Here is a 70,067-nt window from a genome sequence, read left to right on the forward strand (position 1 = left end):
GCGAGTCTGGGGCAGTGGGCACGCGGCACAGCAGCGCAGGAGGCGGGGTTTCGGGGGCGGGGCTGGGGGCGTGGGGCAGCAGGCTGAGTCCGCAGACCTCCCTGAGGCCCCGGAGCCTTGCCTCGTTCTTCTCAGCTTTGGGGCCGCTGCGGCCTGACCTCGGAGGGGCTCGGCGCCTGGCAGAGCCAGGGCTGGGGGTCGTGTTTGCTTCCCCCCTCAGGTCCACAGTAAAGGGCTGCCTGCTGGAAGGCCCCGACTTCCCTCTTATCTTAGGAAGGAGACCTTCCCCACTAGGTATCCCCCATTAATCGTCTCATAGCTCAACAGACCATGGACTGAAAAAAGAACATATGTCATAGCTGGAAAGTCTGAAAGTCATGTGGGCATCGACATGTTTACATGAGATATTTATTCTGATTAAAATAGTGAAGCTTATTTCATACAGAGGAGTGAAGAATAGATCCTAACTTAAGCTCGAGCTAATAATGGAGTCACCACTGAGTTTTTTGCTTTACTCTGAAGGAGGTTTGGCTGCTTTCTCATGAGAATGTGAAATCCTGACCCAGGTTTATTTTTATCTTTTCAGACTTTTGTGTTTTATTTCAAAAGTTGAAATAAGACAAAATAAAGGTCTACAAGTTATCATAGGGAAGGAACGTGAGGATACCAAGGGTCAGGAAAAGGAGAATGGGTGGCATTGGTACAGACATGACAAGAGCATAGCACTCGAATCCTCTGGGTAAAGAAAAAAAATGTGCAAAATGTGTTTTGAATATAAGTTAAACTTATTTGCTGTTCGAGGTGATAAATGCTTGCAAGAGAGCACTCATTACCCCCCAAAATGTGTGTGTTTGGGACAGTGAACACTAGAAATGGGGCAGGAACAGACCCATTTATTTTATATACACACTACAGGGGACTTCCGTGGTGGCTCAGCTGGTAAAGAATCCACCTGAACATGGGAGATCTGGGTTCGATCGCTAGGTCGGGAAGAGAAAAGGAGAAAGGAATGGCTACCCACTCCAGTATTCTGGCCTGGAGAATTCCATGGACAGAGGAACCTGGTAGGCTACAGTCCATAGGGTTGCAACGAGTCGGATATGACTCAGTGACTTTCACTTCCACAGGGCAATAGAGCCTAAGCATCATTTAAAAATCGGTGGTTTGCTTTTTCCTTTCTTGTTTTGTACTAGAGGAAGAAATTTAAGGTCAGAAATTTTTGTTTCTTTTCTAATAGAAAAGTCATCCTAGCCATTGTAATCTGAGGTGACTGGGAACGCTTTCAGAATCTGACTCGAACGCAGGTCTGTTCCCATCATCCGGGGTTATTGTATACTATTACACCACCTTCCTGGAGTTGCCCCTGAGCTGCAGCAAGAGCAGTGGCTGTCACGCTATGGGGCAGGGGGCTCCCACAGCTGCTCAGCGTGAGAACACCAGCATCCCTGCCTGTCCTGCCTGCTGGACTCCAGCGGGGCTGTGGCTGGCCAAGGCTCACACAGCCTGCCCGACAGCACTGGAGAGGTTCAAGAATACAGATTTCCGAGTCATATTGATGTGGGGCAAAACCCATCACAGTATTGTAAAGTGATTATCCTCCATGTAAAATAAATAAACTTAAAAGAATACAGATATCAGATGATTAAAAAAAGATACTTGGTGTTCCTTTGCCCTACACCTGAGGGAAATGCCACCATTATCTTTTAGATAACAGAGAGGCTGGGAAGAAGGCCTTTGTAGCTGTAGTGGACTTGTGAGGCATTTTGTCAAACATATGATTGTTGTGGTCACTGGTTAAACCAGCTAGCTCTCCTGGCTTGGCCCCCAGCACTGTACAGTAGGGTGTATTCTTTAAGGGGTGTGTGTTCTCAGTGTACCCTGAATTCCTTGCACAGGTAGGAAGGGCCAGCTCTGCTCATGGTGCTTGCCGGACACTCCAGACATCTGCTCTGTGAGGAGAGAGCTAAAGGCAGAAGCGGCCCATGAGAGTGCCAAGGTCAGTGGGACGGAAGGCCTGTGAACTCCAGGGTGGAAGGGTCCCCTCTGAGACAGGACATCTCAGAGCCACATAGCCCCAAGGGGCTTGACTGCTTAAGACTTCTTAGCTCTCTTTAGAATTACCTCGGATTTTACAAGGGATCTTGTTTGTGACAGCAAAGCCATTTGTATCCTTAGTTTCTCAAATTTGAAACAAGAATTACCAACAGCAGCAGTTGATTAAACTCCAAAATAACCTGGAGAATAAATATACAGACACACCCGCACACACACCCGCGCACACACACCCGCGCACACACCAGTGTTTATATGTAAAATGTTTGACTCAAGACAACACACAGCTGCATACAAACGTACACAGTGACTCTGTATACTCATAATCAACAAAGTGCCATCACAGCTGTATCTGGATGGTCACCCAGAAAACCTAACCGTCGGGTAGACAAAGGTGCGCGTAGCAGTGTGTGTGCGAGTTTCTCCTCCTCTCTCACTGCACATCCCAGCCCTGGCCCCCGTACTAGCCGCTTTCATCTGTACAGGACAGACTCGGTACATCTTACAGCACCTCACATACACTGCTGGTTGAACTGAGAAGGCAGGAGAAGGTGTTAAACATTGGCAGGTCGGGGGTGAAGCATGTTTTCGGAGGATCGACAGAGCCTCTAGAGATAGAGCATCAGTTTGCGTTAATCCTGAATCGCGGCATCTCCAGGTTGAATAAAGAAACCACTCAACAAAGGATGCTCCTTCCCCAGGCTGAAGAAGTGGCTGGTGCCACCTACAGCCTGCAGACTGGCTCTACAACCCGCATCTGCTCTGAAGAAGACAGATAGGAACTGACGCAGGGGATGTAAAATGGGCTGCCCGCTCTCGAGATGAATTTCCTCTAATTAATTGCTAACAACTAGAAGTATGTTTAAAAATGATTTTGGCTAAAGAGATTTTGAAGATTGTAGCAATTAGATCAAGATTTGTGAACTTCATTTCTTATATATTTCTTCTAGAGTGCACCTTATGAGATGTGGTCACATCTTTTTTTTTTTTTTTCTTTTTTTGGCATATAGCAATCCGAAATCATTCAGCCCAGTCCTAGATTAGGTTAGTGGGCACACACTTATCCACACTGTCCTACCTTCTTAGGGGAAACGGGATTACTATGAAACCATCAGAGAGCACACACTTCTGAAAAGAAATGAAATGTATTTTTATTGGCGAAGCCAAGATGAAGTATGTCTTGAAATCTGTTTTACAAATAAACTTGCCCATAAATTGTCCATTCACTGCTTCGAAATCTTTTTTCACATTTGAGGAGCTGTCAGAGGGTCCCTAATAAACATGAGTCTTATTTAGTTTACTGGATATGTAATTCTTCTTTTCTTTGAAAATAATTATTTTTCAAGCAAGTGCAGCAAAAATACAACCAATAAAAATCTCGCTATGGCAGCATAAACAACCTTTATAGCCAGCATATACATAGAGTTCTTCCAATAAAAGCAGTTCCTGGTAAGGAAGGGGACAGAAAATTGGCCAGACTTTGCCAAGATCGCGTGCAGAGCTCCCAAGGGTTGACAGAGGAAACCTCACACCCGTTTCCACCTCCCTACCCCAGACTAGTTCTTGGCTATTAGGATGACAGTTGGAGCATCTCAGTTGCCGGGGAGGCCCTCGGGCCGCAGAGAACAAGGGGTGGTCACTTGGTGGGACCCCCATGTGTCCAGTTTATCTCAACATCATTTGTGAGGCAACCTTCCCAAGGCCCATTCTCGGAGCCCCCAAAGCTGATGGACTGCGGGGTGAAATTCCCTGGGGGCTCCCGAGGGGCAGAACACAGACCATCCACCTCTTAGTTACCTCATCCTCATTCCAGGCCGGGGGGGGGGGGCCCTCAGCAGGGGTTGTGCCCTGGTGGGTGGCAGGGGTGGGGCGGTCCAATGGGGGTGACCCTTTGGGGCCCCTGGGGAGGAGAGTTTGTTTAGCCCTCCCGGGCCTGCGGCCAGCTGTGGTCTGTGGTCACAAGACCACACCACCACCACACCCCACTCGAGGCCACCCCAGGGGACTGAGTCCCAGTCCAGGAGGACGCCTCCCCGGGAGCAGAGGTGCGGGCGCTCGTTTATGCCTTTTACAGTAGCTTGAGAAGATGTTATCGCAGCTTGAGAACAGAAATTAAAGCATGTATCCTTCAGGTGCAAATCTACTGTACTTACAGTTTTACTGTTTCTCGGCAGGGGGGCTCCATTAATCTTGTAACAGTGAAATTCCTGAGGAAATTAGTTTCCTCCAGTTGGGTTATCCTCAACTGGTCTTTGGGAGAGGAGTAATTAGGATTTAAGACTCTCTCTTAAAGCAGAGGGAACATTGGCCATTTTACCTGAGTAACAACACTTTTCAATGCCATGCTTTGCCCATTAAAAACCTGTGCGTCTCTCAGCTCCTTGATACAGGGTTTACGAAGATTTAGCCAGGTGGGAACTCAATTCCAAGCCTTCATCTATAGCAACCAGGTAGGTGTTTTTCTCCGCCTGGTTATTTGTGCCCACCTAGCACTCTGCACTCTGCCCTGCTGGGCAGTAACCCTTGGGCCCAAGAGGGAATAATGTGCTCTCAAAAATGGGATGGCTAAAATACGTCCTCACCTATTCAGAAGCGCTGAAATGTTGGCTGTCACTAAACATAATTACACCTCAACCACACCCACACGTCTCTCTTTGACCTGGGGTCAATTCACAGCACCTTTGTTGCAATAAATGCTGCACTTTTCTCCCCTCCGCACCCTGCCCCCCCGCCAGCCCGGGGTCGGCAGATTAGCTTTACCGTGGGCAGGCAAGTGGACCCAAGTTTGGTTACGTGTCACAGGCGGCGACGTCTTTGCATCATGGACTGGAAAGAGCAGGGGCTTTGGAAAGCTGAAAGGCACTCTGTAGCTGTGTATAACCTTGTCTGCCTGTAACTCCGATGCGACAAGCCCTGGTACATGACTGGGGCTCAGGGCTTCGCAGAGTGGTCTTTACTGCCAGACTCAGAGATTTACCTGCCGAACATTAGACCTGTTGATGTCCACAGTGGTAACTGCAAAAAGGGCACAATATTCCAAGGAGAGGACTTCCCTGGTGGTCAGTAGCTAAGATTCTGTGCTCCCAATGCAGAAGACCTGGGTTCGATCCCTGGTCAGGGAACTATATCCCACATGCTGCAACTAAAAATTTGTATGCCACAATGAAGAGTGAAGATCTGCTGTGCCGCCACCAAGACCTGGCACAGTCAAATAAATAAATATTAAGACTCCCCTGTTCTCACTCTGGGATCAAGCTCTCCAGACTCGCTGGGGCACATCCTTCTGAAGACTTTTTCTTTGCTACATTCACATATATAGTAATATGCTGTATTTATATAAGTCCGTTTAAAGTTGGTCATCAGAGCAAACACGTTGTAACACGCTGTTTTCTCCCCTCTTGTTGCCTTTTCATAGTAATGTCTAGATTTTATTTACTTTTTAAGAAAAATAATCTTTTTATTTAAAAATAATTACAGGGTCACATGCAGTTACAACCTACTCTGGTATTCTTGCCTGGAGAATCCCATGGACAGAGGAGCCTGACAGGCTACAGTCCATAGGGTTGCAAAGAGTTGGACACAACTGAAATGACCCAGCATACACGCAGTTATAAGAAATAACACGAAGAGGTTCTGTGTATGTTTTCCCCCCAAGGACAGCATCTTGGAACACTGCGGGACAATGTCCTAACTTGGACGTGGATATTCACACGATCTGCCTCAGCTTCACTTTGCGTGTGCTTTGCCCTGTGCTACTTTGGTCACATTCAGGTGAGTTTCCATCTGCAGCTGCATCTTCTCAGGCTGAGGCCCATGCGTAACTAAAGGCCCCTTTCAGTCACGGGCACGATACTGCTGAGAGAAAACATGAGGTGAGCCCAGAGTGAGTCAGCTGCACGCTTTAAAAATCTCTAGCAACCACATTTAAAGGCTGAAAGTGAAAAGTGAAAGTTGGTTGCATAATTGTGTCCGACTCTTTGCGACCCTATGGACTGTAGCCCACCAGGTCCTCCGTCCATGGAATTCCCCAGAGTATTGGAGTGGGTTGCCATTTCCTTCTCCAGGGGATGTTCCCAACCCAGGGATCGAACCTGGGTCTCCTGCATTGCAGGCAGATTCTTTACCAACTGAGCTACTAGGGAAGCTCCATTTAAAGGCTGCTGCTGCTGCTGGGTTGGACACGACTGAGCGACTTCACTTTCACACATTGGAGAAGGAAATGGCAACCCACTCCAGTGTTCTTGCCTGGAGAATCCCAGGGATGGGGGAGCCTGGTGGGCTTTCGTCTATGGGGTCACACAGAGTCGGACACGACTGAAGTGACTTAGCAGCTAACCCCATAGACTTCGTCCTACCAGGCTCCCCCGTCCCTGGGATTCTCCAGGCAAGAACACTAGAAAGAAGTAAATCAAACTTTAATAATATATTTCACACAACCCAGTATATTTCGACATGCAATCCCTGTAAAGACTATTCACGGGATACACTACATGAACTTCTTTTGGTAATGAGTCTCTGAAACTCCATAAGTCCACTTCGCCCCACCTCCCCTCCAGCAGCAAGTAGAGAGCATGGTTCAGAGCACCCACCACGTGCCAGGCTCTCACTCAGGCTCTGGGATGGACACACAGCTCCCGCCCTTGATGCGAGACCACAGACGCTTCTAACACGGTGAGGTGTGACTGCAGTACAAGGCACGCAGGAGCCCTGAACACCCGAGGGTGGCTCCACCGGGCCTGTCCTCCTACCTGGTACGGAGCCAGAAGAGCCCAGGAGGAGCCCCACGTGTCGGGGTGGAAGCAATGGCGGTAGTGAGCCTGGGATCCAGGAGGAGGGGCGCTTTGGAGACAAGGCCGGGGCTGGTCTGGGGGGAACCTTAAAGAGACCAACCCGCTCCCCCCCGGCCCTCCACCAGCCATGGGCACCGGCGGCAGGGAAAGGCGCTCTGCGGGAGGTTTCCCTGGCGATGGAGGTTACCGGCACCACGGACAAGGTCACCCAGGCTGGAGAGGAGTGCGAAGCAGCGGTGAAAAGGTGGGAGGGAACACTGCCTGGAGCGTCAGCATCAGGAGGTGCCGAGGGAACCCGGGGGAGGCCTGAGGTCAGAGGGGCGCGCGGCGTGGGCGAGCGGGTGCTGGAGCCGGGCCTGACCTCACAGTGGGCGATGGTGGGCCACGTGCTGACGTGGCTTCGGCTTCTTCAGGGCCGAATCCGAAACTCTTTGTCAGCGTTGAGGTTCGGAGAGGGCGCCACCTCCTTTCCCCGACCTCCCATTCTTCCATCCCTACCTTTTGGATTAAAGTTTCAGCTTGTTAAATACACGCTTCCCGGTGGCTCAGATGGTAGAGAGTCTGCCTGCAGTGTGGGAGACCCACGTTCGACCCCTGGGTAGGGAATATACCCTGGCGAAGGAAACGGCAACCGACTCCAGTATTCTTTCCACGGAGAATCCCATGGGCAGAGGGACCTGGCGGGCTGCAGTCCGTGGGGTCGCAAAGAGTCGGACACGACTGAGCGCCTTCACTCACTGAGATGCACACTCACATCACACAGACACACACGCGTACACCCTCCTCCCAGCCGCCTTAGGAGCTGCTGGGATCGCAGGAAGCCCTGATTTCCAGGAGCTCCGGAGGTCAGGATTCCTGAGAGTCCAGAGGCCCGGGGGTCAGCGTCCTACTTGGCCGGCGGGACGCCGCAGCCCCAGAGTGTTTCCAAGCTCGGGGCCTGCAAGCGGCCCAGGGGGCGGGGCCTCCGGGGCGGCCGGGGGCGGGGCTTCCGCGCCACCGCCCGCGCTCCGCCCCCATCGGCCGCCCGCGCTCGATTGCTCCTGTCTGGCGGCGGCAGCATGGCGGCGGGGGCGGCTGAGGCGGCGGCGGCCGTGCTGGAGGTCGGCTCCGCCGGGCAGTTTGAGGAGCTGCTGCGCCTCAGAGCCAAGTAAGCGAGGCGGCGGGCGGCAGGGCTGGGGGGACGCGGCGGGGGCCGGGCTCCCGAACGCGCGGCCCCGCCTGGGCGGCCCGGACCCCGAGCCCGGGTCCCCGCCCGGGTGAGGGAGCGCGTCCCCCGCGGACCCAGGTCCCGAGGCTCCGGGCGCCCCGCGGTGCCAGGCCCGGCGGCCCGGCGGCGGCCTCGCGGGGACCCAGCTCCCGGCCGAGGGTGGCCGCGCCGGCCCGGGCGGGCGCTGCGGGGTCCGCGCGCGCCGGCAGTTGGCGTCCGCGGGCGCGCGGGGCCGGCCGGGCGCTGGGCGCGGCTCTCCCTGCTGAGCGCCTCCGCCGCCCGCGGCTCTGGCTGGGCCCGCCGGCCTCTCGGCCCGGGGGGCGGCGCCGGAGGAGGCCGCGGGCTGCGCTGGCCGCCTGGGGGACGCCCGGAAACACCGCGGCCGGCGCGCGGGGCCTGCGGGCGCTCTCCGCCCCGGCTGAGTCGGGCCCTCGCCTGGGCGCCCGCCCGCCGCGCGCCCGGGGCCTGCGCCGCGCTCGCGCCTGGGCCGGGCCTCGGCGGCCTCCGCGGTGCGAGGGGTCCGGGCCGCGGGCGGCAGCGCTCTCGGAGGCTCCAGGCGCGGAGGGCCTGCGCGGAGCCGAGGGCGGCGGGGCGTGTGGACCTGAGTGCGGCCCCGAGTTTGCGCTGCAGGCGGCGGGGGCGCTCCCGGGGAGCGCGGCAGGGCGCGGGGCGGTGGCGGTGCGGCGGAGAGCCCCTGTCTTGCTCGCCGCGGTGCCGGGAGTGCTCGTCAGAACAGCTCCTCCGGCGTCCCGGGTTCACTCGGTAACTGGTTGACGGAGGTGGACCCGGGGAGGCGGCTGCGTGGGGAACGGCGTTGACTCACTGATGAAAGGGCTGCGGTCCGGAGGCGGCCTCGGGAAGGAGCGGCGCTGGTGCGGATCCGCCCTTCATAAGCGCTCAGTTTACCCGTCTTAAGTAGACAGCGCCTGACGCCATGAGGACAGAAAGCCGAGGCAAACACAAACGCGGTCACCGTCTCCCGGTGAGGATGAAGCCTGTTTGTGTGTTAGGCATTTTTGATTCTGTGTCTCATTTTTTATTAAACATAAAAGTCCTTAAGACGTCACAGTCGGTTAAAATTTCACTGTTAATACCGTTTGGATGCATTCTTGCCACTGGCCTGTACGTGAAATGACCCAAGTACAGAGCAGTAGCAAGAACGCATCCAAATGGTATTAACATTGAAATGATTCCTTCAGATGGGCACGTGGGAGGTGGTGCTTGGCAGCTAGGGAAGGAACAGATCTCTGCTCCTTTTGGTGGAAATGGCAGCATTTCAGAATATGAAATAGTACTTGTTAATGCCCTTTAACGTCTATTTGACGGATCATTGCTTCTCAATTTTAAAATTTCATGTGAATTGGAAATGTTTTTTGCCTAAGTCATCACATGTTTATATGTTACTGAAACCTCAGTTAGTGTATGCAGTGGGAATATTAATACCCATTTGCAGAGTAATTAAAGTTTTGCCTATTTGTAAAATATTTAACTAATATGGTCTAATACTACATGATTTTAATACATGGTAGTTGGTGTTACCTGCACAAGAATAACTTCAGGAGCAGAACATCTGAAATAACAGAGAGACAGCTGTTTATTGACCTCTAATTATTTTACTGACAAAGAACCGAGGTTCATTACTTTGTTTAAAAGCACAGTAGTTAGGATTTGAGGAGAAGGCAGTGGCACCCCACTCAGTACTCTTGCCTGGAAAACCCCATGGACGGAGGAGCCTGGTAGGCTGCAGTCCATGGGGTGGCGAAGAGTCCACACGACTTCACTTTCACGCATTGGAAAAGCAAATGGCAACCCAATCCAGTGTTCTTGCCTGGAGAATCCCAGGGACTGGGGAGCCTGGTGGGCTGCCATCTATGGGGTCGCACAGAGTTGGACACGACTGAAGCGACTTAGCAGTAGGAGTTAGGTTTGAATCTCGTCTTCTCTAAAAGGTTTTTCCTTAAACAGCGCACCCAGCACATTGAGCTATCCATGAAGACGGAGAGAACAGTGGGACATCAGGAGAGGGTGACAGCATTTATGTTTGTTTCAGGTTTATGTCCTCAAGATGTTAGGCGTTGTTCACCTAATTGGAAAGTGGAAGTTAAGCATCTAAATATGAGAATAACGTGGATAATTTAAAAGAACATTAATATCATTCTTTAATGTTTTTAAAGGGCTTACATATTTTTGTTTGATCTTCCCAACCTCTCAGGGTATTATTGCTGTTTCACAGATGTGGAAGTTAAGTTAAATTACTCTTCAAAGCCGCATTAGTAGTGATGGAATTTAAATTGTATATGTGTACTTTTTCTTTTTTACTTACGTTGGCACATACTGTTAAAAAGTTTTGTAACCTATTTAATTTTTAAAAAATGTACTTTTTGTGAGTATTTTCCCATGTTATTAAATGTTCTTTGAGATAGGATTTTTAATGACTTTATAATATTTTATGACCATGTGTTGAACAATAGATTTTTACAGTTGTTTGCTGTGTAAAATACTGGGAAGTAGTCATATACACACGTCTTCGTCTCTTTAATGACTTCTGTAGGATGGATCCTTGAAAGTGGTACAGAAATTTCTGAACGTTTCCAGGTGAACTTTTATGAAAGTGTTGTCTCACTTTATCCTTTTTATCATTGAATATTTTGATTTTAAAAATCATTTTTCAGTTTGGTAAGAAGTAATGTAGTCCCGCTGCATGCGTGAGAGGAAGAGGAAGCAGTAATTGGTGAAGTATCAATACTTCCTCCATAGTCTCTGCCCATGCGCCCGAACTCCTGAGTTCTAGATGCAGTGGGGGCCCATGGAGTGGGGGCCTGACCATGTGTTCCTTAGGCGGCTGTTCCTTTGCAGCCTCCTGCTTTCTGTGTCCCAGGCAGCTGTCCCTTCTCCCTCGGTCCTGTCTGTGACCCTTGTCCGCCATTTCCTTTGTTTCAGCCCAAGACCTTGCTTCCTACCTGGGAAAACAGGTAGGAAGTAGCCTCATCAGACTGCTGCTTCTACTTGCCCCTCCCCCAGCACAACAGATTTACTTGTAGCTTTTCACACTCTGGGGGCTTCTTGGTGGCTCAGACGGTAAAGAATCTGCCTGCAGTGCAGGAGACCCGGGTTCGATTCCTGGGTCAGGAATATCCCTTGGAGAAGGAAATGGCAACCCACTTCAGTATTCTTGCCTGGAGAGTCACGTGGACAGAGGAGTCTGATTGGCTGTAGTCCATGGGGTTGCAAAGAATTGGGCACGACTGAGCAACTAACACTTTCTTTCACTTCACCCATTCTTGATTCCTTTGCTCCTGACCCAGAGGAAACTGTCCTCTTCTCAAGGTGAATTCTTCTCTGCTCTAGATTTCCCTGTCCTGCCACCTCTGAGACCTTGAATCTCAAGTCTTCAGCCTCTCCCTGTCATTTGCACTGTCCCCTCACAAAATAAACTATGAAAATTTTCTCGCATTGAAAAAAAGCCCATCCCTTAATCTGTCTGGATCCTTGCTCTCTCTCTGTTAACAGCCCAGTCTCTTACTTGTAGGTTCCTAGCAGTTTACTTCCTCATCCTCAGCTCAGTGATCCACACACTGTTTGTTTCACCTGCTGGAATGACTGCCCACTGCTGGTCACTCTTCCTGCGCTGTTTGATGGTTGTCCCTCTCCCTTCCTGACTCCCGTGAGACCCCTGAACCTTCTCTGGTCTACTGCCAGGACTCCTTTCCCTCCATCTCTCTTAACTTGGTGTTGAGCCCCAGAGGCTCTGCCCTCGGCCTCTTCTTTATTCTCCATCGTGGATGAGTGTGGTGCCCACTGTCTCTTGATTTGGAGATCTGCGGATCAAGTGTGGACTTCTCTCTTGAGCTTGACTGTCATTGACAGCCCACTAGACTTCCTTTCGTCTCAGGTTGCCAGCTTCTGGACTGTGATTCATGGCGAGTGCCACCACTACCTAAGTCACTGAGCCAGAAACTTGGAGGCACTAAGCCCCTTTTTCTCTCAGCTGTATTGTTTTAATGGTTTAACAGTGGATTACTTCTTTCCTTGCCCAAGTTTAATGGTCCTTGTTTTTTTCTCCTTGTAACATATTTTTCAATGTGTTTTCCTGAGTTTTCGGATTTTTTTGTAGTTGAAAGTCGCTCAGTCCTGTCCTACTCTTTGCAACCCCATGAACTGTATAATCTGTGGAATTCTCCAGGTCAGAATACTGGAGTGGGTAGCCTATCCCTTCTCTAGGGGATCTTTCTGACCCAGGAATTAAAACAGGGTCCCTTGCACTGCAGGCGGATTCTTTACCAGCTGAGCTGTGAGGGAGCCTTTTTGTAGTTGAGAGAGATTGTTATTTGAATTTGGGCTTCTCAGGTGGCGGGGGTGTGAAGGAACCTGCCTGGCAATGCAGGGGCCACAAGAGACTCAGGTTCGCTCCCTGGGTCGGGAAGACCATGGCACCCGCTCCAGTCTTCTTGCCTGGAGAATCCCATGGATAGAGGAGCCTGTCGGGCTACAGTTCATGGGCTCACAGAGTTGCACACGACTGAAGCAACTGTTTGAATTTATAATTCTATAAAAGTGAAGGGTTTTTCAGTTGAGTATGAGGTTAGACTTAAAGGTATCTTTGCCAAGGTAATTTTATATGAAAATAGTTAATCGATGTGTACTGAGATTTCTAAGGATTTTATCAACAGTTTATTAGTCCACTATTCTGTCTGTTCATACTGTCAATTTTTAGAAAATACTTTGTAGCGTAATATAAGAAAGTTTGTCTGTAAAAAGCAGTTCTATCTTTTCCTTGTTTTCTGCTTATATACTTCATTTGCCTCATTTTATTCCTATTCCTGTGATCACGTCATCACAATACCATGTTTAAAAATACTGACATTAATAGTAGTTACGCATATGCAGTTATTTTCCACAACCATTGTGTTCTGACTGCAGAAATTTAGTTTCCGCAGGGTCTCAAAATAGAGTTAATTTACATGGCCAGTAGTTGAGGTGGGTGAATATTCAGAACCACTTCATGTGAGCTAAGTATTAATTCAGAAAATGTCATTAACTTGAAAATTCATCCAAAAGAAGATCTTGAAATCATATTTCAGTCTGTGTTTAATACAAGATTCTAGCAGTACCAAAACAATTCAGGCGGTCCCTGAAAGGTTTTTTTGGTAATAGAATGTAATCTATCATTATTTGCTTATTTCTAAAGCTACTGTATTTTTAAAAACTATGTTTTCCGGATTTACAGGTCCCTTCTTGTGGTCCATTTCTGGGCACCATGGGCTCCTCAGTGCGCTCAGATGAATGATGTGATGGCAGAGCTCGCCAAGGAGCACCCACAAGTTGCATTTTTGAAGGTACTGCATTTTCAGTGTCATGTCTTAGAAATTTAATTCTGATTTATGGGTTAGACTACATTTTATTGACATAGAAAGGAGTGGTGGTGTGGGATTCCTCATATTCATAAGTAGTGTTGGGATCTGTTATTTTCACAGTAGATTATTCTTAAAAATCTTAAAAAGGTTTTGTATTTTTCAAGCAGGGAGTGGTGTAAAACTCACCACACCCCTGTATACACCCTTGGGTGGGAGGACAGGATGGGCATTCAGGAGAGGGTTTACATGGGCACTTGCAGGCAAGATCATTCATTGTGAGTAATTGTGGTTTTGTACAGTAGAGATGTTAACAAGACTTGCTTCATTGAAAAGCTAAGTGGGACATGGAAAGTGATTCAAGAAAGACGTGTGAGGGCTGCAGGGAACAGTGGAGTAGGGAGAGCTTGCTGCCAGGGGTCGGGTAAATGCAGGCCTGCAGGGAAACCGGAGTCTCTGTGTCGCGCTGGGGAAGCAGGGGGAGAAGGAAGCGGCCGCGGTGGCTGCCTTTGTTTCTGCTCGCTGCGCATGTGGCCTTCTTTGTCCTTGCTCTGGTGCTCCAGGCTCCTCATTCCTGGTGTCTTTCTTGGGCAGGCAGGGCCAGGGTACTGAGAGTCGCAGAGGACGAGCTCGCTTGGCTCTAGCACACTTAATGTGTCAGGCAGGACACTGAGGAACATGGCCAACATGTGAGCTGAGTGTTTCAGAAATGAACTTTGGGGAGGGGAGGCATACCCTGTATTCAGAAGCTGAATCTTAGGGTTTTAAAAAAGCAGACAAAACCCCAAAGCCTGATTTTTTTAAAAAATGGCTAGAGGATGTGTTGGCAAGTATATGGAGTTAAAAGTGATGTCAGCTGTATTTGTCTGTGTGCCACTTTTTATGTAAACTGAAGACCCAGAATTCTGACACATTAATTTATTTGTATAGCGGCTGATATACTTTTCAGACAGTTTATGTTTAAATATGTGTCCTTTGAACATGTATTGATTGCATTTAGATGGTTCAGAATCAAAACACTGTAGCAAGAAGTCCATTGAGAAGGCCCAGCCTATTCCTTCCTGCCTGCCCTGCCGTCCCATCCCATAAGTCGCGCTTGTATTAATTTTGTATGAATCCTTGCAGTGTTTCCTTATGCAGATAGAGCACGTATGAATAGTTAGGTTTTTAAAATTTAAGGACTTATTTAAAATTCCAATGAAATGTGTAATGTAACCTTAGAATACAACCTTAAAATGTCCAATATAAATAATAGAAGTGGACATTAAAACTGCATGTTTGGTCAGTGATAAAAGATAACGATTACAAGTGAAATAAATGATTAAACATTTCAATCGTAAGATTAATCAAGACAATGGTAATTGTTGTAAGTCTGCTTTTATGTGTATCATGTTACTGGCTTAGGTAACACATTGTTCTTAGCTTCCATTTGAATGATTTATTTAAAGTGACTATAGGATTACTTCTCACATCAGTACCAGACTTGGCAGTGAGATTTTAAGTTGTTCAAGTGCTAAGTGTCTCGGCAAGCCAAGGGTTGGGAGCCCGTGTCTGCTGGGGATGCCCGACCCCGACTGCACCCGCTGTTCAGAGAGGGGACAGGTTGACATGGGTAGTCTGCTCAGGTGTTGTAGTTTCTGGGAAGTCACTCTGTGGCATAGTTTTTCTTTTCTTAGACATCTTCAGAGGCAAAGATCATTTGCATGGAGTTTAGAAGGTAGGTGATTTAAAGGCCACAGTGCTGAGCAGTAGTCAGCCCAGGAGAGGTGAAGTACTTTAGAGGGGTGCTGGCATTTCCCAGAGGAGGAGCATGTGGTTCAACTAAACACAGCTTTCTCAGTGAGAGCTCGGACTCTTCAGCCTATAGAACTGACATTCTGTTACTCTCTGTTTCTTATAATTTGATCTCTTGGTCTTTTTCTTTTTTTAACGACTACAGTTGTTTGGCATTTTTGACTTGAGGTATAGAGATTAGTTCATTCTGTGACTTAGATTTACAGAATCATTGCATAGGACGATCTTAAACACTGTTTTTAATACTTTGATTCTAAAGTTTTGTGATCCTCAATTCCTTATTTTGTAGAAGATGGTAAAATAACATCTGAGAAAACCTAGCATACATTTTTTTGTTTTTTAATCCCAGTGGTTTGTGCCCATTGGAATAGGTTGCTGACAGGCAAGGTTTTCACTTACTGCGTTTGGATCCCCTCACAACGTGTGCTCCTTCCTGGTGCCACGTTTAGGCCACCTGCCCTTGTGCTCGCCTGCATCAGCTGCCCTGTACCATCAGGTCCTGGGACTGGGCTCTTCCCTGACCTTCTCACACCTCCAAGGGCTTGGAGGAGATCTATGAGTTTTTTCTGTTGCTTGAAGTCTCACAGAAACCTTACATTTATTCAGAATAAGATTAAATAGCTAATTAAAATGTCAAGTGTCTTTGCATTTCAAATTATGTAAAGTCAGTTTGTTAGCACTTTAACTACAATGGGAATACACATTTATCATTAAATCAAGTTGTTTGGTCAGTAGACTATTTCAAGATACAGTGTCTGGTGGTAGCATGGGAAAGAGGAAGAATAGTTTTGCGTGGTGATATTGGGGCCACTGGTCAAATTCATGGTCCAAATCAAAGCCATTTAAAAAAAATAGGAATGGCAATTTATTTTAAAATTCTTATATTTAGTATTATTACTACTTTTGCTTTTTAAGTAAAGATTGTGTGTATTTAAAGTGTATAGCGTGATGATTTAAATCAAATCCATTTTGTGTTATGTCTTTTCTGTGTACTTCTGTGACTTTTTTTTTCCCTTTCCTCTTTGAACTTTTTCTGTTCCATTGGTTGGACTCTCAGGAAGTCTCTTGTATTCTCATCGGCTCTGTCGTTTCGCTCCTGTTCTGTCTACTTCTTGACTAGGTGGTGAGATGCTTGAGGCCGGGGCCTTTACCATGTTTGCTTTGTTTTAAATTGCGTTTCTTTGCACAGGTGGCTCCCACCTCATGTGCCAGCCCTTTCTCCTCTTGATTCTCTCCCCCTGATTCTAGCTTAGTCCTACTAGGCTCTGACACTCAATTTACCATATACTGCACTTTGGTACAAAAACTGATTCTTGAAGTCAGACTTAGCAACCACCTGGTTGGTGAGATTTTATATTATTGTGTTTCATTTACTATTGATCTTGTTTGTATGGTAGCTGTTCTTGCATTTTATGCGCATTGTATCTTCAGATATGAAATCAAGGGTACAGAAGGAATTATATACTTAGATTTTTTTTTATTCCTTAAAAAGGAATCTTTATAGTTTGGTATATTCTTAAATGTGCAACCATCTTAAAGAACAGCTTACACTGTAATTTCTAAAGGTCTGTACAGTTAGTATAGATAATTTCTGTAGCTTACACTGTTTAAATTCTAAATAATCTGTATGATTAGTGTGTGTAAGCAGAAAATGTAGGACAGTCTCCAGAAGGCTGCCGAGTAGCTATATAAGTAGGTATTGGCTAACTGGCTGTATAACTAGGTATTGGCATCGGCTGAGGCGGTGGCACCCCACTCCAGTACTCTTGCCTGGAAAATGCCATGGGCGGAGGAGCCTGGTAGGCTGCCGTCCATGGTGTCGCAAAGAGTTGGATACAACTGAGCGACTTCACTTTCACTTTTCAGTTTCATGCATTGAAGAAGGAAATGACAACCCACTCCAGTGTTCTTGCCTGGAGAATCCCAGGGACGGCGGAGCCTGGTGGGCTGCGGTCTGTGGGGTCGCACAGAGTCGGACACGACTGAAGCGACTTAGGAAGAAGTCCTGTGTGAGGGTAACAGAGCGTCCCAGAATGTCAGGTGCTTGTGTTTGTTTGCTTGTTGTTTTGAAGTCTAGTTGATCTACGTTGAAAGGTCGAGTTTTCTCATCCTCCCTTTACCTTGGAGCCTCAGTGCCACCACTGGCAAGTAGTCACTTGTGTTTTTGGCTTAGGAATAGTGACTGCTGTTTGTTCAGAATTCTGTTTCTTGAACACTTAGTTATATGCCACACAGGATGCTAGTTACTGGGACTACAGGACAGTAAGGGTATAGACAGTAAATGGGTAACACAATACCAGGGTCATTTCAGGTGGTATGAAGTTCAACAAAAGAAATAAACAGGCAGGCTGTGAAGAGGGGGTCTTGGGGTAGGCGGGGTGCTTTTATGTAGGTTGTGCTGAAAGGGTGTATCTCACAAGTAAGAGTTAAAAAACGCAAAGGTGGCAGTCACTGGGAGAGGTGGCAGAGAGCCTTTAGGTAGAGGCTTAGCAGGTGCAGACTTCAGAAGAGGAGTGGGCGGCCAGCGGGGCTGGAGAAGAGGGAAGGGGTTGAGCCTCTGACCGGAAGCTGCAGAGGCAGGGAGGGCCACGTGGCCTTGTGAACCGTGGTCGAGCTTTGGTTTTATTGCAAGTGCAGTCTGATGCAGTCTGATTCCTAAGTCGATTACTGTGGCTGCCACGTGGAGAATGGTTTGAAGTGGGTAAGGGGACAGACCAGAAGCAGGTCTACCAGTTAGGAGGCTGTCTCACTCAGCCAGGTGAGAGATTTCCTGGACACTAGTGGGGAGGTTGTTGAAATGCTGTCGTCTGTGTCGGCTTATATTTTAGAGGGGGCACCCAGGAGACCTGTTGATGGATTGGATGTCAGGGTAGAGGAAATAGATCAATCAAGGCTGTCTCCTTCTGATCTGAGCAGCTCGGTGGATTAAATGAGATCAGGGCTGCCCTGGGGAGGAACAGGTGCAGTGGGAAATATCTAGTGGGGATCTGCGGGCAGATGTCGAGTGTGTGGCTTGGAGGTAAGAGGAGAGATTTGTCCTGGGTAGAGGTTGGGTGGCAGTGCCATACTGGAGTTCCTTAGAGCCAGGGTGTGGCCTGAGACCACTCTAGGAAAATGAGCGTAGGTAAGAGAAGCAGGTGCAGAACCAATCCTGGGATGTGCAGCAGCGGCGTGGCTGGCAGAGGTGAAGGAGGAAGCCAGACACTCAGTCCAGGAGTTAGAGGGAGAGACGACATGGAGAGCCAAGGGACGGGAATCCGGGAAGGCAGCTGTGGTCACGCTTACTGAGTGAGCCTGAAAGGTCAGTAAAATGAGGAGACGGGAACCGCTGGGTCGGGGAGGTGGGGACAGGGCCGTGCAGAGTGGAGTGTGCCTTGAGCCAGACTGCCTCGTTCCCCCGCTCAGCAGTGTAGGGGCCTTGAAATGGGCTGTGATGACAGCACCCGCTGTGAGGGTCCCTGCTGGGGCTCAGATGGTCAAGATTCTGCCTACAGTGCAGAGGACCTGGGTTTGATCCTTGGGTCAGGAAGCTTTCCCCGGAGAAGAGGTTGACTACCCACTCTAGTATTCTGGCCTGGAGAATTCCATGGACAGAGGAGCCTGGCGGGCTATACTCCATTGGGGCCGCAAAGAGTCAGACACGACTGAGCGACTCACACTCGCTCGCTCACTCACTGTGAGGATTAAATGAACTCAGTATGTGAGCACACTCAGAATGTTGTCTGGCTTAGAGTACACCATGGCTCTTAACCGTTACCATCACGGTGGTCTTTGGGGACCCCTGATATATCGGAGGAGATGATGGAGATTCCTTTCCTCTGGATTCATCCTGCTGTAGCAGTGCTCCCCTGCCCTCCTCCCCTCTCCACGGACACACAGCACCCTGGGTGGGAAGGGTCCGGGTTTGAGATTCACGGGGTAGGAAGCACGTGGTTCTCCCAAGGCACTCTGGCTGGGAATCCATTCTGGAAGTGTCCATGTCTGTTTGGCCCTGAAGTCATATATAATCCTGTCTTTTAGATTTGCTGTTTCTTATTTGTTGTAGTAGAAAAGGTAACCGTAGCAACACGAGAAAAGCACAGGATTTGTCGTCAAACAGACATGGGTTTGTTTCTCAGCTCTGCTGCTAATTAACTGTGTCTGGAGTGACCTCTGTCCTGGCCCCTGTGGAGCTGAGATGATGACGCGGCCCCTACTGTCCAGGTTGTGACAAGTCTGCTGTATAGCACAGAGCAGGCCTCCAAGGAAGAAGGTAGCTCTTATTGGCCATCTTTGGTCTCTTCAGAATGCAGAAGAAAATTGAAATTAAAAGCTTTGAATATGTATGCATTTATCTTCTACTTCCATTGTTATAACTGTTATGTTGCTTTACATCCAGCAGAAGTATTTCCAAGGAGTTTTAGTGCTGTGAAGGTTTTCGGACTTCAGCTGCCCTTGCTATTCTGGGGAGCAGCTTTGCCTTTAATGGCCCTCCTGGTCTGGACTCAGGAGGATTTGCCTGTCACTGTTGCCTTTGTCTTATTAAGCTCCGTCTTCTGGGAGCTCATTTGAGGGGAGGCACGTGTAGTGATCCTCCTGGCTTCAGCAGGAATTTTGAGAGCATCATTTGCTTCCCAGAAGAGTTGTCAGTAAGGGGCCCTACTGGAAATGAGCAGAAATATGAGAAGAGATCAGCCTTTAAAAGCATATAGGAATTTGACTTTATGAGTCAGGGTGTGACTTGTTTTGTTCTGTTTAAGACTCTGTTATCTTGCTTCTACTTAGTAGCACCTGTTTTTTGATTCATATTACTTTTGTGTTAGAATCCCGGAGTGCGAGCGATGGGATCTTCACTGAGCCTGGCCCAGTGCCCAGGTGTGGGGGTCACTTACCAGATGTTAGTGCTGCCTTGGTCACCGCCTTTCTGCTCTTCTTTGGTCTAGTGTGGAATTGTCTGAAAGAATATGGTACAGAAGTTCCTTAGACGTTAGAAAGAGTGTCTTCTGAATAGCTGTCTCCGAATGTTTAACCTTCTCTTTGTTCTTTTTTTCAGTTTTATTGGACAGTTGACATTGATTTTAAAATATATGTGGTTTCTCACGTTAAAAATGAAAATAATTTAAAGTATTGTTTCAAAAGGGTGTTCTAAAGAAAATAGAATTAAGGCGTTAAAGAGCACCCAAGAATCTGCGAGATGGACGATACAAGCCACAGACACAGGACGGCCTCCCTTGTGTCCTGGTCCTTCTTACGGATGGGACAGTGGGTTGGTTAAAGCTCTGGATAAAGATAGTATTTAAGCCCAGTGGAAATCTTTTACTCTTGGAAAAACACAGTTTTTAAAAAACCCTTTAATAACATAATTTATCAATAAACTTATTTCCTATAGGTATAATGTGGATACAGATTTTTATTGGTTTTAAAAGTTTATATTACATTGACTGTCCTGTGAGGGAAAAACACAATATATCTTGGTTTTTCTCAAAGTATATAAAGTCCACATAAAAAGCTTATAGTAATTGTATTCTCATTATTTAGAGAGCGTGTTATTAATTATGTTTAAATTTATGTGTCAGATATCACATCAGATCTTGTTGAAGGACTTCAAGGAAATTTTCAAATAGAATGTGGTCATCTTATTTAAAATGCATTTAAATGTATGAACAGACCCAGAAGCAAGTAACCTAGCAAGATATCTATCTGCTTAGGGTTCAGCAGCCTTGCAGGAGTTAAAAGTAAAATTTATCAGACATCAATAGTTTATTGAAGAAATACTCCTTTTTTGCTTCATAATTTGCAGAAGGCTGCAACTGTCAGTCATGATGTACTGCCTCTTGAAATTAGTCAATAGAGCAAACAGCAAGAATTGCTGTGGGCAGAAAATAAGCACTGTAATCATGACATAACTGGGGTCAGTGATTTATGGATTTCAATATAGTAGTAGCTGCATATGATTGAAAATTTACTAGGTCACTAGTGCACCAAAAATTTTATTCACAGCCTCCAGGCATCTTTTGAAATGTGCAACAAAATAAAAACCTCTGAACCTGTTTTGACACCGCAGACTCAGTGGATGACATGCCAGCCCAGTGAGTCTCATTTAAATGTAAATGTGTCATAAACTTTTGTACTGTACTCCTTAAAAACGTCAACTACCTGAAGGGATAATGCATGTGAAACTGATTTACATGTTGAAGTAGTTAAAAAGAAAAGGCCTTTTTGTAATCATGCTTAAATTCTTTTATTTTAAAGTTGGAAGCGGAAGCTGTTCCTGAAGTATCTGAAAAATATGAAATTAGTTCTGTTCCCACCTTTCTGTTTTTCAAGGTAAGGATAAAAGATGGTGGAAGAGATTACCTGTCGAGCACTGCGGGCTGACTTTGCTGCTTCCTTTCCTCTCCCCTGACTGCTGAGCACTAGGTGTTTGCTTCTCGCCTGGACCTGTGTCGTACTCTCATTGCTTGCTTGCCCTCGGGTCCTGGAAAAGGGACGTGGAATGTGGAGGTCCAGCCACCAGAATGCATGGCTGTAAACCCCAAATGTTCCCTGAGTTGGGTCAGAAGTTGGTTGGTTGGGGCGTGTGCTTGGATATGATGACACATCTTGCTGCTTCTGGTTTGATTAATGACTCTTTTAGGAAGTGGGTGCAAATCTGTTTTTCTGGACCCCTGGGTGTCACCGTAGTTCTCCAGGTACCTCATTTGTACTTCATAATAGCTTGACCACAGTGGGGGTGGGGGAGATCTTTTCTGATCTGATTTGAGGAGTAGTGCTGCTTTCCCAGTGTTTCCAAAAGGAAAAAAGAAACCAACTATTTATTTCTAAAATTGACATGCATAGCAGGGAGTTTGTAATCCGAGTTTTAAAAAATCTCCAGTGATAGTGTTGACCTCTTTAAATACTGGCTAGAGCTATGGACTTGTGCTTGTTATAATTTTGGAGCCTAAAATAGATGCTGAAGGAATGTATACATACTCTAAATGACTTCTTTAACTTTAGAATTCTCAGAAAATTGACCGATTAGATGGTGCCCATGCCCCAGAGTTGACCAGAAAAGTCCAGCGACATGCGTCTAGCGGCCCCTTCTCAGCCAGTGGTGGCGAGCACCCGAAGGAAGACCTCAGCCTGCGCCTGAAGAAGCTAACTCACGCTGCCCCCTGCATGCTGTTCATGAAGGGGACTCCTCAGGAGCCGCGCTGCGGTAAGGGGCTGCTCTGAGCCACGGTGTCACGGGGCTTGGGCTTGAGACCACGTGCCCTGTGCAAACTGCACTGGACATCTTCTATCAATGCTTGTGATCAGACATCCTTAGAAGAGCAGAAAGATTGTAATTTCCAGTGGACTCTGTGGTTAGGTGATGAGAACTTGTTTGCAGTGTAGACGTGGAGAATGTTGGAACCAAAAGTCGTCTTGGAAATCATCTAATTCAAAACCTTTGTTGTCTGCCTAATTCCCAGTGAAGCCGATTTGCTCAGTCACTGAGTAGCAGAGTTGAGATTGAGTCCTGGCCACCATATTGCTATCTCCATTAATAGGCTTTTGGTCTGTTCAGTTAATCTTGCTCTTAACACTTCCCTTCTCTTTCTTGGCATCCTCCTTTTATTCGTATGGTTCAGATTCAGCCGGTCAGAAATGCACAGAATTACGGTAGTGCTCCAGTGTCCACCCTGTATGCTTTTGCCTTTCCTGTTGTCTCAGCGTCTGATGACACTGTTCACCCATTACTGTCATTTCCAATTCATTGCTTCTTGGGATTTAAAGATTCCTAATTCTGTGGCTTATAGTCACTCTTACTGTCCTACCTCAGATATGCATGGAGTTTTGTCCTTAAGTAACTTTCAGAGTTATTTGACCCCTCGGATATTGAATTTATGTTGTTCTCTTTTCACTGTGCCTTGCACAACATTATTATGCTGCATAATTGAGCATTTAATGCCTTTCGATGATGCTGTTGAGAATCTAAGAATGTTGGTTTCAACTGCACAGGAGGGATTTGTTAAAGATAGGTGGCAGGGAAATTAAATGTGTTACCGATGTCATTACTTCTTGTCCAGTGTGACTTTATAAATACAGCCAAACTCCCACTATAAAGTTAGTTGTACATTCTTCCCTATATAGTTAGCAAATTACCTATTAAACTATGAAACGTAAAATTTCATGGTGAATTCTGTGTTAGATAAAGAAATGGTTCCTTTCCTTCTCAGTTCTGCTTGAAACGTTTCCTTGCGAGCATTTGTATGTCCGATGCCTGCTGTTTGTGCACTGAAGGCTCACTTGGGCTGTGTGAGCGTTCACCAGAGCGCGCCAAAGGGAGGCTCTGTGTGTCGGGTTGTTTCTGATGGGTGCTGGTTCACCTCTCCCCGTCAGGCAGGAGCTCCGTTTCGGGCAGTCCCATGGGTCCCAGTCAGGACCTTCATCCAGCTCTCCGGCGCGGAGGAGCCTGTGTGACAGGTTAGACACAGTAGGCCCACAGTAAAACTAGTAGCATGTTGTCTTCTTTGGGAGCAGGACACTGATATTCTCTTAATCTCTTCGGATGAAGGGATTACCTGGCAGGCGGTGAGACTGCGGCTGGGGAAGGCGGTGTGAAGCGGCAGAGGGCACGGGTGTCCTGGAGGGCCTCGCAGGCCGGACGCGGGCCGGTGGGCCGCCTGATGACTGTGCCTGCCCGCTGCCTCCAGCTTCAGGGCCGCCTGCCGCGTGCTTCAGCTCCCCGGTGTCGGGGCCGGAGTCGGCCTTGGAGAGCCATGCAGATGCTCAGTGATTGTTCACAGAGAGTAGAATTACACTTAGAAATAACCGTTTTTCTGCTTACCATTTACTTTATTAGGCTAATTTATGACGTAGTTGTAGCCATTTTTATATTAACCACCTGAGTGGCATTTAGAAGGCTATACAAATAATGACTTGGAATGAAAAAGAAGCTTTGAAACATTTCACAGCAATATATTATTGCTCTGTATTATACACTTTAATATACACTGTATTATATACATTTAGATAATACTTGGGAGATATAAAAAAGAATTTTAGATACATATGATAAGCAGTTTCATTCCTTACTGTTTTTATATATATGTTATATAGAATTTTTATAGCTCCATTTCAGTAGGCTTTTCTGTTTCCCAGTATTTGGTTTCTGTGACAGCATGTATTTCTGTCACATTTAGTAAATAGGTTGTTTTGGAGTGTTGGTACTCCTTACAGAAGCATCTACTGAAGGCTTAATCGGGACTCTTCTGCCGTGACTGTGCCCTGCCTCTTCCACTGGTGCTGCTCTCTGACTGTCTGCCCTTGTCTGTGTGCATGGCTCCACACACTGTCTTTATCTGGAAACTGTTCTCTTACAGGAACGCACACAACTTTGACCCTCTTCCTTTCTGAGCTTGTTTAGTGGAAAATTGCTTTTGCTTTTCTGATGGTGCATTAGAGATGAGGCGTAGGCAAACTCTTCTTTATAAAAGAATGGCCATCAGCTCTCATGAACTCAGGTGGCTGGTGTTTCCGTACTTTGCACAGAATTCACTTTGTAAGCCCTACTCTCATTAACACACATTACTCCCTCTGGACTCCCTTTGGGAGTAGAGCTGCACTTGATCTTTGATTAGCTGTCTGCACCTTGCTTTCAGTAAAACAGAAAAGCGTGAATGAATAATGCTTAAACTTTCTATCGAGGAAACCTTGAAAGCTGTTGCAGGGTCTGCCCTGGGATCTCCTGGGACTCAGCCCAGCCCCTGCACATTGCACACCTCTGTCTTCTCAACCCTAACTTTTGGGCTCTACCTGTAGTATGGTTAGTGTCTCAGGAGCCTGGCATGCTGATAGGGTCTCAGTTGCCAGTCAGAGGATTAGACTGTCCTTTTTCTGTGCTGCCCAGGAGGACAGGAAAGAAGGCTGTCGTGCCTTAGGATTATTTTCGAGGAGCACTGAGTTGCACATTCTTTTAAAACAGAATGATAAATCCTTGATCTTGCAGGTTAATTAAGTTATCTGGGAGTTCTCATATCTGTTTCCTCGGACCAGCGCTTTTACTAAAGCGAAAGGTATTTGAACCACAGTGCAGAAATTTCTCCTGCAGTGAGTTATCTAATTGAGTTTTACTTTTTAAATCAGACATGGAAACATTACAGATTCTGAAGCATTCTTTAGGGTTTTATTGTTGTTAGATAGTGATGAAATGTGGCAGTTAGGCTCCTTATTCATGTCATCTGTCATGAGTGGAAATGATTGTGGAGAAAAATGGTGGTTCTCTAACAGTTAAACATGGTTTTTCTACTTCTCGATAGTTTACTGCATTCATGCATTTTTCTTAAAAAAATGTGTGTAAATATTTTGTTATTAAAATAAAACCTTCTATTTTATCCTTAAGCATAACATTTCCAGTCTGCCACTTTAACCCTTAAAAATGAAACACTACCAGTCAATCTCTCTAGTCTGCATGTAATTGCCTAAAGCAAAAATAAAGCTTTTTCTGAGTCAGTTACAGTAGAAATGAGTTAATATATTGGCAACAGAATAACCATCAGCAATCAGCCGTTAGCTGTTTACTAATGAACTCCCAGATGAATGAAAAAATTTCAGAATCAGTGTTTTACTTCAGGCTGTACATGAACTTAACACTTGAGTTGTAGGAAAAGCAACTTACATGCTATACAAATAAACACTGGTGCTTCATCTCAGGGAATGGCAGATCTAAAAATGTTTGGAGCTCAGTAATAAATCCACATTTTAATAGTAAAAGTGCTTTTGCATGACATCAGGTAAAGCCTATTCATGATTTTATTTAAAAATATTGCAGATGCTATTACCTTCTAGGAATTTTGAATCTGAAGAGTAGGTTATTTTCCGATGGATTACGACTGTATTTGGAAAGAAGAATGATGGAATGTGAAAGAGTGGAGTACAGTGTTGAAAAACAGGAAGAGTTAGCTTATAGGAAGAAAAGTGCCCTCTTCTCAGACAAGACTAAATAGGTTTATGAAAGAGTGATACGCACATTCTTACTCTTCAGTACTAATGTCATAATAAGAAAATGATGTCAAAAAAGTACAGAACAGAAATGTGTCACAGAAGTGTAATAAAATCATGGAACATAAGATTGTCAGTACAGTGTGGTTAAAAAAAAAGAAATCACATTACACGCTTTGGGGAATATAAATAGTTTTAGAAAAGAAACTGTCAAGTAACGACACCAGATGAGAAAGGATGCTGTCAGTCTGTCGACAGTTCGTGTACAGCAGTAGAGGAGGTGGCTTTGAAATTCAATGTGCTACGTCATTTCGGACTAAAAGAGGACATATTGCTTTCTTGATTTCTAATTTATTCTATTTGGGATGATGAAAATTGAGAACTATTGAAATGGATACACAGGAAGTAGTAAAAGGACAACAGAAATCAGACAGAATTGGGTTTCCTGTTATGGTCCAGCTGTAGTGGAGAATAGCGGTTATAGGGTTTTCTCTTCCACCCAGTGCGGATTCTCACAGATTCTCAGAACAGCAGAGCCTGGGGGTGGGGGGCACTGAATGGGTGTCCAGGTCAGTCTCCCGGTTGATAGCAGAGTGCAGGGAGGGGGAGGTGGCCTCCAGGCCTGCACTGGGCCTCCGCTTGTTGAGCAGAGCTGGGGTGCCTGGGCTGGAGGTCTGTGCTATTGGCCGGCACTGTTTTCCTGTACTATGAACATGTACCTAATATTGAATAGGAACTTGGATGAAAAAAAACAGACTTAAAAAAACCTCACAAGTGCATTAAAAAGTAAGGCCATACCTGAGCATGTAGTGGGGTTCAAGGTCAGAGAAGGGGTTCCTAGAATTGGTTTCCTCCTTACACACTGGTCAGCCATGCTAATTAAATTATTGGTAAAATAGACGCAGATTGTCTGTTCAGTAGGTAGTGTACACTCTGAATTAACAAAATTGTGTGTGTGTGAGAGAGAAATAAAGTTCTTTATTTTCTTTTTTCTGTGTGCAGGTTTCAGCAAGCAGATGGTGGAAATTCTTAACAAACATAATATTCAGTTTAGCAGTTTCGACATCTTCTCAGATGAAGAAGTTCGTCAGGGCCTCAAAACCTATTCCAATTGGCCCACCTATCCCCAGCTCTATGTTTCTGGAGAGCTCATAGGAGGACTTGATATAATTAAGGTTAGAATTGAGAGGACCATTGTAAAGAATTTTCTTGTTTATTGTTGTTTAGTCGCTAAGTTGTATCTGACTCTGTTGTGACCTCATGGGCTGCAGCTCATCAGGCTCCTCTGTCCATGGGATATCCTAGGCAAGAATACTGGAGTTTCTTCCTTCAGGGGATCTTACCGACTCAGGGATCCAACTTGTGTCTCTTGCAATGTCAGGCGGGTTCTTTACCACTGAGCCACCAGTTTGGAATTTTCGTATTTAAGCATACTTTTATAAGTGCTGTATTAAATCAAAGTATACATTTTTGTAGAATCTACATTTATGAATCTGGAATAAATATAATATTTCTGATTCACTCCGTAAATTCACTAATGAATTCACTAATAGGTGATACACTAGTATTTTACATTATGGTATGACCAAGGAGATTTGTCATAATAACTGTATAAATAAATGTGTGTTTATTTTAGGAGCTAGAAGCGTCTAAAGAACTAGATACGATTTGCCCCAAAGCCCCCAAGTTAGAGGAAAGGTAAGTGTGTTAAAGTTTCAGTCTGCTGTTATTTTAAAAATATGGTTTAGTTTTCAGTTTTCGTATCACTCTTTCTGTGTGGAAATCAGAGGTTTGCTGTTGTATGCCAGGGTCATAACTGTTACAAACTTAACCATGCAAATTTGGAAAGGTCTCATTTGGACTGGAGAAAAGTTTGCACCAATTTAACGATTATGTGGAGGATATTCTTGGTTTTTGTAGAAATGTCACTCTCACCATGAAATGACCAAATAGCAGTTCTCTGCATCTTGGAGGTGGGCTCCAGTCTTGGCGTTTGGTTTTAGCGACAGACAGTTCTGCTCACGGCTGGAAGCTTCTCTCTCATGTTTTCCTGGCGGCGGCCTCGGGCCAGCTGCTCTCTCCACCTTGGTAGAGCTCTGTGAGGCGTATTGAGTGTGGACGGCAGAGGCTGTGCATGGAGTTCGCATGGAGACTCTGCAATTTCTCATTGCTGTTCTTAGGACTGGGGTAACTTACAATTCAAGGACGTTTTGTTTGGAGCTGTAAAATTGCTTTGTGTTATGAAGGGTCTCAATCTGCTTTTAGAGATTCTATCTTATAGAACGTTTGGACTTGGGTCTATAGGATTTTAATATTAATTGTAATAAATAGTTATAATAAATATTAATGTAGAGGATTAAAAAGCAATTTATTTTGAAATATAGCAGCATATCAACCATTCATAGTTGGGGCTTGAGTTTATAAGGTAAAAGTTTCTCTCGTAATTTTCATGTCATTTAACATTTTGCGATTTCCTGCAAGTGTTCACTTACCTGTTTTGGTTAGTAAGTGCTCCTCATAGTTGGCATGTATGTCGAGCTGACCTGGAGGTGCTCTCAGATGGCATGCACCCTTTGTGCCTTCTTGACGGGAAGGTGCAGCTCCAGGCCCCTGTGGCACTCTCGTGTCCTGGGCTAGGGTTTGCTCTAAAGACTCAGTGCCTTAACCGGGGGCATGGCCTCAGAAGACTGTCTCCAGACACACTTGTGTTTCCTTAGTTTATTTTCCTCTGTGTTGAGTGCAGCTTTGCTGTTGTTTGTGTCCCTGTTTTCATTAGACTGCTCTTTCCTAATGTGCTATGTTCAGGCACCAGAAGATGACTGGCTAGAATTATATAGAAAGTAGTAGGTAGTACATTTTGAGTCATAATTTAAAGGGCTCTTGGAAAACGCGTTGTCAGGGCCCGAGTCCCTGGCCTCAGCCACATCTCTGTGGGACAGAGGGGCTTGTTTCGGTTCCCTGAATCCCAATAGTTGGGTTTCCAGGTGAGGGAGTAGGAGCTTCCTGAAAATTGGCTGCTTGCACCATGTGAAAGTGTGTGTCACACAGCTTTGTGCACGTTTTGCTTACTTCATTTGTGAGATCTTTTTCCTCTGAGGAGATTTGGAGCTGTGAGTGTTCCAGAGCATGTGGAAGGAGGAGAATGCGGTGCCGTGACCACCGTGGGGCCCCTGGTCCTGATGTGGGTGGCTCCTGAGATCCGCTGTGGACTCCAGGGTGTGTGCAGATGGTCAGCGTTCTGGACAGCAAGCTAGATCAGGAGGTTTGAAAGATGGTATAAGGTTGAGAGGAGAGCGCTAGACTTCAGCAGCTGATGTTGCACGTGTCTCCCTCCAGGTGGGACCTTGTGAGCATGAAGGGTGTGGGGCTGTGCCGGCCTCTGATGGGAAAGGACACACGTGTCTAGTTCTGGGAATTCCGGGTGTGCTCAGTCTGTATGTCCCTTATTGAGCAATTCCTTACTGAGTTGGTTATTACTATTTTTTTAGTTCTGTGAGTTGATGGGCTTAAATTTGCAATTTGAAGGCACATTTGTTGCCTTAAAAAGCCATATTGTGTTTTACAGTGGCTTAGGGAGACAGTGAAATAAAGGGAAATGTCAGTGCATTTGCTTGTTTAATGCACTCAGTGCTGTGAACTCTCATCCTGCCGTCCCTCAAATGTGCATGGTATCTGTGAAGCGGAGCGAAAGTGGTGTTTAATAATTGAGCTGAGCCCTTTCATATCAATTTTCTCTCTTCAGGCTCAAAGTACTGACAAATAAAGCTTCTGTGATGCTCTTTATGAAAGGAAACAAACAGGTAAAGAACTCAAAAATGGTTTTATTTGTAATTTCTTTTGATGTTAACATCTGCAACAAGGGGACACTTACATCTTTTTTCCTAGCATTAGCTAATGAAGCTGTAGTGGTAGCAGGAAGTTATCCAGGCCTTAATTGGTGCTTATGGAGATCAAACAAAGTAATCTACATTTTCCTTGACTTTATCATCAGCATCTCAGCGGGGTGCTTTGCTTTCTGCTGCCAAACTTTGTCAGCGGATGTGGTCACTGCTAGCACTGGGCGGTTCCGTTAGCTGCTGTCTACTCCCAGAGCGTGCACTTCGGGGCTGGGAACCTCATGGTTCTTGGTTTGCAGCCCTGGACCATGGTCTAAAGTGCTGCATCTAGGGGGCTCAGAACTTGTTTGATGAATGAGTGGAACGGTTTGATGGTTTTTATTTGTAATCGGGTGGCTCTTGTCGCTCTGATGGATGAAAGTTGTGTTGATTGTGCATCATTCTGAATATCAAGTTTGATAGCTCACCCCCACTGATAGGTTGATCAAAACCATCTATCCTGTGTATTTGAATTACATTGGTGATCTCTAGAAGCCAGCCTCTGTTACCTTCCTTTGTTCTAACCAGGTGCTGAGGTGAGCAGGGCTGGGCAGAGACAGTAGGACCCTGGAAGGCTGGGCAGAGGCGGTCACGACACTGCCGTTCCATCTGCTTCACCTGTCCAGTGGGGTGTGTCAGGCAAGCCACTTGCCCCCAGAGCTTCAGTGTCCCCTCTAGTGGATGGACAGAGTGATACAGGGTCATTCTGGGAAATTTATATAACTAGTACAGCTTATGTAACTAGTAAACGTAGCTGTTAGAGTGGAAGTAATCGTGACTAGGAAGATGTGCTATACATTTTACCATATTGCGGCCACTAGATTAGGACCTAGATTTCTTGACTGCTTCACTGTATTTATTAAAACAGAGCAGAGAAAGTTAATAATTCCCAGTCACCTTTTTTTTTTCCTTCTTGGCGGTTATTTAAAGCAGATTTTTATATTTTGTTCCTGGAAGCCCAGGAAGTAATCATGAATTCTGGGAATGGAATTGTGAGTGCTGGTAAGATGTTTCCATGGTGCCAAGTCTTTTCTACAGGACTGGGATTTGGGATCCTTTGGCATGAAAAAACCTGTTACACTTTTCTATAACCTCAGAAAAGTTTGGGACTCCATAATGTAAACATACGTTTAAAAAGGGGGACTAGGAAAAGGATGATCCCAGCCACTGCAGAAAGGAGGCGTTGTGGCTGTGGGTCTGCATGAAGTGGAGCAGAGGCAGCAGCAGCAGCAGCAGCAGGGTTTGACTCGGGAGCTTTTTGATCACAGGGTGACAGTGTCAGCACACAGTCGTCTCCAGTGGTCACAAGCCCAGGTCAGGCTGGGGGCCGTGCGCCTGGGGTGATGTCTGGATGGGTCCTTCTTGAAGGGGCGGGTCTCACCCTGCCATCGGCTCTGGTACAAGGAGGCCCTGGGAGCCGGCCCTCTTCTGCAGGTGCCGTCCCCCCGACAGAGCCTTAGGCGGGACTGTGCTCGTGGGCTGCATCGGCATGCAGTGTATCCTAAAGTTTGTGTTTTTTCCTAAATTTAGGAAGCTAAGTGTGGCTTCAGCAGACAGATTTTGGAAATACTAAATAGTACTGGGTAAGTAAATCTTGTTTTCAGAGGGTGTATTTAAGAAATTCTAACTTGTCAGTTCTGACACTGATTCTTCTTAGTTGTTATATCTGTTCATATATTTTTATCTATTATTTTTGCTGTAGCATTTTGTGAATGCTTTAACTTAGACCACAGTAGAATTTTTTTGACCAGTGTCAACCTATTGGTAACATAAAGGAGGTATTTTGGCAGCCATTGAAATAACTATTTGTCTACTTTCCCAGAGGAAAATTAATAACTGAATTCTTAGCATGCATAAAGATATTTTAGGGGAAGTGTATTATAGGTTTTAATTTTCCTAAAAAATTCTAGTTTCCAAATAGTTTGTGAAACAGGAAGAACAAGAAGATCCATTATCTGGATCTGTTATCTGGTGAGTTAGATTGTGGTGCTCAGGATTTTGATCTCAGTGATGACGCTGCCAGGTAAGGAAACTGGAATTGTGGTCAAACGACTTACTTAGAGATCCTCAGCACATGTTCCGCGTTGCCCAGAGTTTTTGCTTATTTTTCTTTCTTATTATTTCTCAACTGCCTCTTTTCAGTATTGTAAGGATTCTAGCTGTAGCTTTAGATAGACTTGCCAAACCTATGACATGCCAGGGAAGGTCACCTTTGAAGTGTGTGGGCATTCTTGGGCTGGGTGGAGTAACACAGCCCCAAATGCAACTTTCGAGATAAAAGATGACGATTATTCTATTCAAGTGATTGTGACACTTCACAGAGGACAATCTAGCCGCTGTAGTCCTCTGGCCTCCAGCTGCCCCATCCTCACCCCGCCCTGGGCTGCAGGAGAGGCTGGCTCAGCTCTGGTCACTTTCTTCCCTTTGCCACATCTCTTGTGAGTTACCCTCAGGCCACTAGTCCTTAGCGCCAGCTAGTCCCCTTGGGTTCTGAGACCAGGATGGGACAGTTCTGGGCCCATTACAGCCTAAGTATTTGGTGGAAAGACTCCATCACTTACTTTCTGTCCCGTGTCGTCTAAGCCGGATTGGATTGGATTGGAAGCCCCAGTTCCCCCAGAGCAGGGAGCTTCTTTGGGACAGAGAACCCTCCAGACTCCAGGCTGGCTGAACGCCTCCCAGGGTCTGTTAACGAGGAGGACTGTGGCCCTGCTGGCGCTGTTGGAATGTGGGGGCGCTGCTAGCCCTCTGTTCCTTTTCTCCATCCTTGTCCTTGTCTGTTCCTTCCATAGGAGACACGTGTGCCTGGAGGGGCTGAGCACCCAGTGTGCATCGGGGTGTGAGAGGCGCCCTTTACAGGGAGCTTCAGGAGGTGTACTGGCAGCTGTGGCTCGGTACACCTGCGCACATGTAGGCCTAGCACTTCATAGATCCTTTATATCAGTGGACAGTTGCAGAGCTCAGTATTTTTATCATACTGTGTCAAATAGGAGATCTGCCTCTTTGGTTCAGCTTGAAGGGAGAATTACACTGTGTGGTTCTGTTTTTCTTTTTTTAATCTTTCTTGCTTTTCTTTCAGACATTATGTTCTTGATACTTGTTGCTGATTTATCCTGTCAAGTTATTTTTTTGACTCTTTCTTGCATTATGGACCGTTTTCTTTGGAACTTGTATATTAAGTAAACAGGATTTTCCTATTAAAGTGGCTTTGGTTTTATGGAAAATGAAATTCTTTTTTTTCATATGTGGCATTTTCTTTGGCCAGGTTTTGAAATTGTATATATACTCAGAGTCTTCCTGCAGGGATCCAGTCACACATGCTTACTAACTCCTCAACCACCTTGTAATGAAATCATCCTGAGTAGATGTGGTTGAATTTTCACTCATTTATACAAGTAGTGTTCATTACACGGCATAAAGCCACAACCCTTGCACTGGTTCTGTGTGTTGTGGGAATAGCACATGTGTTCTGAAGTAAGTCATGCTCTGTGGAAGGCTCATCTCCTTTTCTTGAGTGTTTTTGAAACACCAAATAGAGTTTATAATTTTTGTCTAAAACTATATTTCTTGTTAAAATGTTTTTTCCTTTTTGTAGGGTTGAATATGAGACATTTGACATATTGGAGGATGAAGAAGTAAGTTGTGTTTTAGGTTTTGTCTTTTGTCTTAGTTTTAACCATTAGGATCGTCACTTGTTCTAATCTGATAGGGTGATTTCAGGGTTCCTGTTGTTTCCGTAGGTTCGGCAAGGATTAAAAGTGTACTCCAACTGGCCGACGTACCCTCAGCTGTATGTGAAGGGGGAGCTTGTTGGAGGACTGGACATCGTTCAGGTGAGGTCAGGAGTCACTGGGAGCCTGGAGGAATGAAAGCCTGAGAGTGTATGAAAACTGTCGTTTCACTGAACTTGTCCTTGGTGTCCTTTTCTGGCCTCGTGTCTGATCCCTCTTGCCCAGAGTTACCATCTCTCTGACAGGAATATCTTGTCTCCTGCCTCTCAGCTGAGCCAGTCAGAATGAGCCCCTCACTGTATGGCCTCTCCTGCCCACTAGGTCCTTTGATCTGGCTCTGAGGAGCTGCCAGCCGGGGTCCCCAGAGAGATTCGGCACTCAGAGCAGTGCTGGGTGTGGCCAGGCTCCAACCCTGATTTACTCACACTGTACTAGGGTCTTCCATGTTTTAGCTTCTTTCCACCCTGTCTCTACTTTGAATTCCCTTGCATAGTCCGTATTTAAATACACTTTCTGTATCCTTCAGGCGCCTGTTGTCTGTGAACCATAGATTTTTTTCAGCCAGAAGTGTTTGTTTTGCATCTGCTTCTGAAGTTCTCCTGCCCTGTTACATTTATGTTATTATAATTTTATTACTCTGCTGTCATTTCAGTTGCCTCACTCACATGTACTTAGTGATGGAGTAAAGGGTGCCGGGCTAGGGGCCGGGGCCTCGGACACAGTGCTGGCCTGGCCCTGCTCGCTGTGCCACTGAGGCCTGAGGTCACTGACCTCGGGACTGCATGAGGTCATCTCCAGGTCCCCCACTGGTTCTGAGATGCTGGGAAACTGGAGGCCTCTGTCAGGTTGTCAGTGTATGTCAGGGACTCTGTTTCTTCTGTGTGTTTGATGATGGATTTCCTTGTTTGGTTGGCTTTCAGTTCAGTCGCTCAGTCGTGTCCGACTCTTTGCAACCCCATGGACTGCAGCACACCAGGCTTCCTGTCCATCACCAACTCCCAGAGCTTGCTCAAACTCATGTCCATCGAGTTGGTGATGCTGTCCAACCATCTCATCCTCTGTCGTCCCCTTCTCCTCCCACCTTCAGTCTTACCCAGCATCAGGGTCTTTTCCAGTGAGTCAGTTCTTCGCATCAGATGGCCAAAGTATTGGAGTTTCAGCTTCAGCGTCAGTCCTTCCAATGAATATTCAGGACTGATCTCCTTTAAGATTGACTGGTTGGATCTCCTTGTAGTCCACGGGACTCTAAAAGATCTGTAACACCACAGTTGAAAAACATCAATTCTTCGGCATTCAGCTTTATTTGTAGTCCAACTCTCACATCCATACATGACAACTGGAAAAACCATAACTTTGAGTAAATGGACCTTTGTCAGCAGAGTAGTGTCTCTGCTTTTTAGTATGCGGTCTATGTTGGTCACAGCTTTTCTTCCAAGGAGCAAGCGTCTTTTAATTTCATGTCTGCAGTCACCATCTGCAGTTATTTTGGAGTCCAAGAAAAGAAAGTCTGTCACCGTTTCCATTGTTTCCCCATCTATTTGCCATGAAATGATGGGACCGGATACCATCATCTTAGTTTTCTGAATGTTGAGCTTTAAGCCAACTTTTCCCCTCTCTTCTTTCACTTTCATCAAGAAGCTCTTTAGTTCCTCTTCACTTTCTGCCATACAGGTGGTGTCATCTGCGTATCTGAGGTTATTGATATTTCTCCCAGCAATCTTGATCCCAGCTTGTGCTTCATCCATACCGGCATTTCCCATGATGTACTTGGCATATAAGTTAAATAAGCAGGGTGACAACATACAGCCTTGATGTATTCCTTTCGCAGTTTTGAACCAGTCTGTTGTTCCATGTCCGGTTCTAACTGTTGCTTCTTGACGTGCATACAGATTTCTCAGGAGGTAGGTCAGGTGGTCTGGTATTCCCATCTCTTCCAGAATTTTCCACAGTTTGTTGTGATCTACACAGTCAAAGACTTTGGCGTAATCAATAAAGCCGAAGTAGATGCTTTTTTGGAATTCTCTTCCTTTTTCTCTGACCCAACAGATGTTGGCAATTGATCTCTGGTTCCTCTGCCTTTTCTAAATCCAGTTTGAACATCTGCAAGTTCATGGTTCACATACTGTTGAAGCCTGATTTGGAGCATTTTGAGCATTACTTTGCTAGCATGTGAGGTGAGTGTAATTGTGCAGTAGTGTGAACGTTCTTTGGCATTGTCGTTTGGGATTGGAATGAAGACTGACCTTTTCCAGTCCTGTGGCCACTGCAGAGTTTTCCAAATTTGCTGGCATATTGAGCAGCACTTTCACAGCAGCATCATTTAGGATTTGAAATAGCTTAACTGGAATTCCGTCACCTCCACTAGCTTTGTTCATAGTGATGCTTCAGAAGGCCCATTTGACTTCTCATTCCAGGATGTCTGGCTGTAGGTGAGTGAGCACACCATCGTGGTTATCTGGGTCATGAAGATCTTTTTGTATAGTTCTTTTGTGTGTTCTTGCCACCTCTTAATATCTTCTGCTTCTGTTAGATACTGGCTTTAAGTAAATTGTAAGTGAATTTCAAACAGACATGACTTTGCTTATAGGATTTCAAGTCTAGAATGTAGCGCACCCCACCTGGTAGCACCCATGTGTTCTGGAGCTCTCCTGGGCAGCCCAAGACAACAAGGGGCAGCTGTAGCTTTAACATCCTCGAAGCCTCCCTGGAGCCCGGCCCTGCCTGGCCTGGCAGTGAGGGGGGATGGTGGCAGTGGTGGGCGCAGGAAGGTCTGGGCAGCAGTGAGGGCTCAGCTGCAGGAGTGCCAGCCTTCAGGGAAGGAGGGTGAGTGGAGCTGCCAGGGCTCAGGCCCTGCTTGGCCTGGCCAGTTAGGGGATTTCATCTGAGGTCAGGTTCTTGATGTTTTACATGGAAAGCACGCAGTCGGTGCTGCCTCTGGTGTCTTATAACGTGCTGTCTGGGTGCTGCTGCCTCTCCATTTCTGACTTAATACAGTCATCCCACGAAAGAGCTCTGGCCCAGCCCTGGGGGCCTTCAGCACTAAGTGCTGGCAGGTTTTCTGAGTCAGCGAGCTGCGGTCCTGCAGTTTCATTGCCCAGGTTTTTTCTCTTGCTGAGTTCCAAGTATGACGTCACGCTTCTTGAGGAAGCCAGTGAATCATTTCCCCAGTAAACTCACTCCTGAAGGAAGAAGATGTGTAACATAGTAGCTGTGAACAGCCCTGAGGCATCGAAACTCCTCTGCACTTGTCATTCTGTATCTATTTGTGTTTGCATTCGGAGCCCAGACACTCCCAAGCCTGTTCTTGTCTGAAGGTTTGTAGACTGTCTCTCAGCTGCTGCAGCTCTGGGGGAGATGGAAAGTGTCTCATTTCACTCTGGAGCTGAGCTGCGTGGGCAGCTTCTTTTTACGCGTGTAACAGTGTGTGTTACATGAGTTCTTGTGTTCACCTGCTAAGAACTTGCATGTCTGGAAGCGTGTTCACCTGCTAAGAACTTGCATGTCTGGAAGCTGGGGATATTGGTAACAGTTTTCCGTGAGAAGGTGACAGGCCATGTTGGTCTGCTCTGGCAGAGGGCAGCTCTTCATCTTGAGATCACTTAGAGCCTTAGCTGTGTTGCTGATGGCTCGCCCCCGGCTCTCTCAGCACGAGCCGTTGAGTGCTGGTTTGGTTGAAAGGGTGATGAGGGAATGGATTAACCTGGTGACTGAGTGACTGGTTAGTGTAGACGCAGACAGCCGACGTGAGCTCTGAAGTGGACAGTGCGCCACTGCAGCGTTCAGGACGCAGAATCAGTTGAGAGTTGGGTGCTTCCTGTGGGTCACTGCCCAACACCTGAAACCGACGGAAGTTAGGGGAGTGCTGTGCCCCCTCCTGGCCGGGGAGCCGTTGAGTCCCGGTCCCACGTCAGGCCTGCCCACCCATCGAGCTGCATGGCCTGCTGCCTCCAAGTCATGTGCTCCGAGAGGTCGTGCATGGCTTCTTGATGTCACCGGATGTCTGCTTGTTAAATGGGTACAAGATCCCAAGACCTGCCTGTCTGGGTTTAATCCAGAGAGAGTGCCAGTGGATTTTAGTGGTTTTATTGATTGATGTTCATGAAGCTTAAGAATAACCTGAAATGTCCTGTCAAATCGTTTATCTTAAACTAGAAAAGCTTATTTATCCTCCACCATCACATTTTAAACGTGATGGCTGTGTTCCAATTTCAGATCTGAAAGATAGGCACAAACCCTTTCTGAATGCTTCAACTTTTTAATGGTTTCCGGCCTTGACATTTACATACCGGTGCCTGGCTTTCCAAGGTTGGGTTGGAACTGAGAAGCCTCGTTACTGCCTGTGGGCAGCGGGCGTTGTGTGCATTGTGTCTGAGTGGACCTGATGTTTCTTCAGTCACTTCAGGTTCATTTTCCTTGTTAAATAGGACGCTTCACTGTTTTGCTCCAGTTGCTGTGTTTGCTAATGCTGAAAAATCTGTGGGTTTTCAAACATCTTTTAGCTCTAATTTTGTAATGTGATAGTGTACCTGCAGTTTTTATGGCGGTGCTCTTAGTTTGAATGTGCTGGTGGACTGGAGTTTGCATCTAGTAAGGTGTTTCTGGGCTTCTCTGATACAGATGCGAACTGCCATTGTTTAGATATTTTCATTTTCTATATATACATATGATGATACTGTTTCATTCTTTATTTTTAGGAACTGAAAGAAAATGGGGAGTTGCTGCCTATACTGAAAGGAGAAAATTAATGAACAGTAGACTTGGTGCCCACCCACTGCAGGAAGGCTTCCTCCAGCGGAGCAGTTCATGATTTAGTCCTCAGAAATGGACTAGGAGGAGAAAATGCTCATCCCCAGTTACGCTTTGTGTATTTCACAAGGCTGTGCTAAATAACGTATGTGACCTTTTTTCCACCAAAAATAGAATGCAATAAACATCTTCAAGTTCAATTAAAAATAATTGTGTAAAAAAGTGTCTTTATAGTGATGTTAGGCATGTAGTTACTGTAACTAACCCACTTTTCATCTCTTTTTCATCATCTGTGGGCATCTTGCAGTTAAGAAATAGACAGTCTTCAGAGAGTGGGGCACTTGAGAATCTGAACCACACCAGCATTTAGAGCCACTCATAGACCAAACCAATGGCTCCCCTCACTGGCCGAAGATCTTTTTACAGCTCAGAGAATTCTGCTGCAGGCCTTTTTCTGAGCATCACTGAGCTGGGCCCTGGTGAAGTGGCTGTGTCCATGTCGGCGTCAGCAGACTCGGGACCTGTGTCAGCCCCGGCAGCATAGTACCTGGGAGCCGCCCAGAGGAGGGGACTTTTCATTGGGGTGTCAGCAGGTTTCTTTCATAACCTGTCCAAGGATAGGTAGCCTGGCAGAGAGCAGGATGGTGGTGTTGGGTTGTGTTACGCATCACAACTTTCTCTAATCTTTGCACTAGAAATACTAATTTAGTCCTTGAATAAGTTGAGAGCATCCAGAAGTCCATGAACGTTTCAGCAGTATTTCTGATTCTGAGTCTAACACAGCGAAACAACAGTTGCTTCTCTAGGTCTCTGCCGTGCATGCCTTAAACAGATGGCTGAGTCCGTGCTCATGTTCTTAGACTCTGCCAGTACCTGAGGCAGATGGTATCCTCATGGAGCTTTCCCTGCCTGTTGACTGGGTGGCTGCTGCTGCTGCTGCTAAGTCACTTCAGTCGTGTCCGACTCTGTGACCCCATAGACGGAAGCGCACCAGGCTCCCCCGTCCCTGGGATTCTCCAGGCAAGAACACTGGAGTGGGTTGCCATTTCCTTCTCCGATGCATGAAAGTGAAAAGTGAAAGTGAAGTCGCTCAGTCGTGTCCGACTCTTAGCAACCCCAGGGACTGCAGCCTACCAGGCTCCTCCATCCATGGGATTTTCTAGGCAAGAGTACTGGAGTGGCTTGCCATTGCCTTCTAAGGCTCCAGAAAGTTGGTGTTTGTAAGGAAAGGGGTGCAGCAGCCAGCAGTTCAGGTAGGAGAGATGGGAAGAAATGCAGGGAGTTCAGCGCAGGTAAGCCTTCGCTCACCAGGGTGCTGGCATTTCCTGTCTCTCACGTGACAGGCCATCTCCCTGCCGTTCCATCGTGCAGAGAGGAGAGACATGCCCTTGTGTGTGACAAGTGGCCTTGCTTCCTTGCTTCCACGAAGAGGACACCCCTTGTGGTTTAGTGTCTTCTTGCCACTGTGTATAATTAGATGCGGCTCTTTTTTAGTCTATGAACTACGTTTTTCCACTTTGAAAATAACTATAAGCAAAACCTCTAAAATGCAGATGGAAATGGATTTTGACTGAAATTTTATTAAGCCGTCGGCTCCAGGGATGTGCGTGACTCATGGAGGGGCCCTGATTTCCTTTATCCTAAACCCAAACCATCTAAACCCCATAGCGCTTGCGTGACTTCTGCACTCTCCATGGGTGTTGTCTGCCCTGTTGAATTTTCTACTAGGTCAGATTTTAACCTCACCTGTCGCAAGCAACAGTATCTGCTGTCACAACACCCCGAAAAGGTCTTTTTTTCCCCTCCTCTTGCATATTCAAATAGAATGCATAACTTTTAGCAAAAACTCTGATCTCCAATTAGGGAGCCAGCCTTCTGCTCAGAAGTGTTGCTCTGGTAATATTAAGATGCCGTGTGTGTTTTAGGACAGACCCCCTTCAGGGGACTCCAGCGTGATGAAGAACTCTGGCAGTGCCGCCCTCGGTGAGTTGGGAGAGTCTTCGGGGCGTTGTCCCTGTGCTGAACATGATGCTGACCTCTTGAGCCCTGTTAGTTGTCGGCTCTGTTGGCTCCAGGTAAGTTGGAGTGACAGAGGAGCAGATTTCTATCTTGCAGGTGTTTCCAGCTAGACGTTGGGAACTCCAGTCGACCTTGGTGTGAACTGATAGCCATTCCTCGCTGACTTTCTGGATGTATTCTAGGAGTAAGGCAGGTGAGTCCTGTGCCCAGAGGAACTTCACCTTCCACAGGTCGACCCTGTCAGATTTCCCAACAGCCGAGCCTGTCCTCGTCATCATCTTTTGTCAAGAGTTGTGATCTTCTCTCTGGAGATAGTGTAGTTCCCGGCATCTGAGAGGCGTCACTGGGGAGGCGGCGGTGTCGTCCAGATACTACCCGAGGCCGAGCTCCGTTGGGAGCAGACCACGGGCTGGTGCTGTGTGGGGGCTTCAGTGAGGCCAGAAGCTTGGGGAACAGTTGTGCGTGTGGATAGAAAGGCTGAGCATCACTGCTGTCTGCCAGGGAGCAGGGGCCTCCCCACGGGCTGGCTCTGCCAGCTCCTCGCCTGCACGGCTCCCTGTGCTTGAATTCACTTGGGAATTCAGGAAGGTATGCTGGGCCGAGGGCTTGTGCCGGGCCAGGGGCTGGGAGAGGCGGGTCACCGCACGGGTGTGAGGCTACTGGCAGCAGCTGCTGTTAGGACTTCATCTCTGGACCCTGGGGGGCCAAACCTCCCGTTGTCCGGGTTGCCCTTCTGGGAACCACCGGGGAAGGGCAGGCAGCTCCGCTCGACCGTGTGTCCCACTCTGAGGTAGCCTCCTGGTGAGGGTTCCTGGGGGATTGGTATCCACTTGGGGAAACAGCTTGCAGGAATGGACTTAAAAAATCACAATAGAACTGCTTTGATTTTACTTTTAACCAGACATGGAAAAAAAAAATGAAATCGATGAAAGGAGTTAGGCATTCAGGTCAGGAACGCGGGGAAAGACGAGACTTATTAGCTGCAGGACCCAGTGTGGGGTTGGGCTTTTATGTGTGACTCCAGGATTGTACGACCCTGAGACCTGAGGCTCGCCCCTTGCATGAGGCCGCCCCACCAAGGTGGATGGAATCAGACTGTCTTTTTGCCCGTGATGAGAACTGCGGGGTGACCAACCAGCATGCTCCGCTCTGGCTGTCCCTCTCCTGAGCATCAGGGAGGCAGTTCATCCCACTACCTCCTCCATTGCTGTCACTCCTATAATCCAAGGATTGACCTGAAGAAGGCTGTAGGCAAATGTGTTGAGACTTGTTCTGATAATATCAGTGGTCCTTGGAAGATTAAAGGACAAGGGGGTGACCTTGCCCTGGTGGTGACGGAGACCTCGTGTCATTCTGGGTCCGCGGGCTGCCGTGCTGCTCTTGGTCTCTATTAGGAACCTGAGGTCCCGCCCATCTTGACTGATGGAAAACTTGCTCAAGAAGGAAGAATTATTATTCTCCATTTTCAGACACCTCCTGATGAGTTTGAAATAGAGACTGATTTTTAAAAAAGTATATTTTTATAATTAGAAAATCTCATTTTTTTTTTTAAGAAAACAACTTTCCAGTCATGCAGAGAAGTTACAGTCAGTCAGTTCAGTCGCTCAGTCGTGTCTGACACTTTGTGACCCCATGGACTGCAGCACGCCAGGCCTCCCTGTCCATCGCCAACTCACAGAGCTTGCTCAAACTCAGGTCCATCGAGTAGGTGATGCCATCCAACCATCTCATCTTTTGTCACCCACTTCTCCTTCTGCCTTCAATGTTTCCCAGCATCAGGGTCTTTTCAAATGAGTCAGTTCTTCGCATCAGGTGGCCAAAGTATTGGAGCTTCAGCTTCAGCATCAGTCCTTCCAATGAATATTCAGGACTGATTTCCTTTAGGATTGACTGGTTTGATCTCCTTGCAGTCCAGGGAACTCTCAAGAATCTTTTCCAGCACCACAATTCAAAAGCATCAAGTCTTCAGCACTCAGATTTATTTATGGTCCAACTCTCACATCCATACATGACCACTGGAAAAACCATAGCTTTGACTAGATGGACCTTTGTTGGCAAAGTGGAAGTCTCTGCTTTTTAACATGCTGCCTAGGTCGGTCGTAGTTTATCTTCCAAGGAGCAAGTGTCTTTTAATTTCATGGCTGCAGTCACCATCTGCAGTGATTTTGTACCCCAAGAAAAGAAAGTCTGTCACTGCTTCCATTGTTTCCCCATTTGCCATGAAGTGATGGGACCAGATGCCATGATCTCAGTTTTTTGAATGTTGAGTTTTTAAGACAGCTTTTTCACTCTCTCACTTTCATCAAAAGGCTGTTCAGTTCCTCTTCACTTTCTGCCATAAGGGTGGTGTCATCTGCATATCTGAGGTTATTGATATTTCTCCCGGCAATCTTGACTGCAGCTTGTGCTTCTTCCAGCCCAGCGTTCCTCATGCTGTACTCTGTACAGAAGTTAAATAAGCAGGGCAACAGTATACATCCTTGATGTACTTCTTTCCCAATTTGGAACCAGTCTGTTGTTCCATGTCCAGTTCTAACTGTTGCTTCTTGACCTGCATAGAGATTTCTCAAGAGGCAGGTCAGGTGGTCTGGTATTCCCATCTCTTTCAGAATTTCCCACAGTTAGTTGTGATCCACACAGTCAAAGGCTTTGGCGTAGTCAGTGAAGCAGATGTTTTTCTGGAATTTTCTTGTTTTTTCGATGATCCAATGGATGTTGGCAATTTGATTTCTGTTTCCTCTGCCTTTTCTAAATCCAGCTTGAATATCTGGAAGTTCCTGGTTCACGAACTGTTGAAGCCTGGCTTGGAGAATTTTGAGCATTTCTTTGCTAGCGTGTGCAATTTGCTAGATGAGTGCAATTGTGCGGCAGTTTGAGCATTCTTTGGCATTAACCTTTCTTTGGGATTGGAATGAAGACTGACCTTTTCCAGTCCTGTGACCACTGCAGAGTTTTCCAAATTTGTTGGCATATTGAGTGCAGCACTTGCATTGCATCATCTTTTAGGATTTGAAATAGCTCAACTGGAATTCCATCACCTCCACTAGCTTGCTTTGTAGTGATGCTTCCTAAGGCCCACTTGACTTCACATACCAGGATGTCTGGCTCTAGGTGAGTGATCACACCATCGTGGTTATCTGGGTCATGAAGATCTATTTTTGTATAGTTCTGTGTATTTGTGCCACCTCTTCTTAATATCTTCTGCTTCTGTTAGGTTAAACTTCTGCAGAGAAGTTTAGTTGACCTCAGAAAATGCTATAATGTGTTTAAAACACTTGACACAGGTGATCATTACCTGCCTCATTGGAAGGAATTACAGAAATAAGAGCTATCCCGTGGCCAGATCAGAAGTTCACAGCTTAAGACTGAAATATGAAACATGATTTCTGGCTTAATTTTTAATGAAAGTCAGTTTTCTTAAACCTGACAATAGATACATGTTACCAAAATTCAAACAGTTTTTTCCCCCGAAGGTGAAAATGTTGACTCTTTGAGATCCCATGCAGCCCACCAGGCTCGTCTCTCCATGGAATTCTCCAGGCAAGAATACTGTAGTGGGTTGCCATTCCTTTCCCCAAGGGATCTTCCCTACCCAGGGATTGAATCTGGGTCTTCTGCATTGCAGATACATTCTTTACCATCTGAGCCACATTGCAGATAATTCATTTTTTATACCACATTTCAGATGGTGAGTTGGAATGGATATATAAGTTGTTGCCTCATTCACCAAAATGGGTAATTTCAAAGACAGGGTTTTATAGTTCGTAGCCCCACACTGGTTTCAGAATTCCAGGGGCTTTTTCATAGAGGTTTATCTGATATCTACAGATGTTCAGATCCGAAAGATGTGAGTTCAGCTGGCTTCAGCTCAGTTGGGCCACAGTGGGGAGGGTGTGTGTTGGGCATTGCCGGGCTCGCCACACGCCGGCTCAGCTGAGACCTCAGTGTTCTCTGATTTTGACTCCAGGGTGTCTAAGTCACTCTGCAGGGGTCCGGGGCTGGCAGTGGGGTCTGAACCAGAAAGACGCTGACTCCAGCCCTGGGAACTGTGCTTTGGGCATCTTGATATGACAGCTTTAGCTGGAGGTCTTGGGCTTCCGAAATGACAGGACTTTTACATGCATCAAGAGTACTGTGGATTTTTAAAATTAGGTGCCAGGACTCAGCACTTAGGACCAAAGGGGCCTCTCCTGTGCTTCCCCATCTTCATCTAAATGACTACCATTTGTAGATAATTTTTAATTATCTCCTAAAACAACACATTTTGTGTGAGTACATTACAAGTTTCCCATATGAATCCCTGGAGGTCAGAAGGGCAGACAGGGTTCCTGCTCACGTGTGGCTCTTAGAACGCCATTGCCTTCTTTCGGTATACGAAGCAAGTTGTGGTCTGAGTGGAAAGCATGACCTTGGGGCTGTGGGGTCATAGGTGTAACATGCTCCCCTGCATTTGCTCTGGGATTCTATGCTGTGTATGAACGGGGGGCAGGGGACATGTATGAATGTGTGCCATGGGCACCTCCTGTCCACACACACACCCTTGTGCTGTAGGACTTCAGTCGCTCAGTCGTGTCCATCTCTTTGTGACCCCACGGACTGCAGCACTCCAGGCGTCCCTGTCCATCACCAACTCCCGGAGTTCACTCAAACTCATGTCCATCGAGTCGGTGATGCCATCCAACCATCTCATTCTCCGTCATCCCCTTCTCCTCCCGCCTTCAGTCTTTCCCAGCATCAGGGTCTTTTCCAATGAATCAGTTCTTCGCAACCAGGTGGCAAAAGTATTGGCGTTTCAGCTTCAACATCAGTCCCACCAATGAACACCCAGGACTGATCTCCTTTAGGATGGACTGGTTGGATCTCCTTGCAGTCCAAGGGAGTCTTAAGCGTCTTCTCCAACTCTACAGTTCAAAAGCATCAATTCTTCGGTGCTCAGCTCTTTATAGTCCAACTCTCACATCCATACGTGACTACTGAGTATACATACAGGACTATAGTCCAACTCTCAAATCCACAAAGGACTTCACTTAGCAAACCCAAGTCCAAAGGCATAGTGATAAAGAATTTCAAGGTGACAGTGGAGTGTTGAATAGTCTGGGTTCCCTGAGGGGTGCTGCACAGGCCAAAGAAGCCTTGGGCGTGTGGTCTGTTGGGGGAAAATCAGTGTTCTTCCCTAGGGATCTTGTTAAAGAACCACTTGGTAACCACCGGCCTTCTGAGTCTTCTCTTTGAACTTTGAACTGTTCGCCAGGGAAACACACGTTACCCTCAACATGGTCACTGGGTCCTGGCTCCGTGCTCAGCGTGCATCCCTGAGTTAGTGGCATGGTGTAACGACAGCTAGCCCCCACCCACCTGGTGAGGATCACATGTCCAGCCCTGTCCTATATATTTGATTCCATGAATCACTTCTCACAATAACCCTGTGAGGTGGGCATCATCAACCCCATTTTATGCTTGGGGAAACAGCACAGAGAGGGTCAGCCACCTGCTCCAGGTCACACAGTACCTGGTGGAGCTGGTGTTTGGCCCTGGGTCACCTGGCCCCAGAGCTCATCCTACACGTAGTGGAGTCACTGAGTCAGCTCCTTCCCTGGTGACGCAGAGGGAAGCCATTCATGTTTCCAGGTGTCCAGAGGGGACTGAGCACAGGGCAGAGCTGGCCTGCAGAGGGGCCCTGCTGCCCTAACGGGGTGAGAGCTGGTACAGGGTTGGGGTGGGGAGAAGACTGGACCAGTCTGCGGGAAGCCTGGTGCTTCTCGTGCAGAAACTGCTGAGGACTCGGCACAATGGGTGTCACAGGGGTGACAGGGAACAGGTGCAGAAATTTGCCAGTCTCCGCTCTAAGCAGGTGGTTGAGCTCTCAGGCCCGCACCTCCGGAGCGCAGCGCAGGGCCATCACCGGCAGGCGCTGTGCTCAGACTGGGCTGCCGGCCAGTAGCCCCTTGGCTCTCCAGGCGGCTGCTGTCGGCAAGGCCCCCTCTCTGCGCAGGGTGAGCCCCTCTCTGCCCAGCGGGTCCCGGCCGGGCGCCGTCACCCTGGGGCAGCCTGGGGAGCAGCAGGCACTGACGGAGCACGGTTCCGGCCCTCTGCGCAAACACTCACGCGCTAAATCTAGAGAACACAGCCTTACCATGTGTGTTCTTTTAACCACACACACCCAGCCCGTGACCCGGAGGCCTGCATTGAATTAGTCCTTGGAGAGCTGCTCGGGGGTCGCGGCAGGTCGCCCCGCCCGGCCGCCCCTGTCTCCCACCCTGTTTCCCTGGCCATCCCCGAGGGCCGGTGCCCTGACTTGCGCAGGCCCTGCCCACCCCACCCCGGGGCAGGTGTGCGCCCTCGGGGGCGCACGGGGGAGGGGCGCGCCCAGCACGTGCGGGGCTGGGGGTGAAGGGGCGCTGCACGGACAGCCTTCTGCAGGGCTCGACCGCAGCGCACCCCATTCTGGAGAGGTCGGCCCCAGGCTCTCCCTGCTTCTGGAGAGGTAAGTCCCGGTGCGCCCCGCTTCTGGAAGGGCCGGCCTGGGCGCGTTCGTGCTGGCGGGGGTTGGTGGGTGGGTGAGGGGTCTCCTCGCTCCTGGGGACGCGCAGCTCCGAGCCTGGCTGGGGGGCTGCACTGCCCAGGAGGACGCGCGCAGATACCGGCCCTGTAAGCAGAGGTCGGAGCGCGTGGCCAGCCCTGCCTGGCTGGGGCGGGTCCCTGCCCCCGGACCCCCGTCCCCCGCCCCGTGTGCCGCGGGCGTAGCTCTACGGGGACGCCCCTCTGCTCCAGCCACAGGGCCCGGTGACGGCAGGCGGCACCCAGGCCCCCGCGTGACGCCCGGGAGGCCTCGGGGGACCAGGCAGGGGCGTTGACGGTCACAGGCGCCAGAAGGTCCTCCAGGGGCTCTCACGCGTCCGTTCTGCCGCCTGCAGAACCGCCCAGGCCGGCGCGCTCGCTCTCCGGCAGCTCCTGGATCGCAGGGGTCCGCGCGAGCTCAGCGGCCGGTGGGCAGGGGGAGCGGCGTCCACGTGGGCGGCGGCCCTCCGCGCGCGCGGAGACGGCGCGTGTCCACGCGGGGGCGCTGCTCTCCGCGCTCGGGGCCGGCGCGCACCGCCCGCAGGGCCGGCCGCCGAGCGCCAGGGGGCGCGCGAGGACCGAGGCGCGCGCGGGAGCGGGTCCCGAAGCGCGCGCCGGGCCGTGTGCGCACGCGCGGGCGGAGGTCGGGTGGCACCGGAAGCCGGAGACTCTCGGGAGGGCGCCTGCGCGCGCTCGTGCGGGTGCCGCTCGTCGGCGTTAGCGCTCTTAGGGCTTCCGACCGCGGCTCGCAAGTCCAGGCGAGCACACGCAGGCCGCGGTGCCCGGGACGCCGCGACCGCGACTCCGCAGCCCCGCTGACCGCCGGGGACCTGGGCCCTCGCAGGCCTCCGTGGCCCGGGCGCCGCTGTCCGGGGAGCAGGGCGCCGCCCAGGGCGGGCTCCTGAGGCCTCCGCGCTGGGGGTCCTTGGGCGCCCCGGGGTCCGCGCCTCTGCGGGGCCGGGCCCTGCGACCCCCGCCTGCCCGGCCGGCCGCGGGGAGCCCCAGCCGGCGCCTGCCCAGCCCGCCCGGCTTGTCCAGACGGCTCGCAGGTGACCGGCCAGGTGCTGCAGCACGCAAGGGGGCCTGCCCGGCCTCAGCTCACACAGGCCTCTGGCCGTTTTGGGTCGGCCTCCCCCACTCTGAGTCTTGTGTTTTAGCCTCAGAAGACCTTCCCTGTCCTACAAAGGGGGAGCTGAGGGACCTGGGGGGACAGTCGGGACCATCAGGGGTTAGTTGTTGTTGTTTTTTAATTAATAGACTTGATTCTTTTCAGACTAGTTTTAGATTTACAGAAAACTGGGGCACAAAGTCCAGAGGGTTCCATATCCCCGTCAACATCCTGTTTCCTGTGTTATTAGCAATTTACACCAGTATGGATGATTTGCTATAATTCAGTTCAGTTCAGTCGCTCAGTCGTGTCCAACTCTCCGCGACCCCATGAATCACAGCACGCCAGACCTCCCTGTCCTTCACCAGCTCCTGGAGTTCACTCAAACTCATGTCCACAGAGTCGGTGATGCCATCCAGCAATCTCATTCTCGGTCGTCCCCTTCTCCTCCCGCCCCCAATTGATACATTATTATCAGATATAAGTTCCTGCCTCATTCACATTTTCTAACAATATGGACCTAACAGAAGCGGAAGATAAGAAGAGATGGCAAGAATTCACAGAATTCTACAAAAGCTATCTTAATGACCCAGATAGCCATAATGGTGTGATCACTCACCTAGAGCCAGACATCCTGGAGTGTGAACTCAAGTGGGCCTTAGTAACCATCATTGCAAACAAACCTAGTGGAGGTGATGGAATTCCAGCTAAGCTATTTCAAGTACTAAAAGATGATGCTGTGAAAGTGCTGCACTCAGTATGCCAGCAAATTTGGAAAACTGCAGTGGTCACAGGACTGAAAAAGGTCAGTTTTCCCTGCAATCCAAAAGAAAGGCAATGCCAAAGAATTCTCAAACTACTGCACAATTGCACTCATCTCACACACTAGCAAAGGAATGCTCAAGGTTCTCCAAGCTAGGCTTCAACAGTATGTGAACCAAGAACTTCCAGATGTTCAAGCTGGTTTTAGAAAAGGCAGAGGAACCAGAGATCAAATTGCCAAATTCTCTTGGATCATCGAAAAAGCAAGAGAATTCCAGAAAACATCTACTTTTGCTTCATTGACTACACCAAAGCCTTTGACTGTATGGATCACAACAAATTGTGGAAAATTCTTCAAGAGATGGGAATACCAGACCACCTGACCCGCCTCCTGAGAAAACTGTAGGCTGGTTTCTTGAACTAACAGAACTGGACACAGAATAATGGACTGGTTCCAAAATGGGAAAGGAGTATGTTAAGGCTGTATATTGTCACCCTGCTTATTTAACGTATATGCAGAGTACGTCATGAGAAATGCTGGACTGGATGAAGCACAAGCTGGAATCAAGATTGCCAGGAGAAATATCAATAACCTCGTATATGGTAGTTGACACTATCCTTGTGGCAGAAAAAAAGAGAAGAACTTGAAACCTCTTGATGAAAGAGGAGAGTGAAAAAGCTGGCTTAAAGCTCAACATTCAGAAAACTAAGATCATGGCATCTGGTCCCATCACTTCATGGCAAATAGATGGGGAAACAATGGAAACAGTGACAGACTTTCTTTTCCTGGGCTCCAAAATCACAGCAGATGGTGATTGCAGCCATGAAATTAAAAGACGCTTGCTGCTTGGAAGAAAAGCTATGACTAACCTACACAGGCGGAGAAGGCAATGGCAAGCCACTCCAGTACTCTTGCCTAGAAAATCCCATGGATGGAGGAGCCTGGTAGGCTGCAGTCTGGGGGGTCGCTGAGGGTCGGACACGACTGAGCGACTTCACTTTCGCCTTTCACTTTCACACATTGGAGAAGGAAATGGCAACCCACTCCTGTGTTCTTGCCTGGAGAATCCCAGGGATGGGGGAGCCTGGTGGGCTTCTGTCTATGGGGTCACGCAGAGTCGGACACGACTGAAGTGACGCAGCAGCAGCAACCTACACAAGATATTAAAAAGCAGAGACATTACTTTGCCAACAAAGGTCCATATAGTCATGTACAGATGTGAGTTGGACCATAAAGAACTCTAAGCACTGAAGAATTGATACTTTTGAGCTGTGGTGCTAGAGAAGACTCTTGAGAGTGACTTGGACTGCAAAGAGAGCAAACCAGTCAGTCCCAAAGGAAATCAGCCCTGACTATTCATTGGAAGGACTGATGCTGAAGCTGAAACTCCAGCACTTTGGCCACCTGATGGGAAGAACTAACTCATCGGAATAGACCTGATGCTGGGAAAGAATGAAGATAGAAGGCGAAGGTGACAGAAGAGGAGATGGTTGGATGGCATCACTGACGTGAGTTTGAGCAAGCTCCGGGAGATGATGAAGGACAGGGAGGCCTGGTGTGCTGCAGTCCATGGGGTCGCGAGTCAGACACAACTGAGCGACTAAACAACAAAGTTTTTACCTAATGTTCTTTCTCTGTCCCAGGGTCCCATCCAGAATCCCACATTGACTCTTAGGGTTGTGTCTCCAGAGGCTCCTCTGGGCTGGGCAGTTTCTCAGACACTCCCTGTTTTTGATAAACTTAGCAGCTTGAGGAGTGCTTGTCAGGTGCTGCCCAGGAGTGCCAGGCAGGTGAGACATGTCTCTTGGGATTTGTCTGAGGTTTTTGTCATCCTGAGATGAGGCTAAAGGAAGGGGGTGACAGAGGGTGAGATGGCTGGATGGCATCACTGACTCAATGGACATGAGTTTGAGTGAACTCTGGGAGTTGGTGATGGACAGGGAGGCCTGGCGTGCTGTAGTCCATGGGGTCACAAAGAGTCGGACACGACTGAGCAACTGAACTGAGATGGGGCCGTGGTAGGAAAACCAGAGCCAAGTGTGCTCATCACATCCTGCCTCGAGTATGGCCCGCACATAACGCTGCTGATGGCGGCCCTGGTCACCTGGCTGAGGCCTGTCAGATGCCTCCACAGTCAGGACGCTGTTTCCCCTCGTCAGTGTCCTCTGGGAGGAAGCCTTCTGCACGGTCCACATGTAAGGGGTGTCGTTAGGCAGTATTGGAGTTCTGCAAGGAGATTTTGGGAGATTTGTCCCTTTTCTCCACTCATTAATTTTTCCAATAACATATTTATGTCAGTGTGGACTCGGGTATTTATTTTACACTTAAAGGGTAGTGGGCAGTGTGATTTAAGATTGAGCAAGGCTGGTGGCCTATACGTGGCTTTCATTGTATGAGCCACTGTCCTTGTCTGTCTGAAATGTCTCAAGTGAAGTGAATGGGAGGTGAGTGTAGGGCTGATGTCCTGGGGCTGAACCAGGCTGGTGGACAGTCACTTCCCCATGTGCCCCCTTGGCAAGGATGACTGTTCCCATCCCTTCTCCCTGGCCCTGCCCCTTGCCTGTGGTCACAGCCGGGGTGACTGGGTTGCAAGCCCGCCGCCCCTTGGCATCCAGAACCTGCCGTTTTCAGGGTCCTTGCTCAGCTGACACAGCCCAAGAGCAAGTCTGGGCCCCGCCGGTCCAGGCCGCCCGCCTCCCTTCCAGGTGCCCTGACTGGGCACTCGCCCTGCCCCGCCCTGGACTGCATGGAGCCCGCGGGGGACCGTGTGGCCTGGACCCTTTCCTCACACGATCTTCGGTCAGGTCTGTGATTTGTGCCCCAGCTGGAACCTCTGCCAGGGTTTGGGCCACACAGCATCCTGAGTGAGGCACGTCTGCAGGGGCCTGGCCCCTCTGCTGAACCTCCCGCCTCGCTTGGATGGCTGCCCGCCTGTGCTGAAGGATGTGGACTCATTATCTTGTCTGTCTTGCGGGACGGTGTTAGCTCGGCAGTTAATAAAGGATTTTAATTAAAGAGGGAAGAATCATTTTGGCAAACTAGCCTCGTTCACAAACTCAAATGACCCGTCAAAGTTATAAGTTGGGTTCATTTCCATCTGAGCCTCTGCTGTTTAGGGGGAGTTCAGCACGGAGCCTGGGGGAGAAGCAGGCACCTAGGGGAGTCCAACCCTGCCTCCTCCCCCTGAAGCCCAGGCAGCCGTGCCATCCTTGCTGCTCCAGGCCACCCTGGCCTGTGGCCCCCGGCCCCCAGAAGGCCCCCACTCGCGTACATCTGCTCATCCCTTAAGGGGTCCAGCCTCCCTGTAGCCTTTTCTCCGAGTGCTGGCCGGCAGGGCTTTGACAAAACTGGAGATAACGGTAGGCTCTCGAGCAAGGGGAAGAAGTAACAGGAGTCCTGGCTGTCCTCACCCGCTGCACACGCAGGGTCAGTGACATCAGGCTGACAGCCACGACTCCGTCTGCTGACCTCCGTCAGATCTGACCTGTCTGTGTGCCCTGCTGTGTGCTTGTGTGTGTGTGCTCTTGGGGGTCCCCGTGCCTGCATGTGTGTGTGTGGGCACGTGCACGTGTCTAGTTCTCTGCCCTTTACTGCATGTGTGAACTCACGCGCCTGTGCCCACTGTCAGGACACAGAACAGGCTGGTCCCCGCGGGGCTCCCTGCCACTGCTGCGTGCCCAGGGCCACCTCTTCCACCCCCCTCACCTGGCCGGCGAGGCCCCTTCTGAGCAGGTCACTGCCTTCCCCAGCCCTCCCCTCCCTCTCCTGACCCTTGCCCCTCCTCGGCTCAGCCTGTGGCACTGGGTGGAGGCCGAAGCGCCTTTGCCTCTGCGCGGCCCCGGGGCTGGGTTCTCGCTGGCCTGCCTTCCTGCCCCCCACCCCGCTGCCCACCCGAGGGGACAGGAATGAGCCTGGGGCCGGGTCAGCTGCCCCACCGCGTGCCTGCTCCCTTTCTCCTGAGAGCTGGCTGCACTGAGGCGCGAGGCACGTCCTGCTTGTCTGCGTCCAGTGTCCGCGCAGGTCTCTTGGCCACTCGGGGAACCAGCGCAGCGGCTGAAGGCCCGCCTATCATGAGTGTGGGGCTGGACCCTGGCCACGCAGATGGCCGGGGAGCCCCGGAGGCCCCTGGGTGGTGGCCGTGGGAACTTCACCTCCGCTCAACTAGCCGGGCCTGTTGGGGGAGGCAGGGGTGCCATGCCAGGGAGGCTGGCCTCAAGGAGGCCATGGTGGGAATCCAGGTGTGGGCGGCTGGAGGTGGCTGTGGACGAAGCGATGGAGGCGGTAAAGGCCATGCTCAGGTGTGAGCCCAGGTCGGACAAGACCCCAGGGGCCGTCCTCTCAGCCTCCCGGGCGGGGGGCGGGTGGTGCATCAGTGTCCGCCGGTGCAGGCCCACTCCTTGCTGGGCGCGGGTCAGAGGCGAGCCCGCTCCCTCACTGGAAGGAGAGCAGCCCTTCCGGTGTGGTTCTCGGCAGCCTGAGTGTGGTCTCCTGGCCCCATTGTTGCAGAGCCGCGCTGGGCCCCTGGTACCGCGGCAGGACTCCCGTTTCCAGGGCAGGGAGCCCAGCATCTGGCGAGACTCCTCCCTCCTGCGCGCCGCTGGGTTTTGGTTACGCTTTCGTGTAAACTGGACGGTTGCTGGTGTCACCTCCGTGCCAGAGCCACCCGCCCTCCGCCACGCGCTCGGGGCCTCTGGTCCCGCCTTGGCCTCGGCTGGGGCTGGGGGGTCTCACACTCTTGGGGTATGTGGGGTCGGCTGGGGGCTGCCCACGGGGCCCCTCCTCGCCCCCCCCGGCCAGCCTGGGCTTGTCCTCGCGGTGGTCACAGGGCCGAGACGGCGGGCAGGGCAGTGCCTCCGGAGCCCGGACTGGGCTGGGCCCTGTCGCCTCCGCAGCTGCAGAGCCGGCCCGGGCTGGGAGAGGGGACCTGTCTTCTCAGTGGGGCCGCCGGGCGGGGTCCACTGTGCTGACCGGGCAGCTGAGCTTCCGGGGGCACGGCGGCCCAGGGAGCCAGGCCGGCGCGTACGTGGGTGTGCGTGTGTAGGTGTGCGTTGTGCCCACGGGCATGTGCACACACGCGTACGCGTGCAGCTGTGTGGGAAGACGCAGCTGGTTTCCGACCCGTCTCGTGGGCTTGCCGCCGCCCCGGGCCGTCTTGTGGGGCCGGCATCTGCGTCCAGACGCCGCGGGGCAGGAGCTGCCGCCGGGGCGAGCGGCGCCCCAGAGCGCGGTCCGCTTGGCCGCCCGGGAGCCCCGGGGCTGCTCGTGCCCGGCCCTGGCGGCGCTGTTGCTGGGCGCGCTGGAGTGACCGCGCTCCGTGCCCGATCCTCCGAGGGTTTGTGGGCGCGGCCGCCGCAGGCGCTCCGAGCCCCGGCTCGTCTGACTCGGCCCGGGTCGGCGTCCGGCCGGCCTGTCCTCCCCGCTGGCGGCTCGGAGCGTCTGGGCCCCGCCTCCCTGGGCTCCGGGCAACGCTGACCGGGCTGCCCCTTCCCAGTGGACGCGGCCTGTGTGCCCTGAAGTCGGGCGGGGGTGTGTGGTCCCCTGGCCCCCACGCCCCCCACCAGACCCACAACCACTGTGTCGGCTGGAGGCAGTTGGGTTTGCTGAAACTTTCTTCTCCCGGTGCGGGGAAGTCGTGGGAGCAGAGACGATCTTTTATCAGGAAATAAAAACTGGGAAGCGATTTCTTTCAGTGCCTATGGCTGAGACCCTCGACGTAGAACAGGGAAAGGGGTGACCCTGCCCCCAGCTTCCCCACCAACCCTGACAGGAGAGCAGGCTTCTTAGTGTCGTCGCCTGGCTCTTGCAGGGTGGCTTGTGTGGCCCACGTGGAGGAGCCCCTCCAGGTGGTTTGGAGGTCAGAGGAGGTGGCCCGCGGGGCGGGATGCTCTTGACCGCAGAGGGCAGTGTCCCAGGGGGGGTGATTCTCATAGCCTGCTATGAGGGCTGCACCCTCTGCCCCGGAGGGGCTCTCTTGTCCCTGGGGACCATGCCCTGAGCCACTGTTGTCATCATCGCCTGGGCAGGAAAGGGGTGGAGAAGCCCCCGGGACCCTTCATGAGGGAACCCCTTTCCTGTGCCCAGCAGGACATGAGACAACTCCCTGGACCTCAGTCAGATGGGAAACGTGGCCCCTGAGTCTACCTCTGGCCCTGGGGAAGGGGTCCCATGAAGGCAGTGGTCCGTCCTAACTCAGCCCTGGGGCATGGGGCTACCTCCCTGGTCAGGCTCGCCCGGTGAGCGGCCCGAGCTGGCCGGAAGGAAGGGGCGCGTCGGGGTGTGTGTGTGTGTGGAGCCACTTACAGGAGAGGTGCATGGGTGTGACGGGGTGAAGGGGAAACCAAGGCCCGGGAGAGCAGCTGGCCCAGGGCTTCCGGGAGCTGGTGGCGGAGCTGGGTGGGCTGGCCATCCCACCCTGCGCTGGGGGACAGTCTGGTGGGTGGGGGAGGGGGATGGTTGGGTGCAGCCTGTCCACGTCGACTGGCGGGGTGAGGGTGAGCATGCCTGCCCTTTCAACGTTCCTGTCTCCTTGAAGCAAGAGCTTTGTCTACACTGGCGAAGAGTCAGGGAGCTAGATCATCAGGGTTTTGACGCAGGGGTGTCGTACACACCCGTCCTGCACCCTCAGCTACTTTCTCCAGCCACGTGCCCAGGATTCGGGGTAGGAATCTGAGTTATCTGTACAGTTCAGGGTCTGCTTATGTGCATGGATAGTCTTACTCAAGGGTTTAACCCTCGCGTGCCACAGGGCTCACGGGGTTCCAGTTTATGGGGCTTTTTCCAATGTGGAAGCCCCGAGAATAAACAGTCCTGCCCCCATCCTCCCGGCCGCCTCCAGGCCAGTCCCCTCATGGCCCATCGCGTGTCTGCCTGTGTTGTGTGAGATGCGCTTCTGTCTGAGGGAGTGACTTACAGCCTTCCGCAGCCAGGCCGCTCAGCCCTGGGCCAGCCGGCGAGAGCCCAGCACCAGTGCCTGCTGCCCATCCGCCGTGCCAGCTGGGGCCCCAGAGCCACGCCGTTCCCCCTGAAAGGACACCCAGAGATGAGCACCATCTTTCAGAATTAACTTCTCCTCCCAGGGAACGTCAGAAGTCCCATAACTTCATTAGGAGCGATTGGAAAGCTCCATTTGCTTTTATTAGTTTGAAAGCTGCTCTCAGGGCTGATGTGTGGAGTGGCCCGGGAGGATAGGGCAGCTCACAGCACAGGAGGAGAGTCCAGCCCAGTGTCAAGGTCACGGCTGCCATGACCTGCGCCCCGGCCCATCAGATGCCTCTGACCTTGAGGCCACCTTGGAGGCTGAGGATCGCTTTCTGTTTTGTAAAACCTGCATACCTGTGTGCAGTGGAATATTATTTAGCATTAAATGGAAGGCAGTTCTGACACCTACTGCCACATGGATGAACCTTGAGGACATCCTGCTGAGTGAAGTAAGCCGGACACAAAAGGATAAGCAGCAGGTGATTCCGTCTGTGAAGTATTGGAAATAATCACATTCGTAGAGACAGGAAGTAGACGGTGGGTGCTGGGGCCTGGGGGAGGGGAATGGTAAGTTAGTGTGGTTTTTTGGTAAGTTTTTTTGTCTTTTTTGGATGTGGACCATTTCTAAAGTTTTTATTGAATTTGTTACAATATTGTTTCTGTTTTTTTTTTTTTTTTTGTGTGTGTGTGTGTGTGTTTGGCTGTGAGGCATGTGGGATCTTCGCTCCCCTGAAACGTCTGGGAATGGGCAGTGGTGATATCATCGAGTCCAAGCTTGTAGTCCTTGCTGTATGATAGGCCAGTTGATCGAAGATGAGGTATTGGGACAGCGGAGAGTGGCTTTATTCAGAGGCTGGCAGACCGAGAAGGTGGTGGGCTAGCATCCCAAGAACCATCTTTCCCAAGTCAGAATTCAGGCTTCTTTTATACTCAGAGGGGAGGGAGTGAAGGCCTGCTTTAGCTGGACTCTGGAGGGAATATTAATTTCTTCATTCTGAAGCCTTCACAGGTGGGTCTGGTCAGAATGTTTCCTACGAGCTAAGCAAGGGTGTTTTAGCTTAATGCTCATTTCCTGGGACGTGGGACCCCCAGAGATGGGCCATTATGTGTGGTCTAAGCTTGCAGGCGATGTCCCTCCAGTGACGGACTCGCGAGAGTGTGCGAGGGCCCCTCCTGGTTTTAGTGAGAGGTGCATAGCCATTAGAACGTGCTTCATACCGAACTGCGCGCTTAGAGATGGTCCGTTTCATGTTCTGGATCTCCCCATGATTTAAAGGATAGGAAATAATGCATTCTCTTCAGCCCTGACCCCTGGAGCCCCCAGTAAACCTGGAAATGCTTTAGCATATGTGATAAAGCAGCCTTAGGTCTCGGACCACGCGGCAGTGTGGGCGTGGAGAGCTTTCACTGCAGACGTCCAGGCTGCCTGGGCCATGAAGCTGGGCACATCACTGGCCTGTGAGCCTCTGACCTCCTCCTGGGACGGGGTTGGCCCCGTCAGTGTGTTAGCAGACTCGGAATCTGCATCAGATGCGCCTTTTCTTCTCAGCCCCCAAATTCCTGGGTGGCTTCGCTGTAACTAGGGTGACCACGTGTCCCAGCCTGGCTGGCCCATCCCAGTCCACGCCAGCAGAGTTCTGGGTGGGCCTCTGGCCGTCCTCCTGGTGCGGGTGACATTGTAGGGCCGTCCTACCAGGAGTTGCCCAAGTGCCCTGGCTCCTCTTGGGGTGAGAAGGTTTATGCCCTGGCTGTTGGGAGGCTGCGGCCAGTTCAGCCCTCAGCCCTTGCCCTTTGCCCGCCCGCGGTCACGGCAAGGAGACCCAGGTCTCCTTCACAGGGGCTGCTGGCGACGTGACCTGGGGACCCCCCTGGCTGAGCCGGAGAGGTTGTGAAACCACCTCCTGGAAGTCAACGGAGACCTGATGCCCCCAGCGAGCTGGTAGTGTCCTTCTGAAGGCACGCGGAGTGCCCGGGAGCAGGCAGGCCCCGTGATAGGGACGGGTTAGTCCCGTCTGAGCTGGGGATGTGCGTTCCGGGGCAGGGGTAGAAGATGTTAGGGGGTAGAAGATAGGGGCTTGGACATGAGCACTCAGGCTGTGACCCAGGAGGGCACTGGGTCAGCCAGGATGAATTACCACCGGCCGGTGGGGGAGATGGTGGATCCGAGGAGGTGAGGGGGCCTGAGGAGGCGAGGGGGACCCTAGGGCAGTCAATGCGGGGACCCTAGGGAGGTGGGTTGGAGGGGGCTAGAGGACAGGGAGGGCAGGGAGGCACTGACGGGTTCAGCTTGACCACGTCCTGCTCCCGAATCTTTTGACTTACCGTTTAAATCGTGGTGACACGCACACAACCTGAACTGTATCCTTAGCCGTTTCGAGTGTACAGTGCAGTGATGATAAGTGTGTGATGCTGTTCTGCACTCTTTGCCCCAAATTGCCAAGGTTCCAAGGTCCTGCAGGAGCCCCAAGCCTCGGTTCAGAACTCACTGTCCCATTTTGCTGGTGGCTTTGCGGGTCCCTGATGGTCGGGGAGAAAGCCGCAGCCTCCTCCTGGCTTCTCCACACCTCCACGGTAACCTCCTGCTGTTGAGACCCACAGTGACCATTCGCTCGTAGGCCTTAATTGGTTTTTAACACATGAGAGAATCTTACCGTGACCCTCCCCCGAGGAATGCTCAGCTCTTTAGAGAGCTCCCAGAAAGTCAGAATCATTCCCACTGGCTGTTTTTAATGCGCTTGTTACGGGAGTCGCACAGGGAACCGCCAGCAGTTGGATGTAGTTTTTCTCCTTCAAGCCCTGGGGCTGTCAGCCCTGGAGAGCCCGGCCCGTCCGCCGCCCACTCCCTCCCTTCCTCTCCTCCCTTCTCCCCTCTCCCTTCCCTCCCCGTCTGGTGGCTCAGGGATTGCAAATGTGAGGCTTATACACACGGCTCTTCACGTGCCGCCCGATGTCTGGTGCCCGATACCCTGAGCAGCAGAGGTTATTAAGTGCTGGCTGTGCTCCGAGCATTGGTTGGTGGGTGTCCACCACAAGGCCCGGGGGGCAGACCTGTGCTTCGGTGGCAGCTCTCAGCAGCTGTGCCTGGCTCGGGCCTGCCAGGCGGGCTCAGGGTTGGCATCTGGTAGAGGATGTCCATCCAGCCACAGAGGCCAGAAGCCCAGCATCCGTGGCGGGGCCTGGAGTTCAGGTGGTTTTCTGGACCATTGCCTCATTCATGAAAGCAGATCCTCCAGGCCTCTGGCCACAGTGGGTGATGACCAGGGCCGGAGGCATCCTCACTGTTGTGGAAACAGCCTGCTGGCAGCCTTGGGCTCCCAGCCACGTCCTGTGTGCCTGCGGACCCCTGACCTGGCCCTCATGGGATCCTGCCCCAGCCTGCCCTCAGATGAAGATGCTCTGGTGCAGGGCTTCTGGCTGCCTGTCTTTCTGACCTTGGCTCCAAAACCCATTGAAACTCTTATGTTACAAATTCCTTAAATACTGTTATTTCATGTTGAGAATGCTGGCCGGGAGACTTAACCAGAGTCTTAAAGGTCACACAGGGTTTATGAAGCCAGTGTGGAAAGGCACTTGTGATGAACACAAACTTCTGGACACTTTTCTGTTTCTTGTGTATTTTCACTATTCAACAGGCAATGAAATTTATCTCATGCTTTTGTTCTTAGTTTCCTCTAAAGATAATTATGTATGATACACTCGGGTGTGCTGAGTTCCCCTTTCTGTGTTCCCTGACTTTGAAATGTGAAGGTGTTATAAATTGTGCAATAAAAAGCTGATTCTGTAGCGAATGAAACAGAAAGACTCTCTTTCTAATTATATCTGTTAATCTCGTACACGTCTTCATTAGGGGTTTAGTATATTGAAAAGATGCATCAAAGTTGGCATTTAAGGAGGCGTCCTCATCAATACGGGTTAGTACATTTTTCTGTGTCGGTGGCCAAGGGCAGGGGCATGAGGACACGGCTCCCTTCCGCACTCTCGGCTGAAATGAGCGTCCGCTTCTCGGGGTGCGTGGAGCAGGGGCTCAGAGCCGGGCACTTACATGCACGTATCCTCCCAGTATGACCGAGTGCTCACCCTGACTCTGTTCTGCAGACAGGGGAGCAGGTTCAGAGAGGTAAGGAGAGGTGCAGAGTGCAGGTGCGGGTCTGAGCCCAAACCACAGGCCTCCCTGAGCCCGGGGGGTACGTGTCCCAGAACAGTCAGGAAGCAGGGGGTCTGTGAGTCGTGTGTTAGTTCTGCTTTCCCTGCTGGGGACTCACGGTCCACGGCTGCCTCTGGTCCCCCAGCTGGTCAGTGGAGGAGCCTGGCTCCGCACCAGGCCCTCTTCTGGCCGGTCTCTCCAGCACCATGGACAGAGGCAGGGTGAAGCGGCTCCAGGAGTGGGCATGGAAAAGGACCAGCACCAGGAACTGAAGACCTGGTTGCTGCTAAATGTAGACATTTGGTTTCAGGATCCGAGAGAGGAATTAGGAGAACTTTTAAGGCAAAAACACTTAAGTAACAGTTTATGGGTCTAGTCGAGGAGAGAATGATGGGAATTAATTTTCCTAAGGAGCAGGTATTTAATCAGAGTCTGATAAACAGGCTCGAGCCTGACTCCGAATTTTGAGGGGCTATATTTTCCTCCCACCTCTGCCATGGTGAGCGGCTTAGCTCATGGCTTAGCTCATTCCATCTTTCTCATTATTTTCATTCTGTTAATTAACTCAGCCAGCCAGATGTGACATTTATAAAAAGCATTGGGAATGTTCTATGCAGAAGACATGCTTACCTGTGAAGGCGTTTTGCTGTAAGCTGGGGTGGCATTTTCGTGGAGAGCTGTCAAGAAGGGGCCATGCGCTTTCCCCCTCCGGGCAGGGGTCCTGAGCCTGGTGGGTGGAAGCTGGGTGTCCAGGCAGGGGCCCCTCTCTTGCATCAGGGTGGGCAGTGCAGATGTGACGTGTTTTCCAGCAAGAGCAGGCTTCTGGAGGGAGCATCCTTGGGCCCAGGAAGTTCTGGAGTAACTTGATGGTCAGCATAGATGGCGTGTGCTTGGCCTGCCCTTGTGCAGCGGGACCACTTTGGAATTGGGTGGGTGGTTTGAGTCCTGATATGTTACCAAATGACCGACACCTGCCACCTAGTTCAGGAAGTAGAGGGGTCACTGTAATAAGTACCTGTGTGCTTAGGCTGAATGTTCAGATGCTTCCGTGTGGCCAGCACCATGGGCGGTATCCTCACACATTCTGCTGTTGCTGTTCTGTCGCTCAGTCGTGTCTGACTCTTTGCGACCCCATGAGCTGCGGCACCCCAGGCGTCCCTGCCCTCCACTGTCTCCCGGAGTTTGCTCAAACTCATGTCCATTGAGTCAGTGATGCCATCCAACCATCTCATCCTCTGTAACCCCCTTATCCTTCTGCCCTCAATCTTTCTCAGCATCAGGGTACCGGGTACAGGGCCTTTTCCAGTGAGTCAGCTCTTTGCATCGGGCAGCCAAAGTATTGGAGCTTCACCTTCAGCGTCAGTCCTTCCGATGAGTATTCAGGACTGATTTCCTTTAGGATGGCCTGGTTTGATATCCTTGCTGTTCAAGGGACTCTCAAGAGTCTTCTCTAGCAGTAACATTCAAAAGCATCAGTTCTTCAGTGTTCAGCCTTCTTGATGGTCCAACTCTCACATTAGTACATGACTATTGGAAAACCCATAGCTTTGACTAGACGAGGTGATGTCTCTGCTTTTTAATACGCTGTCTAGGTTGGTCATAGCTGTTCTTCCAAGGAGCAAGCATTTTTAAATTTCATGGCTGCAGTCACTGTCCACAGTTAATCCTCAGAAAAATTCTGTGAGGTATTGTTCTTTTTTCTTTTTCCAGATTTTCTTTTTTTTAAGAAATGTTTGTTTATTTTTGGCTGCGCTGGGTCTCTGCTGCCTTGAATGGGGTTTTCTCTGGTTGTGGTACGTGGCTCCTCACTGAACTGGCTTTTCTTGTTGCAGAGCGTGGGCTCTCGGTGTGTGGGCTTCAGGAGCTGTGGCTCTTAGTTGCCCCGAGGCTTGTGGGATATTCTCGGACCAGGGATGGAACCCTTGTCCCCTGCATTTGCAGGTGGATTCTTAACCACTGGAAACCAGGGAAGCCCCTGTGAGGTATTGTTCTTATTTGAAAGAGGAGAAAACTGACACTTAAAGAATGTAAGAATCTTGATCCAAGCCATGTAACTAATAAACCAAAACTCCGGGACCCACAGAAATTCTAAATAATGGGCTTAACATATAATGTATGTCAGTGAGTATATGGAATGCACTTGAGAGCATACTAGAATGTGTTTATTGAGTGTTTTCTAATGTCAACCCTTGTGGGGTTTTCAGGAGCAAAGGTGAATGAGGCCCAGACACCTGGTCCTCGGGCCCCCGTGGGACCAGGGCAGATGTGTGTCAGCTGGGGTGTTGGGGACAGCCCGTGAGGGAGGGAGGGCAGCTGCTGTGGACACTGGACAGCCCCGTGTGCCCCGAAGTCGTCGGCACGAACTCAGGCTGCAGAAGCCCTCTGCAGGGCAGGGGCGGGCGGGCGGGCTCTGGTCGGACCTGCTCTCGCTGCGTGGCCCGCACAGATTGCTTGGCCTGTCTGTGCTTCTGCCTCCCATCCGTTGCGGGAGGTGGTGACAGTGGCTACTCTGAGTCTCAGTGGGCGTGGGCAGCGGCCTCTCAGCACAGGCTGGGCGGCGGCGAGCGCGCACCTGGCTGCTTGGAGCTCTTCACCTGCACACAGTTTTGGAGACTGTGTTCCCTCTCCTTTCTAAATCACAAAAGTAACGCATACTCAAAAGTTCCAACACTGTTTGTTTAGTCGCTAAGTCGTGCCATGAACTGCAGCCCACCAGGCTCCTCTGTCCTTGGGATTGCAACTACAGCCGTATTTAATTATAAAGCAAAGCGTGAACTTGCTTCATGCTTTGCCTGCACCTTCCAGAGGGGAAGACCATCACCAGCTGTTGGCAGATAGCTTCCTAGATCTTTTTTCTAGGTGTTGACAAACGTGGATCCACCATGTGCGTTTTCATCCTTGAAATCCCTCAGCGCTTGTTATACGGCATCACTTCAGTTCAGTTCAGTCGCTCAGTCGTGTCCAACTCTCCGCAACCCCATGAATCACAGCACGCCAGGCCTCCCCGTCTATCACCAACTCCCGGAGTTCACTCAAACTCATGTCCATCGAGTCGGTGATGCCATCCAGCCATCTCATTCTCTGTCATCCCTTTCTCCCTCCCCCAATCCCTCCCAGCATCAGAGTCTTTTCCAGTGAGTCAACTCGTCGCATGAGGTGGCCAAAGTATTGCAATTTCAGTTTTAGCATCAGTCCTTCCAATGAACACCCAGGACTGATCTCCTTTAGAATGGACTGGTTGGATCTCCTTGCAGTCCAAGGGACTCTCAAGAGTCTTCTCCAGCACCACAGTTCAAAAGCATCAATTCTTCGGCGATCAGCTTTCTTCAGAACAGCAGCAAATCCTGGACCTGCTTGTGTCATTTGACATACAGTGTCGATGTTTGCAAATGTTACTTTTTCCGTGGCTTAAGTTACCTCCATTTTTTAAAATTTACATTTGGCTGCAGTGGGTCTCTGTTGCTGGGCACGGGCTTTCTCTAGTTGCGGTGATCAGAGGCGGCCCTGAACTTGCAGTGTGCGGGCTCCTCTTGTTGCAGAGCGCAGTCTCTGAGGTGCATGGGCTCAGTAGTTTGGTGCTTGGGCTTTGTTGTCCTGCAGCGTGTAGAATCTTCCCAGACCAGAGACTGAACATGTATCTCTTCCATTGGCAGGTGAATTCTTAACCACTGGACCACCAGGGAAGTCTACCTCAATTTTTAAATCACTTCCTTACCTGATGGACATTAGGTGTCTGGCCTGCATTCTCCCCATCCCCATATTTCATTTAGAAAGAACGTTGCATCAGACGTCCCTGTACGTTCATCTTTCAATTGGAGGAAGATCTGCATTCAGTGAAAGAAATACCAGCACATTCAGCATCTGCCCAGTGGTCCAGGAGTCTGCCCTGGTGAGCGGTGCTCCATCTCTGAGATGTTCCAGGGGGCAGGCTGGCCATCTGTTGGTGAGGTCCTAGAGGGCCTGCTGGGCTATGGGTCCAAAGCTCTTTGCTCTTGGAAGAATTTTGGCAGTGAAATTAGGCATCTAAATAGACTTGTCAATAGTAGAACGAAATGGTGAAAATTATATAAAGAGAATTAAATATTAATTGACAAGTGGGATTGCATCCAGGGGAGGATTTCCAGGCTGGCGAAAGATTTCAAAACTGTGTTTTCATCAGCTGGGATGTTCAGCCTGAAAAGCATGGGGACCACCACCAGAGACCATCATCAGGACCACCAATCAGGGATCACCTATTGGAAGGACAGAAGAAGGAAACCTTTTCTCTGTGGTTCCAGAGGATGGAGCTAAGGATAATGAATCCAACTTAGAGGAGGCTGACTTAGACTCAAAATGCAGAAGACCTTTGAGCAATCAGATATTTCTGCAGAAGCACTGGGCTGAAAGTCCAAGCCCCAATGGGGTGGAGGGAGTGGTGGATCCAGGCATATTCCTCTCTTCTTTGCTCCTGACTCAAGTGCCTGAGAAGTGCACTGTTTAAAAAAATAAACAAAGGAGCCACGTTCAAAAGGAAGAGGAGCACTTCCAGCCCCAGGAGTGGAGAGGAGTCCAGTGAGAGCAGAGGCTGGAGCAGCAGGTTCAAGGGAGGTGGACTGGAGGGAGTAGTGGAACCAAGGCTTTTGAAGCCCCAAATGCTTCTTGTAAGATCTGCTTTTAACCACACAACCTGCAGGCCAGGTTGAGGCAACTGCAAAGTCGGGTAAGAGGGAAAATGTCCAGGCACAAGTTGCAAACAGAATTACAAATCATAGGGAGAGACTCAAGAAACAGCCAGGAGATGGCACACATGGGAGAATGGGCAATAATAACCGTCTGAAAACAACTTTAAGGTGGAGGGTGCAGAGTCTCACGGAGACTGAGGAGGGAACTGTGTTCCATTCCCTTGAAATGGAAAAGGAGGGTGTTGGGCTAGGTCTGGTCCAGTTCCTGGAAGGCAGACTCTGAGAGGAAGGCTTCTGTGCAGGGAGTTTATCTCAGGGGCTCTCAGAGCGATACCTGTAAGGGTTTGAGGGAAGATGGGTCAGACTGAGGACTTGAATGCTGATGCAGCCACAATGGAGCCCACATACAAGCCCGTGGTGGTGGTGGTGGTGGGAGCTTTAGAGCTTGGGTGGCTCTCAGAATTGTCCCCAGAGAGGCAGGGGACGTCTGTGCCCCTGGGCAGGGTGACTGTGTTCAGCCAGGCTTGGGGCTCAGTGCCTGGTGCTGCCAGTTTTTTGGGGGCACCGACACTGCTTCTTCATTGTGGACACTTCCGTGGCTTTGGGTAGGTGTCTAGGGCCCAGGTGACTCAGATGGTAAAGCGTCTGCCTACAATCTGGAAGATCCAGGTTCGATCCCTGGGTCAGGAAGATGTCCTGGAGAAGGAAATGGCAACCCATTCCAGTACTCTTGCCTGGAAAATCCCATGGATGGAGGAGCCTGGTGGGCTATAGTCCATGGGGTGGCAAAGAGTCAGACACGACTGAATGCCTTCACTTTCTTTCTTTCTTTCTAGGGCCCAGATATCTCATTTCTTTGTTGATTAATACAGTACTTTTCCTGGTCCAGATGTGGTGATGAGATTTGTTTTTTTTGCAAATGTTGTTTCTCTTGTGTTATTACCTAATCAGATGGCTCCCAGCTATACAACCTTTGAAGCAGTTATTCTAACTACGAGGAAATTTTTCTAGCTAAAAAGCCATGCACGATAATGCTCATGTATATTTCATCACTACTGTTGTTTGAAATCATTCACAGTTAAAAAGAAATAGAAAGTGTTGCTTTGAAGAGGTAATAGAGGCTGAAACTTGCGGGAGCATGGAAGACTCTGCTTCACAGAGAGAACTGCAGGTCCTGGTGCTTCTGGACTGTTGGGGAAGTGGAGCTGGCCCCGTGGTCTGTGGTCGGCAGGGCGCACAGCGGGGGCAGGGCCGACACAGTGTGACCCCTGCCCCTCCTCCCCTTGCCGGTTCCAAATTCCAGAGAACCAGGCTCCGTGCACATTGTATGAGTTCAGGTTATCTTAACTGCGTGCTGGTCTACAGTCGGGTGGCTCTGACGGCCCTGTCCTGTGGATATGGAAACTTAGGGTAAGTGATGCCCAGTGTTCAGTGTCGGCATTGACAAGAAGCTCTGGCCTGTTACCCACAGAGGTCTTGTTATGGAACCAAGCTCGAGTGCGCTCACCCTTGCTGTAAAGCCAATCTGCTGCCCAGGTTGTGGGGCAGGAAAGTGCAGTGTTTATTGCAGGCCCCAGGCAAGGAGTCCAGGCAGCCCGTGCTCAGAAGACCTGAACTCCCTGAAGGCTTCAGGGGAAAGGCTTTCAAAGCCAGAATGAGGGAGGGGGTCTGTGGGGGTGTGGCCAGCTCATGGATGCTCTTCTGATTGGCTGGTGGTGAGGTCATCAGAAGTCATCATCCTCAGGCTTCTGGTTCCAGCTGGTCTGGGGTCTATTGCTGGTGTGCAACATGCAGTCAGCTTCTCCTGGTGGGGGCTTCAGTGTCTGCAGAACAGTCCACAGGACGCGGCTCAGAGTATTATCTGTAGCCCTTGCGTGTGTGTGTGCTAAGTCGCTTCAGTCGTGTCTGACTCTTTGCGACCCTATGGACTGTAGGCCGCCAGGCTCCTCTGGCCATGGGATTCTCCAGGAAAGAATCGCAGAGTGGGTTGCCAGGTCCTGCTCCAGGGGATCTTCCCAACCCAGGGATTGAGCACGAGTCTCATGTCTCCTGTGTTGGCGGGCAGGTTCTTTACCACTGGTGCCACGTGGGAGCCCTGTCGCCCTTGAGCGAGATCTCAAGGCCCTCGGCTTGTTTAACGGCTGAACTCGTAGTGTTTCGTCTTGCCTGTTTTCCTTTCTTGCTGTGTTTTCTCACGTCTCTGATAACATTTATTCTTGGGAACTGGGGGAATGCTTAGGAGGCTGAAGTTTCTGTAAGACGAGGCCGGTGGAGGACGTAGGAGGGTGGTGTTTGTCCCCAGGAGGCCCCAGCGGGTCTGGCTCTGTCTCACTCTCAGTTTTTGGGTCCTCTGCTGTGCTGGGACAGTTCCCTCTCCCACACCTGCTCCTCCAGGAACGGTAACGCTCCCCTGGTGGTTCAGGAGGACAGGCTTCTATACTCTGTCTCCTCTGTGTGGGTCGTTTCCCAGGTGTGCCATCAGGGCTGGAGCGTGACAACTGCTGTTTGTTTGCCCGCTGGCCACACCGACGCTTGTCAGCTGTGTGAGTTTTTCGGGGGCTGTGGTAACAAATGACCGCAGACTGGGTGGCGTAAAGCGCCGGGAGTTTATTTTCTCCCCGTCTGGAGGCCAGAAGTCTGGAGTCACGGTGTGGGCAGGGCCGGCTCCCTCCCCAGGCTCTCGCGGGAGGGGCGTCTTTTCTTCCCTCTTCTGTGTCGGGAGGCTCCGGGTGCTTCTTGGTTTGTGGCCACGTGACTCCCGTCTCTGCGTCCATCTTCCCTGTCTCCTCTTCTTCTGTCTCTTCAAAGGACACTTGTCACCAGATTTAGGACCCCTGGACAGGAGGGAGATCCAACCAGTCATCCTAAAGGAAGTCGGTCCTGAATATTCATTGGAAGGACTTATGTTGAAGCTGAAACTCCAATACTTTGGTCACATGATGCGAAGAACTGACTCATTGGAAAAGACCCTGATGCTGGGAAAGATTGAAGGCAGAAGTTCAAGGGCCGACAGAGGATGAGATGGTTGGATGGCATCACCGACTCCATGGGCATGAGTTTGAGTAAACTCTGGGAGTTGGTGATGGACAGGGAGGCCTGGCGTGCTGCAGTCCGTGGGGTTGCAAAGAGTCGGACACGACTGAGTGACTGAGCTGAACTGGGATCATCCAGGATGGTCTCATCTCTGAAGAGATCCTTGAGTTAATTACATCTGCAAAGACTCTATTTTCAAATCAGGTTAGCCCACAGGTGCTGGGGTTAGGGTGTGGACGGACACGTCTTTGAGGCTTCTGTGTCTCTACTGCGTCACCCAAGGGGCACGTGAGGCTGTGGACGTGAGTGCGCCCCGCAGTCTGGGCGACGTTGGTAGTTTCATGGTCTAAGGATGAGGACATGGGCTTTCTGGGCCGGGAGGGTCGCTTGGGCTAAGCGTGTGAACATGACGATCCCGAAAGGGCGTGCTGCACTGGCCGGGGAGCCCGTGGAGGTGTTGGGGGGCGGGGTGGGCAGGACTGGGACGGCCACCATGACTGCAGTGCTTGAGTGGCTCCGTCCTGAGTCGGACCCGACGGCCTGAGCCGGGTGAGCTGGGGGTGGCGGAGCAGAGGCAGGCCCTGCCTCCCCGAGCTGGTGCGGGCAGGCCTCTAAGCCTGCCCCCACTCGGACGTGGCCGGATTAGGGGTTGATGTCCTGGGTAGGAGGGCTGCCCACAAAGGTTTCCGTGTAGACGGTTCCCTCCCTTGTTTCCAGCCTGTGGCCTTGAGCGAAGGAGCTTTTCCATGGTTCCTGGGGGGGCTGCTCTCCCTCCGAGGTGGCCGCTGAACCAGCGTGGGGGTCTCGTGGTGTGGGGAGGCGGTGGCCATGGGTGGTGAGAGCTGTCAGGGTCCCTGGAGACCCAGGTGAACATAGGAGGGTGTGCTCACCCCCAGGCCCCCAGGCGCTCCCATCGAGGACTGCTCTGCCTGATCCCTGCCCTCCCGGGAGCCGGCTCTCCAGCCCTGGGGGGGCTGTGTCACGTCCCCTCTCACCTGGGGCCTCCCACCCCCTAGGGAGCCATCTGGCCAGGGAGCACCCACTGGTCCCCATCTGACCCTTCTGCAAGGGCTGCACTGGGCTTCCCTGGGCCCAGGCGCCTTGGCCTTTGTGGGCCCTTCCTCTGTAGAATCACGTTAAGATTATATTTTACCACTATAGCAACCCACCCCAGTGTGCTTGCTGGGAAATTCATGGACAGAGGAGCCTGGCGGGCTCCAGTCCGCGGGGTCGCAGAGACTCGGACAGAGCTGAGCGTGTGCGCACACACACGTTGGTACCAAGGCGAATGGAGTGAAGACGCAACGAGTCTTGCTTCCCGGGAGAAACGGAATGACTGCGGGCCCTGGCCTGAGCCTGTGGCGGCCTCCCCTCCTGCACCTCCCACGCCTGGCTCGGGGCTCCATTAGTGACCGGTCGGCACTCACGAGCGCTGGCCCCAACCACCCTCACTCCCGCCCTGCGAGACCCGGCGGAAACACTGCAACTTCTTTTTGTTTTTAGGTTGAAGTGTTGATTTACAGCGCTGTGTTGGTTTCAGGTGTGCAGCGAAGTGATTTAGCGCTCTCTATACGGGCATGCCTATGTATGGATATACCTGTTTTGGTGATTTTCCGTGGTGGGTTGTTGTAAGACACGGAATGCAGCTCCTTGTGCGGCACGGTAAGCCCTTGTTCTCTGTCTGTTTTGTGCAGAATAGTCGGTACCTGTTAGTCCGGGACTCCTGGTTCACCCCTCCCCGCCCCCTTTCCCCTTTGGTAACCGTGGACTTTTCTCTGCCTCTCAGGCTGTTTCCGTTTTGTGTATAGACTCATTTGCTTAATCTTTCAGATCCCACATATGAAGTGACATCATATAATAGTTACCTTACTGTGTCTGACTTACTTCCTGGGTAGCTCAGCTGGTAAGGAACCCACTGCAGTGCAGGAGTCCCTGGTTCGATTCCTGGGTCAGTAAGATCCCCTGAAGAAGGGATAGGGTACCCACTCCAGTGTTCTTGGGCGTCCCTGGTGGCTCAGATGGTAAAGAATCTGCCCGCAATGTGGGAGACCTGGGTTCGGGTTGGGAAGGTCCCTTGGGTTGGGAAGAGGAGAGCATGGCAACCCACTCCAGTGTTCTGCCTGGAGAATCCCCACGGACAGAGGAGCTTGGCGGGCTACAGTCCGTGGGGTCACAAAGAATTGGACACGACTGAGCGACTCAGCACATATGTATGTATACGGCACATTCGCTTCATCCATTCCTCTGTTGATCGACATTAAGGTTGCTTCCTTTTCCTGGCTATTGTATACAGTGCTGCTATGGATACTG

The 70,067-nt window shown here is 50.1% G+C and overlaps 1 protein-coding gene and 1 long non-coding RNA gene across 5 annotated transcripts; one reads left to right on the forward strand and one right to left on the reverse strand.

Annotated features, from left to right (window-relative positions):
- Positions 1-5,402: 5,402 nt before the first annotated feature.
- Positions 5,403-7,790, reverse strand: LOC148776053 (uncharacterized). Of its 4 annotated transcripts, none has more exons than XR_016038817.1 (3): positions 7,454-7,790; positions 6,642-7,340; positions 5,403-5,907 (listed from the first exon to the last, which is right to left on the reverse strand). It is a non-coding gene; the product is annotated as an uncharacterized LOC148776053 (long non-coding RNA). The 4 variants fall into 4 exon arrangements; XR_016038814.1 differs by having other exon boundaries at positions 5,405-5,904; XR_016038816.1 differs by having other exon boundaries at positions 5,413-5,907; positions 6,801-7,340; positions 7,454-7,788.
- Positions 7,791-7,844: 54 nt separating this feature from the next.
- On the forward strand, positions 7,845-38,708 carry GLRX3 (glutaredoxin 3). The gene is made up of 11 exons (XM_055424385.2): positions 7,845-7,989; positions 13,277-13,385; positions 21,426-21,500; positions 22,173-22,374; positions 27,144-27,316; positions 27,778-27,839; positions 29,884-29,941; positions 31,547-31,599; positions 33,612-33,651; positions 33,757-33,849; positions 38,442-38,708. Exons 1-11 carry the CDS (start codon positions 7,901-7,903, stop codon positions 38,490-38,492), a joined length of 1,005 nt encoding a protein of 334 aa, XP_055280360.2. The 5' UTR covers positions 7,845-7,900; the 3' UTR covers positions 38,493-38,708.
- Positions 38,709-70,067: the final 31,359 nt, after the last annotated feature.

Source organism: Moschus berezovskii, chromosome 12 (genome assembly GCF_049115385.1).
Source record: "Moschus berezovskii isolate FMDL1 chromosome 12, NW_MosBer_1.0, whole genome shotgun sequence".
NCBI lineage: Eukaryota > Metazoa > Chordata > Mammalia > Artiodactyla > Moschidae > Moschus > Moschus berezovskii.

Bases quoted from the DNA above. Each gene is read 5' to 3' on its own strand.
- GLRX3 (XM_055424385.2), top strand. From the start codon at position 7,901: ATGGCGGCGGGGGCGGCTGAGGCGGCGGCGGCCGTGCTGGAGGTCGGC. The intron at 27,840-29,883 runs GTAAGTGTGTTA...TTCTCTCTTCAG, and splicing joins GCCCCCAAGTTAGAGGAAAG to GCTCAAAGTACTGACAAATA. The intron at 29,942-31,546 runs GTAAAGAACTCA...TCCTAAATTTAG, and splicing joins TTATGAAAGGAAACAAACAG to GAAGCTAAGTGTGGCTTCAG.